This window comes from Apodemus sylvaticus, chromosome 1, assembly GCF_947179515.1.
Source record: "Apodemus sylvaticus chromosome 1, mApoSyl1.1, whole genome shotgun sequence".
In the NCBI taxonomy this organism is placed as follows: domain Eukaryota; kingdom Metazoa; phylum Chordata; class Mammalia; order Rodentia; family Muridae; genus Apodemus; species Apodemus sylvaticus.
Genome location: NC_067472.1, coordinates 194,122,777 through 194,194,865, shown reverse-complemented (window position 1 = coordinate 194,194,865; position 72,089 = coordinate 194,122,777). Strand labels below are relative to the sequence as shown.

Here is a 72,089-nt window from a genome sequence, read left to right as displayed (position 1 = left end):
TCTCTAGTGGAGTTTTTTGGGTCACTTAGGTAGACTATCATATCATCTGCAAATAATGATAGTTTGACTTCTTCCTTTCCAATTTGTATCCCTTTGACCTCCTTATGTTGTCTAATTGCCCGAGCTAGTACCTCAAGTACAATATTGAAAAGATAAGGATAAAGGGGGCAGCCCTGTCTAGTCCCTGATTTTAGTGGGATTTGCTTCAAGTTTCTCTCCATTTAGTTTGATGCTGGCTACCGGTTTGCTGTATACTGCTTTTACTATGTTTAGTTATGGGCCTTGTATTCCTGTTCTTTCCAAGACTTTAAGCATGAAAGGATGCTGAATTTTGTCAAATGCTTTTTCAGCATCCAATGAAATGCTCATGTGGTTTTTTTCTGTGACTTTGTTTATTTAGTGGATTGCATTGATGGATTTCTGTATATTGAACCTACCCTGCATCCCTGGATAAAGCCCACTTGATCATGGTGGATGATCGTTTTGATGTGTTCTTGGATTCGGTTGGAAAGAATTTTATTGAGTATTTTTGCATCGATGTTCATAAGGGAAATTGGTCTGAAGTTCTCTTTCTTTGTTGGATCTTTGTGTGGTTTTGGTATCAGTGTAATTGTGGCTTCGTAGAACGAATTGGGTAATCTTTTTTCTGTTTCTATTTTGTGGAATAGGTTGAAGAATATTGGTGTTAGGTCTTCTTTGAAGGTCTGATAGAATTCTGCATTGAAACCATCTGGTCTTGTGCTTTTTTTGGTTGGAAGACTTTCTATGACCCCTTCTATTTCTTTTGGGGTTATGGGACTGTTTAGATGATCTATTTGGTCCTGATTTAATTTTGGTATTTGGTATCTGTCAAGGAAATTGTCCATTTCCTCCAGATTCTCCAGTTGTGTTGAGTATAGGCTTTTATAGTAGGATCTGATGATTTTTTGGATTTCCTCAGTTTCTGTTGTTATATCCCCCCTTTCATTTCTAATTTTGTTAATTTGCATACTTTCTCTGTGCCCTTTGGTCAGCCTGGCTAAGGGTTTATCTATCTTGTTGATTTTCTCAAAGAACCAGCTCCTGGATTCGTTGTTTCTTTGTACGGTTCTCTTTGTTTCCACTTGATTGATTTCAGCCCTGAGTTTGATGATTTCCTGTCTTCTACTCTTCCTGGGGGAATTGGCTTCTTTTTGTTCCAGGGCTTTCAGGTGTGTCGTTAAGGTGCTAGTGAATGCTCTCTCCATTTTCTTTTTGGAGGCACTCAGGGCTATGAGATTTCCTCTTAGCCCTGCTTTCATTGTGTCCCAAAGATTTGGGTATGCTGTGCCTTCATTTTCATTAAATTCTAAAAAGTCTCTGATTTCTTTATTTTTTCTTTGGCCAAGGTGTCATTGAGTAGAGTATTGTTCAGCCTCCATGTGTATGTAGGCTTTCTGTTGTTTTTGTTGCTATGGAAAACCACTCTTACACCATAGTGATCTGATAGGAGGCATGGGATTATTTCGATCTTCTTGTATTTATTGAGGTCTGTCTTCAGACCAATTATATGGTCGATTTTGGAGAAGGTACCATGAGGTGCTGAGAAAAAAGTATATTCTTTTGCTTTAGGGTGAAATGTTCTATAAATATCAATCAAATCCAATTGGTCCAAATTTAGTTTAGTTTCTGTTTTCCTGATCGGTCCATTGAGGAGAGGGGAGTGTTGAAGTCACCCACAATTATTGTGTTAGGTGCAATGTGTGCTTTGAGCTTTAGTAAAGTTTCTTTTACGAATGAGGGTGCCCTTGCATTCGGCGCATAGATGTTCAGAATTGAAAGTTCTTCTTGGTGGATTTTTCCTTTGACCAGCAAGAAGTATCCCTCAATGTCTCTTTTGATGACTTTAGGTTGAAAGTAAATTTTATCTGATATTACAATGGCTACTCTGGCTCGTTTCCTAAGACCATGGGCTTGTAGAATTGTCTTCCAGCCTTTTACTCTAAGGTGGTTTTTGTCTTTGACATTTAGGTGTGTTTCCTGTATGCAGCCAAATGTAGGGTTCTGTTTCCTTATCCAGTCTGTTAGTCTATGTCTTTTTATTGGGGAATTGAGTCCATTGATGTTAAGATATATTAAGGAAGAGTGATTATTACTTCCTGTCATTTTTGATGTTATTTTTATATTTGAGTGGTTATCTTCTTTTGGGTTTGATGAAGGAAGATTACTATCTTGCTTTTTCCAGGGTGTAGTTTCCCTCCTTGTATTGGAGTTTTCCTCCTATTATTCTTTGCATAACTGGGTTTGTGGAAAGATATTGTGTAAATTTGGTTTTGTCATGGAATGTCTTGGTTTCTCCATCTATTGTGATTGAGAGTTTTGCTGGGTATAGTAGTCTTGGCTGACATTTGTGTTCTCTCAGAGTCTGCATGAGATCTGCCCAGGATCTTCTAGCTTTCATGGTCTCTGGAGAGAAGTCTGGTGTGATTCTGATAGGTCTTCCTTTACATGTTACTTGGCCTTTTTCTCTTACTGCCTTTAATATTCTTTCTTTGTTTAGTCCATTTGGGGCTTTAATTATTATTTGGCGAGAGGTATTTCTGCTCAGGTCCAGTCTGTCTGGAGTTCTGTAGGCTTCTTGTATATTCATAGGCATCTCTCTCTTTAAGTTGGGAAAGTTTTCTTCCATAATTTTGTTGAAGATATTTGCTGGCCCTTCAGTTGTAAATCTTCACTCTCATCTATGCCTATAATCCTTAGGTTTGGTCTTCGCATTGTGTCCTGGATTTCCTGGATGTTTTTGGTTACAAGCTTTTTGCATTTTGCATTTTCTTTGACCATTGAGTCCATGGTTTCTATGGTATCTTCGGCATCTGAGATTCTTTCTTCTATCTCTTGCATTCTGTTGTTGATATTTGCATCTATGGTCCCTGATTTCTTCCCAAGGTTTTCTATCTCCAAAGTTGTCTCCCTTTGAGTTTTCTTAGTTGTTTCTACTTGTTATTTTAGATTCTGGATGGTTTTGTTCAGTTCCTTCACTTGCTTGTTTGTGTTTTCCTGTAATTCTTTGAGAGATTTTTGTGTTTCTTCTTTCATGACTTCTGCTTGTTGATCAAATTTCTCCTGTACTTTTTAAGTGATTTTTGCATTTCCTCCTTATTGGCTACTATCATTTGATCCATATTCTCCTGAATTTCTTTAAGTGATTTTTGTGTTTCCCTTGTAAGGGCTTCTAGCTTTTCATCATTTTTCTCCTGAATTTCTTTAAGAGATTTATTTATGTCCTTCATGTGTTCTTGTAACAGCATCACGGCCAGTGATTTTACATCCAATTCTTGCTTTTCTGGTGTGTTGAGGTATCCAGGACTTGCTATTAACAGAGAATTGGGTTCAGATGCTGCCATATTGCCTTGATTTCTGTTAGTAATGTTCCTACATTTGCCTTTTGCCATCTAGATCTCACTGGTGTCAGTAGGTCTTGTTGTCAATGCAGGACTCAGCCTTGCAACTTGCCTCCCTGCAGCCAGTCTCCCGATGGACCATTGGCCTTCTGTACTGCTTGGGGAAGGGCACCTGGCACAGCTGCTTCTGATCTAGAGGTGGTGACCGGAAGGCTCAGCCTCCGGATGGATCCTCTGCTCTGCTGGGTCAGATGGACTCACCAGAGCAAGCAGCCTCCCCATGGCTGGCCTCCAGATGTACCGCTGGCCCTCTGTACTGTGTGGGGATGGGCACGTGACCCAGGCTGCTCTGATCCAGAGGTGGTGACTGTAAGGCTCAGCCAGAGGTCTCTGCGTGGATCCTCTGCTTTTCCGGGTCAGATGGACTCACTGGAGCAAGGTGCCTCCCCGTGGCTGGCCTCCAGATGCACTGCTGGCCCTCTGCACTGCTTGGGGATCTTGTTGATTCTCTCAAAGAAACAGATTTTGGTTTTGTTGATTCTTTGTATTGTTCTCTTTGTTTCTATTTGTTTGATTTCCACCTTGTTTGAGTATTTTCTGCTCTCTACTCCTCTTGGGTGTGTTTGCTTGTTTTTGTTCTAGAGCTCTTAGGTGTGCTGTTAAGTTGTTAGTGTAAGATCTCTCTAGTTTCTTCACCTAGGCACTTAGTGCTATGAACTTTCCTCTTAGCACTGCTTTTATTGTGTCTCTTAAATTTGGGTATTGTGTGTCAAAATATTCATTAAATTACTGAAAATCTTTAATTTCATTCTTGTTTTCTTCCTTGATCAAGTTATCATTGAGTAGAGATATGTTCATTTTCCAAGTGTATATGTGCTTTCTTTTGTTTTGCTGTTATTGAAGACCAGCCTTAGGCTATGGTGATCTGATAGGATGCATGAGATTATTTCAATCTACTTGTATTGGTTTAGAGTTGTTTTGTGACCAATTATATGATCAACTTTGGAGAAGGTACCATGAGGTCCTGAGAAGAAAGTATATTCTTTTGTTTTGGGGAGAAAGGTTCTGTAGATATCTGTTAAATCCATTTGATTCATAAGCTCTATTAGCTTAACTGTGTCTCTCTTTAGTTTCTGTTTCAATGACTTGTCTATTAGTGAGAGTGGGGTGTTAAAGTCTCCCACTATTTTAGTGTGGGATTCAATGCATGTTTTGAGGTTTAGCATAGTCTCTTTTATGAATGTGGGTGTATTGGGGACATAGATACTCAAAATTGAGACTTTTTATTGGTGGAATTTCTTTTTGATGAATATCAAGTGTCCTCCCTCATCACACTTGTTAACTTTTGGTAGAAAGTCTATTTTATTGGATATTAGGATGGCAACTCCAGCTTGTTCTTGGGATCATTTGCTTGGAAGACCGTTTTCCTTGCTCTTACTCTGAAATATTGTCTGTCTTTGTTATTAAAGTGTGTTTCTTGAAATGTAATATATATATATATATATATACCACAGAGGCAGATGCTAGCAGCCAACCATTGGACTGAGTTTGAGGTCTCCAATGGAGGAGTTGGAGGGAGGACTGTAGAAGCTGAAGGGGTTTCAGCAACAATGGGGAGAACGACAATGTTGGCCAAACAACCGGCCTCCCCCACCCCTGGGCTCCCAGGGAGTAAGCCATCAATGAAAGGGCACACATGGTTCCAGTGGCAATTGTGGCAGAGGAATGCTTTGTCCATTAATGGGGGTTGGGGAGGAGGCTCGTTTGAAGTCTCAATAGGTGCCCCTCTCTGGGAAAATTGAGGTGGGTTAGGTGGGAGTGGGTTTGGCAGAGGGGCATTTTCTTGGAGGCAGCGGATATGGGATATGGGAGGGGAGGAAAGCAGGAAATGGTGTAACATTTGAAATATTAATGAAGAATATATTCAATTTTTTAAAAAAGAAAAGAAACTGAGGCCACTGATGACAAGATTTTATAATTTGACGTGCATATTTCCTTGAAATACCAAATTGTTGTCTTAATCTATTACTATGTTGATGATGTAAAAATGAGATTGATTGCCTAATTGTCCCTGTGTAAAGCCCATAATCTGCCTGGCATGCAAACCTGCTTGACATTGCCCTCATTAAGGGATCCAGGAAGTACAGTATGGGCTCTTTTTTTTTTTAAATATTGAATTCTGATCTTTATTTTTATACTGTATGAGTTTCTAAAGAATGTGGTATACTTTGTTCCCTCTAAAAACAGTGAAATTTTGTATTTATCTTTTTTTAAATTGATATATTTTTATTTTAATTTCAAATGATTTCCCCTTTTCTGGGTCCCCACTCTCCGCAAGTCCCATAAGCCCTCTTCTGTCCCCCTGTTCTTCCATCCACCCCTTCCCATTTCCCTGTTCTGGAATTCTCCTATACTCTTGCATTGAATCTTTCCAGAACCAGGGGCCACCCCTCCATTCTTTTTGGACATCATTTAATTTGTGGATTATGTCCTGGGTATTCAAAGATTCTAGGCTAATATCCACTTATCAGTGAGTGTATACCATGACTGATCTTTTGAGACTGGGTTACCTCACTTAGTATGATGTTCTCCAGCTCCATCCATTTGTCTAAGAATTTTATGAATTCATTGTTTCTAATGGCTGAATAGTACACCATTGTGTAACTATACCACATTTTTTGTATCCATTCCTCTGTTGAAGGACACCTAGGTTCTTTCCAGGTTCTGGCTACTACAAATAGGGCTGCTATGAACATAGTGGAGCATGTGTACTTATTGCATGCTGAAGAATCCACTGGATATATGCCCAGGAGTGGTATAACAGGGTCCTCAGGAAGTGACATGCCCATTTTTCTGAGGAACCGCCAGACTGATTTCCAAAGTGGTTGCACCATCTTGCAATCCCACCAGCAGTGGAGGAGTGTTCCTCTTTCTCCACATCCTTGCCAACACCTGCTGTCTCCTGAGTTTTTGACCTTAGCCATTCTGACTGGTGTGAGGTGAAATCTCATGTTTGCTTTGATTTGCATTTCCCTAATGATTAACGATGTTGAACATTTCTTAAGGTGTTTCTCAGCTCTCCAAAGCTCTTCATGTGAAAATTCTTTGTTTAGCTCCGTACCCCAATTTTTAATGGGGTTATTTGGTTCTCTGGGTTCTACTTTCTTGAGTTCTTTGTGTATATTAGATATTAGCCCTCTGTCTGATTTAGGGTTGGTGAAGATCCTTTCCCAGTCTGTTGGTTGACGTTTTGTCCTTTTGACGGTGTCCTTTACCTTACAGAAACTTTGTAGTTTTATGAGGTCCCATTTGTCAATTCTTGATCTTAGATCATAAGCTATTGGTGTTCTACTTAGGAACTTTTCCCCTGTGCCCATGTCCTCCAGGGTCTTCCCCAGTCTCTTTTCGATTAGTTTCAGTGTGTCAGGTTTTATGTGGAGGTCCTTGACCCATTTGGAGTTGAGCTTGGTACAAGGAGATAAGAATGGATCGATACGCATTCTTCTACATGCTGACCTCCAATTGAACCAGCACCATTTGTTGAAAAGACTATCTTTTTTTCCCACTGGATGCTTTCAGCTCCTTTGTCGAAGACCAAGTGACCATAGGTGTGTTGGTTCATTTCTGTGTCTTCAATCCTATTCCATTGATCCGCTTGCCTGATATTGTACCAATACCATGCAGTTTTTATCACTATTGCTCTGTAGTAGAGTTTAAAGTCTGGGATACTGAATCCCCCTGAAGTTCTCTTACTGTTGAGAATAGTTTTAGTTATCCTGGGTTTTTTGTTATTCCAGATGAATTTGAGAATTGCTCTTTCTAGCTCTATGAAGAACTGGGTTGGGATTTTTATGGGGAAAGCATTGAATCTGTAGATTGCCTTTGGCAAGATGGCCATTTTATCTATATTAATCCTGCCAATCCATGAGCATGGAAGATTTTTCCATTTTCTGAGATTTTCTTCGATTTCCTTCTTCAGAGATCTGAAGTTCTTGTCATATAGGTCTTTCACTTGTTTGGTTAGAGTCACCCCAAGATACTTTATGCTGTTTGGGACTATTGTGAAAGAAGTCATTTTCCTAATTTCTTTCTCAGTCTGCTTATCCTTTGAATATATAAAGGCTACTGATTTGCTTGCATTGATTTTGTAGCCAGCCACTTTGCTGAAGTTGTTTACCAGCTGAAGGAGTTCTCTAGTAGAGTTTTTAGGGTCACTTAAGTATACGATCATATCATCTGCAAATAGTGATAATTTGACATCTTCCTTTCCAATTTGTATCCCTTTGACTTCCTTCTGTTGTCTAATTGCTCTAGCTAGGACTTCAAGAACTATATTGCAAAGATATGGAGAGAGGGGGCAGCCTTGTCTAGTCCCTGATTTTAGTGGGATTGCTTCAAGTTTCTCTCCATTTAGTTTGATGTTGGCTACCGGTTTGCTGTATATTGCTTTTACTATGTTTAGGTATGGGCCTTGAGTTCCTGTCCTTTCTAAGACTTTTAGCATGAAAGGATGCTGAATTTTGTCAAATGCTTTTTCAGCATCTAATGAAATGATCATGTGGCTTTTTATTTTGAGTTTGTTTATGTAGTGGATAGCATTTATGGATTTCCTTATATAGAACCATCCCTGCATCCCTGGGATGAAGCCTACTTGATCATGTTGGATGATCGTTTTGATGTGTTCTTGGATTCGGTGGGCAAGAATTTTATTTAGTATTTTTGCATCGATATTCATAAGGGAAATTGGCCTGAAATTCTCTTTCTTAGTTGGATCTTTGTGTGGTTTTGGTATCAGCATAATAGTGGCTTCGAAGAAGGAGTTGGGTAGTGTTCCTTCTGTTTCTATTTGGTGGAAAAGTTTGAAGAGTATTGGTGTTAAGTCTTCTTTGAAGGTCTGATAGAATTCTGCACTGAAAAATCTGGTCCTGTGCTTTTTTTTGTTGGAAGTGAATCTATGACCCCTACTTTTTCTTTAGGGCGTATGGGTCTGTTTAGATGGTATATTTGATCCTGGTTTAATTTTGGTAATTGGTATCTGTCTAAGAAAATGTCCATTTCCTCCAGATTCTCCAGTTGTGTTGAGTACAGGTTTTTGTAGTAGGATCTGATGATTTTTTGAATTTCCTCGGTTTCTGTTGTAATATCTCCGTTTTCATTCGTAATTTTGTTAATTTGGATACTTTCTCTGTGCCCTTTGGTTAGTCTGGCTAAGGGTTTATCTATCTTGTTGATTTTTTCATTTAAATAAAAAGTTTTTATTTAAAAAATAACATCAAAAATGACAGGAAGTAATAATCACTATTTTTTAATATGTCTTAACATCAATGGGCTCAATGCCCCAATAAAAAGACATAGACTAACCGACTGGATATGTAAGCAGTACCCTACATTTGGCTGCATACAAGAAACACACCTTATTGTCAAAGACAAACACTACCTTAGGGTAAAAGGCTGGAAGACAATTTTACAAGCAAATGCTCTCAGGAAACAAGCTGTAGTAGCCATTCTAATATCAGATAAAATTGACTTTCAACCCAAAGTCATCAAAAGAGACTCTGGGGACACTTCTTGCTGGTCAAAGGAAAAATACACCAAGAAAAACTCTCAATCCTGAACATCTTTGCTCCAAATGCAAGGGCCCTCTCATTCATAAAAGAAACTTTACTAAAGCTCAAAGCACACATTGCACCTAGCACAATAATTGTGGGTGACTTCAACACTGCACTTTTCTCAATGAACTGATCAGGAAAACAGAAACTGAACAGGGACACGGTATAACTAATTGAAGCTTTGGGCTAATTAGATTTTAAATATATATATATATATATATATATATACACTTATCATATATAACATATATAACAGTTATATATATATATATATATATATATATATATATATATATATATATATATATATATATATAACATTTTATCCCAGAGCAAATGAATATACCTTTTTCTCAGCACCTCATAGTTCCTTCTCCAAAATCGATCATATAATTGGCCACAAGACAGACCTCAACAAATATAAGATCTAAATAATCCCATGCCTCCTATCAGATAACTATGGAATAAAAGTGGTCTTCAATAGCAACAAAAACAACAGAACACCCACATACACATGGAAACTGAACAATATTCTACTCAATGATATGTTGGTCAAGGAACAAATAAAGAAAGAAATTAAAGACTTTTTTAAATTTAATGAAAATAAAGACACATCATACCCAAATCTATGGGACACAATGAAAGCAGTGCTAAGAGGAAACCTCATAAGGCAGAGTGCCTCCAAAATGAAAATGGAGAGAAAATTTACTAACAGCTTAATGACACACCTGAAAGCCTTGGAACAAAAAGAAGCTATTTCACCCAGGAGGAGTAGAAGGCAAGAAATCATCAAACTCAGGGCTGAAATCAACCAAGTAGAAACAAAGAGAACCATACAAAAATCAACAAAACCAGGAGCTGGTTCTTTGAGAAAGTCAACAAGATAGATAAACCCTTAGCCAGACTAACCAAAGGGCACAGAGACAGTATCCAGATTAACAAAATTAGAAATGAAAAGGGAGATATAACAACAGAAAATGAGAAAATTCAAAAAATCAATAGATCCTACTACAAAAGCCTATACTCAACACAACTGGAGAATCTGGCAGAAATGGACAGTTTCCTAGACAACTATTCGACACCAAAACTAAATCAGGATCAAATAGATCATCTAAACAGTCCCATAACACCTGAAGAAATGAAAAGGGTCATAGAAAGTCTCCCAACCACAAAAAGCACAGGTCCAGATGGCTTCAGTGCAGAATTCTATCATACCTTCATAGAAGACCTTACACCAATACTCTTCAAACTATTCCACAAAATAGAAACAGAAGGAACTCTACCCAACTGGTTCTTTGAGGTCACAATTACGCTGATACCAAAAACCACACAAAGATCCAACAAAGAAAGATAACTTCAGACCAATTTCCCTTATGAATATCGATGAAAAATACTTAATAAAATTCTTGCCAACCGAATCAAGAACACATCAAAATGATCATCCGCCTCAATCAAGTAGGCTTCATCCCAGGGATGCACGGATGGTTCAATATAAGGAAATCCATCAATGCAATCCACTACATAATCAAACTCAAGGAAAAATAAACATATGAACATCTCATTAGATGCAGAAAAAGCATTTGACAACATTCATCATCCTTTCATGCTAAAAGTCTTGTAAAGAACAGGAATTCAAGGCCCATAGCTAAACATCATTAAAGTAATATACAGCAAACCAATAGCCAACATCAACCTAAACAGAGAGAAACTTGAAGCAATCCCACTAAAATCAGGTACTGGACAACGCTGTCCTCTCTCTCCATATCTTTTCTTTCTTTTTTTTTATATTTGAAATGAAAAATAATGATAATTTTTATTATATATACTTTAAGCACAATTAAACTTGTTAAAGTAATATATATTACTTAGAATTATTGATCTACAAGTCCAGTTCCTGATTAAAGGCACAACCTGTCATTTGTTGGAAATGTTGAACAACTCCCATTAGTAAGCTCTTTTTTTTTCTTTTTTTTATTCGATATATTTTTTATTTACATTTCAAATGATTTCCCCTTTTCTAGCCCCCCATTCCCCGAAAGTCCCATTAGATCCTTTCCCTCCCCATGTTCTCTCACCCACCCGTTCCCACTTCTCTGTTCTTGTTTTGCCCTATACTGCTTCTTTGAGTCTTTCCAGAACAAGGGGCTACTCCTACGTTCTTCTTGTACCTCATTTAATGTGTCGATTATGTTTTTGGTATTCCAGTTTTCTAGGTTAATATCCACTTATTAGTGAGTTCATACCACGATTCATCTTTTGAGTCTGGGTTACCTCACTTAGTATGAGATTTTCCAGCTCCATCCTTTTGCTTAAGAATTTCATGAATTCATTGTGTACATGCCTTCTAACATCCAGAGTAATTAGATCATCAATGCTCTTGTTTAGAATATGGGAGTGGAAAGGGGTCCAATCCAATGGGACATGATCCATGGCCCTTGATTCTTTATTTTGACACAGGGTGTCATACTGCAAGGAGAAGAATCTGAAAACATGTTTTTCCAATTATAATAACATTACTTTTTTTTAAAAAAATTTATTTACTCTTTTTTACAGTCCAGATTTTATCCCCCGTCTGGTCCACCCACTTCTGGTTCCATATCCCATAAGTCTAGATTCCTTCTCCAGGAGGATGTTCCCACCCCACCCCCTACCTTCAAGAACTCCCTGCTGATTTGGGGCCTCCAGTCTTTTTAGGTTTAGGTACATCTTCTCTGAGGGAGTACAGTCCCACAGTCTTCTGCTGAGTATGTGATGGGGGGCTCATATCAGCTGGTGTATGCTTAATTGGTAGTTGCCTAGTTTCTGAGAGATCTTGGGGGTCCAGGATAGTTGAGACTGCTGCTTTCTCTCTTCTATCTCTTGTATTCTGCTGGTAATGCTTAATTATTCCAGATCTCATTCCTTGGTTTTCAATGTCCAATTTCCAGGGTTGCCTAAGTTTGTCTTTATTATATCTACTTCCAATTTTAGGTCTTGGACTGCTTTAATAAACACTTTTACTTGTTTGATTGTATTTTCCTGTATTGCTTATGGGATTTATGTGTTTCCTCTCTAAGTGCTTCTACCTGTTCACCTGTGTTTTCTTATATTTCTTTTTGTGAGTTATTCATATCCTTTTTAAAGGATTCTATTATCTTAATGAGATAAGATTTTAGGTCATCTTCCTGACTTTCAAGTGCATTTGTCTATTCAGGGCTTGCTGTGGTGGGAGAAGTAGTTTCTGATAATGCCAAATTTTACTGGCTTCTGTTTCTCATGGTCTTGCTCTTGCCTCTTGTCATATGGTTATAGGAAGTCTTTGCTGGTTGGGGTGTTTCTGTTTGGGAGTTGCCTTTTTTTCCCTAGGTTGACTCGAGTCTCATGGTAGGCCAGTTGCCTTGGATGTGGCAAACTTCCTGTGGGATCTTCTGACTGTGGAACCTTCAGAGGGGCATGTACACTGGTGACTTGTTGCCCTGGTGGCAGTGTGTCTTCAGGGAGGCCTTCTTGAAGACCTTTGAATTGTGAGTTCTGTAGAGGGGCAGAGAAGCTGGAGATATGTTGCCCTGGCTGTGACACATCTACTGGGATGTCTTCATACTGTTTCCTCTTGAGAGGATTTGTCAAGCTGCTGCCCTATGTTTAGCTGTTAACCAGGGAAGCATAAGTACTGTAGGTTTTGTTTCCCTGCATGCAGAAGAACTCCAGAGAGGCTTTCAGACTGTTGATTAAGTTTCTCTGCATGCTGCAGTGCCCCTGGGAGGTCTTCAGACTTTGGTGTCAGTTGTCCAGTTACTCTGTTTGCAGAATTCCTGGGTTTGTGATTTGACTGTTGTGTCAGTTGCCCTGCATGCCACAGAAATCCTGTGAAGCTTTCAGGCTTTTATTTTCATGGGCAGAGGCAGATTAGCTAGTAGTGTGTCCCAACAAAATTTGACAGCCAGAAGGGTAGGATATGGAAAATTTAAACATTGGAAATAAACATTCAATTGTCAGCCTACCTGGACTGGCAAACTCTTGTTAATACTGGAGCTAAGAACATGTTTATTTCAATACTGAGAATACTTGTAAGATTTGGAAACAGAGGCAGTTGTTCAGAAAGAATGAAGCTCCTGTCTGATTCCTGCTCTGTAACAGTCCAAACAAAATGCTGGGTAGGCAGGATGGGTAAATCAGTGCTCTCTGTGCATTTTCTCATCTGTTTTCTTTGACCAGATTCTCCAGTAAGGGAATGTATCCCAATAGGTTCGGAACACACATATGGCCGAAGTTCCCTCCTTGTGTCCAAAATTCCAAATGCCTTCAAGTGCACCCATAGAAACGAGACCCCAAAGGCTTCAAGAGCCTGCAAGGAACTTACTCTTTCAAATACATCACAGTCCCATATTGACCCCAACAAGTCCAAGGCAATCAAGTCTTTCAGTCCCTGAAAGGGACCTACATCAGCAAGAGTTCCAAGGACCATCAAGAAAATCAGGTATCCAAATGCAACTAAATCCTGTACTGGGCCCAGGTTTACCTACTTTCAAAAAACCCTCAGGGCATCCAAGTTATCAGATATATAAGTGAAATCTTGTTTCCATGTTCTCCTAGGATCTGTGGTACTGTCAGAGAAATATGGTGACCATCAATCTGGCCCTGTGACTTCAAGAAAGGGGCGGAAGGAACACATTGTGTACTCCAAAAAACAAAAGCACGTGCTGCAAGAACATTTTGAGAAGTGTCAGTCCCCAAACCAGGATCAAAGTGTGGAGCTGGCAGAGTTAGTTGGTGTGACACCGAGGGACATCAAGGTCTGCCTCTCTCTTTTCCCTCAATCCAACAGCAAAAATCTATACTTTCCCATCAGGAACTTTAATTTTGTTCTTAAATGCTTAGGGCAGTGATGACAGTTTTAGGTGGTGGATATTTTTGGATCAAATGCTGGGACCCAAATGTTTATCAATCTCGTAGCAACGTAGAATAGCATTGTTTCCATGCAGGGTCTCAGAAACCTAATCATCAGAGCTCCTGCTGAAACACAGGACACACTGGCTCAATCTCCCCAGTCTTATGTTTTCTGGTCATACACAATCTACCTTATTATAATATCTTAGTCATCCTGAGTTTCCTGCTTCTTTGTTTCTGACATGTGAATCATTGCTATACAAACACCTTTTATCCAAAATCTTCACCTTATGGTCCTGTTAGGGGACAACAGGCATTCTTCTGATGTCTTCTTTATTTTCCAGATCTGGTTTAACAACAGTGGAGCTAAGTACAAGCAGATGACTCTCCAGAATATTACAGAAGCTCTGCCAGAGACCAATGGAAGTTCCAAAGCTGTTTTTGAATCAACTCACTTTCCTGGTTCCATACCTCTTGTTGCTGCTGAGGATGGAGAGCCCATGTGTTCAGGCACATTTGGTGAGGATTCCATTCCCAAACTCAACTGCATCCAGGAATCTTCTCTGCATTATTATCAGGCCAGTGATGCAGACAGGTGTAGGCAGCAAGAAGATCTGCTTGTTGGCCATGCTCCGGTTACAGCTTGGGATTCTGGTCAATCAGCAGAAGTTGAAGCCCAGACTGATCTAGCAGTGACTGAATCTACAGATGTCCTAGAAGCTGCCACCCATTGCCCAGAGGAGGCTCAAGGTTCAGATCCATCTGCAGAGGAACTCTGGCAAAGAATCCTTGACGACTTTGACAAATCCAAGGACTGACTTACTCTGGATTACATCCCAAATCCAAGTTACATCTCTCAGCTCCTTGACCATTCCAGGCATTTATAGTCATGAAGAAGTGTGTTATGTACACCCTTCATGTCAGTATTTGTGGGAATTAACCAGGCCTATCTGTAGACGTTGTGTACCACTGGTTTATATAGAGGGGTTGTTTCAAAGCAACTGTAAGTATTCATTCTTCATTGTTAGATTATGTTCTCATTAAATAAAAGGAGAAATCATTCCTGAAAATTATTTTATTACATTATATTATCCATTTACATTCCAGTCACTATGGCATATGTCCCACTGACCTATAGTTCTTCACTCAACACATTAGATAAAGTTTTCCCCTAATATTTTTTAACTTTTTTTTACATGTATTATGATAGATAGTATCACATACTATAATAGAATAGGAGGTTAACTAATTAAGAAAGAAAAAATCAGGATAAAGTGTCCCTGCCATTTTTGTTTACAGGAAGGATTCAGAAAATGGAACAAATTAAGATGACTAGGGAAACATTCTAAAACCATGCCAATTTAGCTAAAGTTAAATAATGTTAGGATTCAAACAATAATTTAGATATTACCTAATTATTCTATATGAAAAGAAGAGACTCAAAAAGCTATTGAGTATAACAACATTTCCTTTTTAAGTCCAGATGTATTTCAAGAATAGACGAGCCAGAGAAATTCAGAAGAAGGGTCAACAACTGCTTGGGAAGACTGGAAGTGGACCTCACTATAGGCCTCCCTACCCCAAAGGTGGTATAGTTCCTGTTTCTGCTACCAGTAATGATTCTGTGCACCAGAGACATTAGGATATCAGCTCTCCTCCTCAGTTTAGGCCATCGAGGAAATACCCCCATCAGGAATCCAGCTTCTCTCTCATTGGTCAGACCTTGGAACAAGTTTGTTTCAGCAAAAGCCACATTATCAAGGAGCATCATAGGCAGACATGTAGAGAACTTCCCAGGAAAACAGGGCACCTATCTAGTGATAGGTCTGGCCATTCCAATGTTCCTTGCTGACTTGATGTGTCAGCCAATCCAGATTCTCTCTATGAGAGACCCTCGAGTTTAAACTTTCCTCCTTGACTCAGACCTTCAAATATTACCCAAAACCCAGAATTCACCTTCTCCCTCTGTCATGTACCATCAGTTATGAACCCTATTCCTGAACCTAGCACCTTTAGTAATTCCCTAGACCAGATGGCCATCTTCTTCAAAACTGATGAAGCCTGTGAGATCTACCTAAAGAATACAAGGTCTAGGAAGCAAAGGAAGCAGAGAAAAAAGAGTATGGCATAAATGAAGATACAAGGCCAGGATTCCTGTGCTTGACTCCCACTCCAAATTGCCATGTCTTTCTGCTAATCTCTGCCTTTGAGGATATCTTGTCCCAGGGACAGTTTGTTCTCAGTTCTTACTTTCCACAAATCCAAAGCACATGTCTCCAGACTCAGAACCCATATTTTCCACATGGGAAGAACATCGCATCTTTTCTCCTCCTAGCTCAAATATGGTCTCAGACAGAGAATCAATCTCCATTGCTCAGACCAATGAAAGTCCCTCTCTGTCTCTCTGACTCTCTCTCTCTCTCTCTCTCTCTCTCTCTCTCTCTCTCTCTCTGTCTGTCTGTCTTTCTCTCTTGGTTTTATAAGAGAGGGTTTCTCTGTGCAGCCCTGGCTGTCCTGGAAGTCACTCATTAGACAGGGTGGCCTCGAACTCAGAAGTCCACCTGCCTCTGCTTCCCAAGTGCTGGGATTAAAGGCAGGCAGCACTACTGCCCTTAATGAAAGTCTCTGATGTGAAGCCCTGTTATATATCCAAGCTGCCCAAGGCCCAAAACGAGGTAGCATTTTAGGTTAACCACCAGTTTCCTTTTTTATTTTTAATTGAATTTATTCTTATTGGTTGCTGAATAAAGGCATTGGATTACAATTGGGCTAGCCAGTTCCCCAGGAGTATAACAATGATTATAGCATAGATTGCAAGGTTCCTATTTACAAACATAACAGAGTATCATTAATAGTTTCAGGGATTGGTTCTTGCCCATAGAATGGTTTACAATTTGTGCTGACAATTGATTGGCCATTGCCTCAGTTTCTCCTTCATCTTTGGCTAGGCAGTGTTTCCCATTAATGAATATATCCATCTTATGTTCTGAACACTACCTCCCCCTCAACTCCTCCTCACAGTCCCTCTTCTATACCCTTTCTCTCATAGGGTTCCCCCATGTGTCTACCTCGAAGCTAATGCATCAAGTCTCTGCAGGATCAGGTGCAGCCTATCCTGCTGAGGCCAGCCAATAACTTCCTTTCTAGTTATTGGGGGACCCACATGAAGTCTGAGGTGTACATCTGCTACATATATTATGAGGGCCTAAGTTCAAACCCTGTGTGTGTGTGTGTGTGTGGTCTTTGGTTGGCCACGGAGTCTCTGAGAGCTCCCAAGAGGGCTCATCCCCCTCTTTGACATTCTTCTCCAGCATCCACTGTGCTGATTTTATTGGTGTGTGCCACATGAGTTTGCTACTCTGTTTCTTTTCATAATGAATGTGCAGTTTATCTTTTCTTTAAATAAAAGTGCTTTCTTTAGTACAGTTTGATTTTTCTCCTTTATTTGAGACAGTTTTTTTTTTTTTTTTTTTTTTTTTTTTTTTTTTTTTTTTTTTGTAAAAGCGATGGTAGTCCTCTGACTTACTCTGTAGTCAAGGGTGGTCTGGAACTCACAGAGATCTACCTGCTTTGGTGTCCCAAATGTTGGGCTTAAGGAGTGCATCACCATATCTTACTTGAATTTAATTTAATGTGACCTTTTCTATTACATACTATTGCAAAATATCAAACCTCTAAGCATTCTGGGACTAGAGCTGGATTTAACTGAGGGTTACTTATTGTGGGGATGGAGTGATGGCTCAGTGAGTCAGAGCAATAGTTGCTTTATCAGGAAGCCTGGTTTATTTCACCGCCTCCACTAGGTGGCTCGGAACCATCGATTGGGAGTGGTATTTCTTTGGAGTCTTAGTCTTCCTTCTGGCTGTAGATTTCCAGGCATGCTTACTCATTACTGACACATATGCATGTAAACACCTACATTTACAACAAAAGAAAAGATTGCTTGTTTATCTTGATTCTTGAAATTTGGTTCCTAATTGGTCTGGAATCCCATATATCCCATATCTCCAGATGCAGGGGCTCTGAATCCCTTTCTGAGGCACAGGGACCCCCACACATGAGACATGCACACTCACAGAAAACTGAATAAAATGCAAATGAACTTGTAGAAAATGAATTAATTTGGGTGTGGTAGGGCTCACTTTTGTTGTTGTTGTTTTTTGAGGCAGTTTTTCTCTGTGTAGCTCTGGCTGTCCTGGAACTCAGTCTTTAGACCAGACTGGCCTGGAACTGAGAAATCTGCCTGCCTCTGCCTTCCAAGTTTTAGGAATAAAGGAGTGCACCACCCCCATCAGGCTGGTAGGGCTCACTTTTAATGCCAGGAATTATGATGGAAGGATTCTAATCTCCAGGGCACCCTGTTCTTTGTTTCCCAAAGCCTGTTTAGAAAAATTAATCCAGGAGTTGTGTTACATGCCTTTATCCTCAGTATTTGGAGGCAGAGTCAAACTCAAGTGAGTTTGAGACTATTCCAGAATAGCCAGTGATATGAAGAGTGATGATGTCACACAAAATGAATATTCACTAGGTAGTATTAAATCAGATTGTAGGTAAAATAATGTTAATTATTTTCTGAAAGGAATTTTTATAATTACTCTTGGTAGAACAGCTAGTAGAATGACAGTTGTTTTGTTTTTCAATTACAAAGATTTATTCATCTTATTTTATCTTGGATTTTTTTTGTTGTTGTTGTTCTTTTTTGAGACCGGGTTTCTCTGTGTAACACTGGCTGTACTGGCAATCAATCTGTAGACCAGGCTGGCCTTGAATTAAGAAATCGCCTTGCCTCTGGCTCCCAAGTGCTGGGATTGAAGGCATGTGCCATCATCTCCTGGCATTATTTTTGATTTCTTAACATAGGGCCTTTGTATGTAGTTCTAACTCTCCTGGAAGTGCTTATGTAAACAAGACTGCCTTCCACAAATGGAGATCCTCATCCATTTGCCTTGCAGGTAGTGGGATTAAAAGGCTATGTTATGATGCCCAGCCTTACTTTATTTTTACATGTTGTACTGGATGGGTTAGTGCGTGAACTTGACACATTCTTTCACAGAGAAAGGAGCTTCAGTTGGGGAAATGCCTCCATGAGATTCAGCTGTGGGGTATTTTCTCAATTAGTGATCAAGGGAAGAGGGCTGGTTGTGGGTGGTACCATCTTTGGGCTGGTATTCTTGGGATCTACAAGAGAGCAGGCTGAGCAAGCTTGGGGAAGCAAGCCAATAAGTAACATGGCCCCATGGCCTCTGCATCAGCTCCTGTTTCCTGACCTACTTGAGTTCCATTCCTGACTTCCTTTGGTGAGCAACAGCAATGTGGAAGGATAAGCTGAATAAATCCTTTCCTCCCTAACTTACTTCTTGGTCATGATATCTGTGCAGGAATAGAAATACTGACTAAGACACATGTAATGCCTCAATCCATGCATGAACATACCTGGTACTTGGGAGGACAGTGGAGTGTAGGATCCAACAGGACAGTATTATAGGCAGTTGTGAGCCAATTTCTGTGTGCCTGGGACTAAAGTCAGTTCCCCTACAAGAGTGGCAACTGATGCTTAATTACTCTCATGAGTATTAAGCAAAATGGTATTAAATCATATGTGTGTGAATCCTTGATAAAATGTTACCTTGTCTTATTTTTGCTGTGACAGTGCATTTAAGCCACGTGGAACTCCATGTCCAGGTGCTTCTTTACCTTCTTTTTGCCACCAAAGTTTACATTGGGGAACCTTCTGTTTTATGGGGCTTACTTATGGTAACTGATCATCAGGCTTTGCCGTAAGACCTACACCATCTTACCAGCCCTCTTTTCTTTTTCATTTTTTTTGAGAGAGGGTTTGTCTGTGTAGCCCTGGCTGTCCTGGAACTCAGTCTGAAGACCAAGCTGGCCTAGAACTCAGAAATCTACCTGTCTCTGCCTCCCAAGTGCTGAGATTAAAGGTTTGAGCCATCACTACCTGGCCCTATGGCTTACTTAGAAACTATCAAACACTGAGTATAACAAATGTATCCTACTCTATGTACCATGGTAAGTTCTAGTGCAGTTGGATTTAAGGGAATCTACTGTGGTTGTGTGAGTGAGTGTGTGTGTGTATGTGTGTGTGTGTGAGAGAGAGAGAGAGAGAGAGAGAGAGAGAGAGAGAGAGAGAGAGAAGAGAGAGACAGAGAGAGAGAGAGAAAGGAGAGTTATTTATTTAAACGTCTATGCTGGGCAGTGGTTGGGGATGCGTTTAAGCCCGTCATTTGGTACATTGAGGAGGGCAGATTTCTCCATTTGAGGCCAGCCTGGTCTACAGAGTGAGTTCCAAGATAGCCAGGCCTACACAGAGAAACCCTGTTTCAAAAACCCAAAACAACTACAACAAAAACAAAAAACAAAAAACAAAACCAAAAAGAAAACAAACAAAAAAGAAACAACAAAACAAATAAGGAGGAGCTATATCATAGGAAAGCCAACAAGAGCAAATGGTAATAGGATAAATATCATTAAGCAAATGACACTTGCTCTCCACTAATTCTGTAAGGGGAATATCAGATATAGAAAAAGTAGTGGTGTTAACAGTAGGACTCTGAAGAATACCAGATACCAGAGAAGAAAATAAGAAAGCAGTATTACTCCTATTCCTATTAGCACTATTTTTTTCTTTTGATCTCTATAGTTTATTCTTTTGGGGTTATTTATGAACTTAGTAGGTCCTACAGAAAATGTCATAGTCACAATTTTGGTAAAATGTAATTCATCATGGCACACTCATTTAATCCCAGTCATTGGGAGGCAGAGGCAGACAGATTGCTGAGTTCAAGGTCAGCCTGGTGTGCAGAGTGAGTGACAGGACAGCCAGGGCTACACAGAGAAACTCTATCACAAACAAACAAACAAACAAACAAAGAAACAAACAAAAAAGTAATCCATAATCATAATCTTCCTTATAAAGCCAAAGTTCCCAATCCTTCCTTTAATCCAGCCTTCTCTAACATTTTTTCCAGACACTGGAATAGGATTACAGAGAAAACTAACACAGGATGCTACTCCTGTCCAGGATCCAGACAGCGTAGCTTTGGCACAACTAAAACCCTGAAGTAACAATGTCTATTGCCATTATAACTAGAATTAGATAGGCCAGGACCTGTTGAAATCCTAGCTACTGTAATTAAATCTCTTTGGGCCTTCCAATAAATATTCCTTGTGGTCTCACATTTCCAAACAGCACAGAAAAAAATCTTCTGCACCTCCCCAACTATGACCATGGGATCTAGTCCTGCCATCTCAAGGACACATGTGAGAAGAACAAATGCTTAAATGGTCTCTAAGCACTGGATGTCTACATCCCACCTTTCAGATAAAACCTTCACATGACCAGGGATTTGGGGAGCAGGACTCTTTTCCATCATACTCAAGTGAACCTCCAAGGGGTAATTGCTTAGTTAAGTGCCTAAACTGGGAGCTGACAAAGATCCAAACAAGATCAAGCCTCCTGGTGTAAGGAGGGTGGCTTTGAGAATTGATAGAAAACACCTGCTATCCGGTAAGGGCGAAGACTACACTTCAGGTTAAGTTAGATGGCTCATAGGGATTCTGAGATGCCTTCATCATTAGTATCACAATCATTAGAAGGCTCAGGATCTGTGTCCACTTTGGGAAACAATCTTTTCAGTAGTCATTGATCTCCAATTCCTTTATGTGTAAAAAACACAAACAGGATCTCATTCCCGTATTAAAACAGGGTTGGGACCATTCCAAAGTATTAGTTAAAGGATCTCAACATTTAACCATGGCATATGAGCTGGAAGTGTCTGGATGCCAGCGGTGATCTACTGCAGACTGACCTTTAGCATCACTTTACAAAAAATTAAAACAAATAATGCAAAAGCGAGGATGTGTTTTTGGTGACCTTGGAGGTTAAAACTCCCCCTTTTTTGTTTTCTAACGCTAATTTTTCAGATACATTCAACAATTCCTTTTCCTATTGGATCATGAGGAATTTCAGTTTTATGTTCAATTCCTTGCAAAATTGTTCAAAGCTGTTTCCAGTATAAGCAGGCCCATTATCTGTCTTGCCAACTTTAGGCAGTCCCTTAGCAGTAAAAGCCTGTAAACAATGAACAATAACATTTCTAGAAGCTTCTCCTCTTAAAGCATTTGCAACTAGAAATCCTGAAAATCTGTCAATAGTCATATGTGCTAAGAGAAAAACTCATATAGTTAAGTGCCTCCAACAACGAAATGGAGAGAGCTTACATTAGCAGCTTGACAGAACATCTGAAAAGCTCTTCAACCAAATGAAACAAATACATCCAAGAGGAATACACGGCAGGGATAAACAAATTCAAGACAAAAATCAACCAAGTAGAAACGAAAAGAATTATACAAAGAATCGACAAAAGCAGGAGTTGGTTCTTTGAGAAAATCAACAAGATAGAAAAACACTTAGCAGACTAACCAGAAGGAATAGAGGAACCACACAAATTAATAAAATCGTTAACAAAAGGGAGATATAACAACAGAAACTGCAGAAATTACAAATATCATCAGATCCTACTACAAAAGCTTATCCTCAACAAAATTGGAAAATCTGGACGAAATGGACAATTTTGCAGACACATGCCAGGTGCCAATGTGAAAACCTGATCAGATAAACCATCAAAATAGTCCCATAACACCTGAGGAAATAGAGTCAGTTATTAACAGTCTTGCCAAAACACCACCATCACCACCACCACCACCACCAAAAACAACAACAACAACAACAACAACAACAACAACAAAAGCACAGTGTTTGTGGGGAATTCTATCAGATCTTCAAAGAAGACCTACTACGGATACTTTTCAAACTATTCCACAAATCAGAAACCCGAGGTATACTTCACAATTCAGTATATGAAGCCACAGTAATGCTTATACATAAACCAAACAAAGACCAAACAAAGAAAGAGAATTCCAGACCAATTTCCCTTAAGAACATTGATGCAAAACTACTCAATAAAATTCTTGCTGACGAAATCCAAGAACACAGCAAAACAGTAATTCACCAAGATCAAATAGGCTTCATCCCAGCGATGCAGGGGTGGTTCAATATATGGAAATCTTTCAATGTAATCCACTACATAAACAAACTGGTAAAAAAAAAAAAAAAAAAAAAAAAAAAAAAAAAAAAAAAAAAAAAAAAAACCTCCACAAGAACATTGAGTTAGATGCTGAGAAAGCATTTGACAAAATTCACTATCCCTTCATGTTAAAAGTCTTGGAATTAACAGGAATTCAAGGCCTATACCAAAACATAATAAAAGCAATATACAGCAAACCAGAAGCAAGCATCAAACTAAATGGAGAAAATCTGAAGTAATCCCACTAAAATTATGGTCCAGAAAATGTTGCCCACTCTCTCCCTATTTATTCAATATAGTACTTGAAGATCTTGCTAGAGCAATTAGAGAACAAAAGGAAATACAGTTTGTAACGCTTGTCAAAGTGTTACAAACTGGAAAGGAGGTAGTCAAAACATCACTATTTGCAGATGATATGATAGGATACTTATGCAACCCAATAAAACAACAATAGAGAACTCAACAACTGATAAACAATTTCTGCAAAGTGGCTGGATGTAAATCCGTAGCCTTCCTCTACTCAAAGGATAAACAAGCTGAGAAAGAAAATAGGGAAATGACACCCTTTACCATAGTCACAAATAACATTACATATCTTGGTGTGACTCTAACTATGCAAGTGAAAAATTTGTACGACAAGAATTTCAAGTCTCTGAAGAAAGAAATTGAAGCAGATCTCAGAAGATGGAAAGATCTCTCTCATGATCATGGATTGGCAGAATTAATGTAGTAAAAATGGCCACCTTGCCAAAAGCAAACTACAGATTCAATGCAATCTCAGTCAAAACTATATAACTGAGACATGCAGAACATATTTATACCTTAAAAACCAGACAGAAACAAAAGTAAGATGGCTGCACACATTTACTTATTTAAACCAGACCAACGGCCTGGTGTGGAAGGCATTCTCTTGGAGACATGGCATGAGGAATGTGATGAAAAATTGTGGGAGGTATGTCTGGGAGGAAAGTAAGAGCTGGACTGTGAAGTAATAAAAGTAAAATATAAAATGTAAAAAAAATAAAGGATTACAAACCAAAAAATTTAAATTCATGGGTTCTATAAGATGAGGCTACACATGGAGTAGCATCAAAGGGTGGGAGAGAATAATGGATTTGAATATTGCAAGTGGGAGGAGCCAAAGGGTGGGAGGGGCTTTGAATTCCAGGTTTGGAGAGATATATAAGGGCAGGTCTTCTAAGGAGAATTTAAAGACAGAGGACTGAGCAGGTTACAGGAACCCTCTTCATTCCTGGTGAGTTGGTGAGTTGCATGAAATGTCTAAGGTTGCTATGTAAAGGGGATATCAAGTTGGGGAAAGCTTGGGAGACAGTGGAGCAGGATTTTTGGTAATTTTTTAGCCTGTATGGGTGTTTGAATGGTGAAGTATAAAATATGCCCTGTATACATGCAGAAGATGTTATTTAAATTTAGTAGATGTTTCAAGTCTATCCCATAAATGTGAACAGTGCAGAGCAGTGACTTGCCCTGATGGGGCACTCTATGGATGAGCTTTCAAGAGACCTCAAGGGGCTCTATTCTTCATTCTAAGCACAGGATTGAATCCTGGGCTGTTCAGAAAGCCTGGATCAATAGATAGTGAGGCCTGTCTATAGGACAAAGGAAAGAACTGACAATGGGATCTCAAGTGATCTTGGGGCCAATTGAGGCTCCAGATTGCCTAGATAAGGCATAGTAGTGGCATTCTGACTCAAAAGTGTGACATCATGGATGGTTTTTGGCTGAGCAGGCCTTCCTTCATCTCGAATCTGTAACCATTTTGGATGCATGGACCACACCTTTAATCCCAGGACTCAGAAACAAATGGCAAGTGGGTTTTTGTGATTGTGAGGCCTGCCTTGTCTGTATAGTGAGAATCAGGAAGTCAGGGACATGCACATGGAACATGCCTCAGTCTCAGAAGAGAAATTTTGGAGAAATAAAGATGTGTTAGCGGTGGCCGGGAATGTGCATGTCCTCTGGGCAGCAGGATGAGAAGAGGCGCATTTTTTGAGATTGCCCCTAGAGAGAAAGGAAAATTTTTATTTTCTGGATGGAGCCCAAGTTAGGAGGAAATCCTACAGGATGGGTCAGTTCTTTGTTACGCACCTTTAGTCCTAGCCCTGCTTGGGAAGTAACAGTTAGGCTGATCTTTATGAATTCTGTTTCAGCCTTGTGTTCTGTTTGACTCACATACAGCATAGTTCATTTAGCGAAACTCAGTCACAAAAGAAAAAGAGTATCAAAAACGTCTGTGATCTGGCCAGGTTTCCATTAGGTATTAAGCTGTGGCTACAGACTGGGTGTTATAACAGGGTGTGTATAGCTGCCGGATTCTAGAGGATGAAAGAAGGAGCCTTTGGGAGGGTCCTGGATAGGGAGATTCAATTAAGGCTAAGTCCTTGGTATAGAACTTCAATATCAGGGGATCTGACTTAGGTGTACGTGCCTTCTGACATTCAGAGTAATTAGATCATCAATGCTCTTGTTTAGAATATGGGAGTGGAAAGGGGTCCATTGCAATGGGACTTGTTCCATGGCCCTTGATTGTTTATTTTGACACAGGCTGCCATACTGCAAGGAGGAGAATCTGGGAACATGTTTTTCCAATTATGATAACATTACTTTTTAAAAAAAAATATTTACTCTTTTTTACAGTCCAGATTTTATCCCCCTTCTGGTCCACCTACTTCTGGTTCCACATCCCATAAGTCTAGATTCCTTCTCCAGGAGGATGTTCCCACCTCACCCCCTACCTACAAGAACTCCCTGCTGATTTGGGGCCTCCAATCTTTTTAGGGTTAGGTACATCTCCTCTGAGGGAGTACAGTCCCACAGTTTTCTGCTGAGTATGTGTTGGGTGCCTCATATCAGCTGATGTATGCTTAATTGATGGCTGCCTAGTTTCTGAGAGATCTTGGGGGTCCAGGATAGTTGAGACTGCTGCTTTCTCTCTTCTATGTCTTGTATTCTGCTGGTAATGATTATTTATTTCAGATCTCATTCCTTGATTTTCAATTTCCAGAATTGCCTATATTTGTCTTTGTTATATCTACTTCCAATTCTAGGTCTTGGACTGCTTTAATAAAAACTTTCACGTTTTTGATTGTGTTTTCCTGTATTGCTTATGGGATTTATGTGTTTCCTCTCTAAGTGCTTCTACCTGTTCACCTGTGTTTTCTTATATTTCTTTATGTGAGGTATTTATATCCCTTTAAAAGGATTCTATTATCTTAATGAGATAAGATTTTAGGTCATCTTCCTGACTTTCAAGTGCATTTGTCTATTCAGGGCTTGCTGTGGTGGGAGAAGTAGTTTCTGATAATGCCAAAGTTTACTGGCTTTTGTTTCTCATGGTCTTGCTCTTGCCTCTTGCCATATGGTTATAGGGAGTCTTTCCTGGTTGGGGTGTTTCTGTTTGGGAGTTGCATTTTTGTCCCTAGGTTGACTCAAGTCTCATGGTAGGCCAGTTGCCTTGGATGTGGCAAACTTCCAGTGGGATCTTCTGATTGTTGAACCTTCAGAAGGGCATGTACACTGGTGACGAGTTGCCCTGGTGGCAGTGTGTCTTCAGGGAGGCCTTCTTGAAGACCTTTGAGAGGATTAGTCAAGCTGTTGCCCTATGTTTAGCTGTTCATCAGGGAAGCATACGTACTGTGGGTTTTGTTTCCCTGCGTGCAGAAGAACAACAGAGAGGCTTTCAGAATGTTGATTCAGTTTCTCTTCATGCTGCATTGCCCCTGGGAGGTCTTCAGACTTTGGTGTCAGTTGTCCAGTTGCTCTGTTTGCAGAATTCCTGGATTGTGACTTGACTATTGTGTCAGTTGCCCTACATGCCACAGAAATCCTGTGAAGCCTTCAGGCTTTTATTTTCATGGGCAGAGGCAGACTAGCTAGTAGTCTGTCCCAACAAAATTTCACAGCCAGAAGTGTATAATATGGAAAATTTAAACATTGGATATGAACATTCAATTGCCAGCTTATCTGGACTGGCAATCTCTTGTTAATACTGGAGCTAAGTGCATATTTATTTCAATACTGAAAATACTTGTAAGATTTGGAAACAGAGGCAGTTGTTCAGAAAGAATGAAGCTACTGTCTGTTTCCTGCTCTGTAACAGTCCAAACCAAATGCTGGGTAGGCAGGATGGGTAAATCAGTGCTCTCTGTATGTTTTTTGACATATTTTCTTTTACTAGATTCTCCAGAACGGGAACATATTCCAATAGGTTCGGAACACACATAGGGCTGAAGGTCCCTCCTTGTGTCCAAAATTCCAAATACCTTCAAGTGCACCCATCGAAACCAGATCCCAAATGCTTCAAGAGCCTGCAAGGAACTTACCCTTTCAAATTCATGACAGTCCCATATTGACACCAACATGTCCAAATGCAATCAAGTCTTTCAGTCCCTGAAAGGGACCTACATCAGCAAGAGTTCCAAGGACCATCAAGAAAATCAGGTATCCAAATGCAACTAGATCCTGTACTGGGCCCAGATTTACCTACTTTGAAAAAACCCTCAGGGCATCCAAGTTATCAGATATATAAGTGAAATCTTGTTTCCATGTTCTCATAGGATTTGTGGTACTGTCAGAGAAATATGGTGACCATCAATCTGGCCCTGTGACTTCAAGATAGGGGCAGAAGGAATGCATTGTGTACTCCAAAAAACAAAAGCACCTGCTGCAAGAACATTTTGAGAAGTGTCAGTCCCCAAACCAGGATCAATGTGTGGAGCTGGCAAAGTTAGTTGGTGTGACAGCGATGGACATCAAGGTCTGCCTCTCTCTTTTTCCTCAATTCAACAGCAAAAATCTACACTTTCCCATCAGGAACTTTAATTTTGTTCTTAAATGCTTAGGGCAGTGATGACAGTTTTAGGTGCTGGATATTTTTGAATCAAATGCTGGGACTCAAATTTTTATCAACCTGGTAGCAATATAGAATGGCATTGTTTCCATGCAGGGTCTCAGAAACCTAATCATCAGAGCTCCTGCTAAAACACAGGAGACACTGGCTCAATCTCCCCAGTCTTATGTTGTCTGGTCATACACAATATACCTTATTATAATATCTTAGTCATCTTGAGTTTCCTGCTTCTTTGTTTCTGACATGTGAATCATTGCTATACAAACACCTTTTATCCAAAATCTTCACCTCATGGTCCTGTTAGGGGACAACAGGCATTCTTCTGATATCTTCTTTCTTTTCCAGATCTGGTTTAAGATCAGCCGAGCTCAGTACAAGCAGATGACTCTCCAGAATATTACAGAAGGTCTGCCAGAGACCAATGGAAGTTCTAAAACTGCTTTTGAATCAACCCACTCTCCTGGTTCCATACTTCTTGTTGCTGCTGAGAATGGAGAGCCCATGTGTTCAGGCACATTTGGTGAGGATTCCATTCCCAAACTCAACTGCATCCAGGAATCTTCTCTGCATCATTATCAGGCCAGTGATGGAGACAGGTGTAGTCAGCAAGAAGATCTGCTTGTTGGCCATGCTCCCATTACAGGTTGGGATTCTGGTCAATCAGCAGCAGTTGAAGCCCAGACTGATCTATCAGTGACTGAATCTACAGATGTCCTAGAAGCTGCCACCCATTGCCCAGAGGAGGCTCAAGGTTCAGGTCCATCTGCAGAGGAACTCTGACAAAGAATCCTTGATGAGTTTGACAAATCCAAGTGGTTTAGTGGTTTATATAGAGGGGTTGTTTCAAAGCAACTGTAAGTATTCATTCTTCATTGTTAGATTATGTTCTCATTAAATAAAAGGAGAAATCGTTCCTGAAAATTATTTTATTACATTATATTATCCATTTACATTCCAGGCACTATGGCATATGTCCCACTGTCCTATAGTTCTTCACCCAACACATTAGATAAAATTTTCCCCTAATATTTTTTAACTTTTTTTTTACATTTATTACGATAGATAGTATCACATACTATAATAGAAAAGGAGATTAACTAATTAAGAAAGAAAAAATCAGGATAAAGTGTCCCTGCCATTTTTGTTTACAGGAAGGAGTCAGAAAATGGAATAAATTAAGATGACTAGGGAAACATTCTAAAACCATGCCAACTTAGCTAAAGTTACTTAATGTTAGGATTCAAACGATAATTTAGATATTACCTAATTATTCTCTAAGTAAAGAAGAGACTCAAAAAGCCATTGAGTATAAGAACATTTCCTTTTTAAGTCCAGATGTATTTCAAGAATAGACGAGCCAGAGAAATTCAGAAGAAGGGTCAACAACTGCTTGGGAAGGCTGGAAGTGGACTTCACTATAGGCCTCCCTACCCCAAAGGTGGTAAAGTTCCTGTTTCTGCCACCAGTAGTGATTCTGTGCACCAGAGACATTAGGATATCAGCTCTCCTCCGCAGTTTAAGCCATCGAGGAAATACCCCCATCAGGAATCAAGCATCTCCCTCATTGGTCAGTCCTTGGAACAAGTGTGTTTCAGCAAAAGCCACATTATCAAGGAGCATCAGAGGCAGACATGTAGAGAACTTCCCAGGAAAACAGGCCACCTATCTCATGATAGGTCTGGCCATTCCAATGTTCCTTGCTGACTTGATGTGTCAGCCAATCCAGATTCTCTCTATGAGAGACCCTCGAGTTTAAACTTTCCTCCTTGACTCAGACCTTCAAATATTACCCAAAACCCAGAATCCACCTTCTCCCTCTGTCAGATACCATCAGTTATGAAACCTATTCCTGAACCTAGGCCCTTTAGTAATTCCCTAGACCAGATGGCCATCTTCTTCAAAACTGATGAACCCTGTGAGATCTACCTAAAAAATTCCAAGGTCTAGGAAGCAAAGGAAGCAGAGGAAAAAGAGTATGGTATAAATGAAGATACAAGGCCAGGATTCCTGTGCATGACTCCCACTCCAAATTGCCATGTCTTTCTGTTAACCTCTGCCTTTGAGGATATCTTGTCCCAGGGACAGTTTGTTCTCAGTTCTCACTTTCCACGAATCCAAAGCCCATGTCTCCAGACTCAGAAACCATATTTTCCACATGGGAAGGAACATCGCATCTTTTCTCCTCCTAGCTCAAGTGTGGTCTCAGACACAGAATCAATCTCCATTGCTCAGACCAATGAAAGTCCCTCTCTGTCTCTCTGACTCTCTGTCTCTCTGTCTCTGTCTCTCTCTCTGTCTCTCTGTCTCTCTCTCTCTCTCTCTCTCTCTCTCTCTCTCTCTCTCTCTCTCTCTCTCTCTTGGTTTTATAAGAGAGGGTTTCTCTGTGCAGCCCTGGCTGTCCTGGAAATCACTCATTAGACAGGGTGGCCTCTAACTCAGAAGTCCACCTGCCTCTGCTTCCCAAGTGCTGGGATTAAAGACGTGCAGCACTACTGCCCTTAATGAAAGTCTCTGATGTAAAACCCTGTTATATATCCAAGCTGCCCAAGGCCCAAAAGGAGGTAGTATTTTAGGTTAACCACCAGTTTCCTTTTTTATTTTTAATTGAATTTATTCTTATTGGTTGCTGAATGAGAGGCATTGGATTACAATTGCGCTAGCCAGTTCCCCAGGAGTATAACAATGATTATAGCATAGTTTGAAAGGTTGCTATTTACAAACATAACAGAGTATCATTAATAGTTTCAGGGATTGGTTCTTGCCCATAGAATGGTTTACAATTTGTGCTGACAATTGATTGGCCATTGCCTCAGTTTCTCTTTCATCTTTGTCTAGGCAGTGTTTCCCATTAATGAATATATCCATCTTATGTTCCGAACACTACCTCCCCCTCAACTCCTCCTCACAGTCCCTCTTCTATACCCTTTCTCTCCTAGGGTTCCCCCATGTGTCTACCTCGAAGCTAATGGATCAAGTCTCTGCAGGATCAGGTGCATCCTATCCTGCTGACGCCAGTCAAAGCAGCCTAGGTAGAGGAATGGCTCCAGAGACAGCCAATAGCTTCCTCTCTAGTTATTGGGGGAACCCACATGAAGTCTGAGGTGTACATCTGCTACATATATTATGAGGGCCTAACTTCAAACCGTGTGTGTGTTTGTGTGTGTGTGTGTGTGTGTGTGTGTGTGTGTGTGTGTGTGTGTGTGTGGTCTTTGGTTGGCCACGGAGTCTCTGAGAGCTCCCAAGAGGGCTCGTCCCCCTCTTTGACATTCTTCTCCAGCATCCACTGTGCTGATTTTATTGGTGTGTGCCAAATGAGTGTTACTCTGTTTCTTTTCATAATGAATGTGCAGTTTATTTTTTCTTTAAATAAAAGTGCTTTCTTGAGTACAGTTTGATTTTTCTCCTTTATTTGAGACAGTTTTTTTTTTTTGTAACAGCCATGGTAGTCCTCTGACCTACTCTGTAGTCAAGGCTGGTCTGGAACTCACAGAGATCTACCTGCTTTGGTGTACCAAGTGTTGTGCTTAAGGAGTGCATCACCATATCTTACTTGAATTTAATTTAATGTGACCTCTTCTATTAAATACTATTGCCAAATATCAAAACTCTAAGCATTCTGGGACTAGAGCTGGATTTAACTGAGGGTTACTTATTGTGGGGATGGAGCAATGGCTCAGTGAGTCAGAGCAATAGTTGCTTCATCAGGAAGCCTGGTTTATTTCACTGCCTCCACTAGGTGGCTCAGAACCATTGATTGGGAATGGTATTTCTTTGGAGTCTTAGTCTTCCTTCTGTCTGTAGATTTCCAGGCATGCTTACTGATTACTGACACAGATGCATGAAAACACCTACATTTACAACAAAAGAAAAGATTGCTTGTTGATCTTGACTCTTTGAATTTGGTTCCTAATTGGCCTGGAATCCCATATATGCCATAATTCCAGTTCCAGGGGCTCTGAATCCCTTTTTGAGGCACAGAGACCCCCACACATGAGACATACACACTCACAGAAAACTGAATAAAATGCAAATGAACTTGTAGAAAATGAATTAAGTTGGATGTGGTAGGGCTCACTTTTGTTGTTGTTGTTTTTTGAGACAGTTTTTCTCTGTGTAGCTCTGGCTGTCCTGGAACTCAGTCTTTAGACCAGACTGGCCTGGAACTGAGAAATCTGCCTGCCTCTGCCTTCCAAGTTTTGGGAATAAAGGAGTGCACCACCACCATCAGGCTGGAAGGGCTCACTTTTAATGCCATGAATTTTGATGGAATGATTCTAATCTCCAGGGCAGCCTGTTCTTTGTTTCCCAAAGCCTGTTTAGAAAAATTAATCCAGGAGTGGTGTTACATGCCTTTATCCTCAGTATTTGGAGGCAGAGTCAAACTCAAGTGAGTTTGAGACTATTCCAGAATAGCCAGTGATATGAAGAGTGATGTCACCCAAAGTAAATATTCATTAGGTAGTATTAAATCAGATTGTAGGTAAAATAGTGTTAATTACTTTCTGAAAGAAATTTTTATAATTACTCTTGGCAGAACAGCTAGTACAATGACAGTTGTTTTGTTTTTCAATTACAAAGATTTATTCATCTTCTTTTATTTTGGATTTTTTTTTGTTTGTTTTTTGAGACAGGGTTTCTCTTTGTAACACTGGCTGTCCTGGCAATCACTTTGTAGACCAGGCTGGCCTTGAATTAAGAAATCTCTCTGCATCTGGCTCCCAAGTGCTGGGATTGAAGGCATGTGCCACGACCTCTTGGCATTATTCTTGATTTCTTAACATAGGGCCTTTGTATGTAGTTCTAACTCTCCTGGAAGTGCTTATGTAAACAAGACTTCCTCCACAAATGGAGATCCTCATCCATTTGCCTCGCAGGTAATGGGATTAAAATGCTATGTTATGATGCCCAGCCGTACTATATTTTTACATGTTGTACTGGATGGGTAGTGTGTGAACTTGACACATCCTTTCACAGAGAAAGGAGCTTCAGTTGGGGAAATGCCTCCATGAGATTCAGCTGTGGGGTATTTTCTCAATTAGAGATCAAGGGGAGAGGGCCCCTTGTGAGTGGTACCATCTTTGGGCTGGTATTCTTGGGATCTACAAGAGAGCAGGCTGAGCAAGTCTGGGGAAGTAAGCCAATAAGTAACATGGCCCCATGGCCTCTGCATCAGCTCCTGTTTCCTGACCTACTTGAGTTCCAGTCCTGACTTCCTTTGGTGAGCAACAGCAATGTGGAATTGTAAGCAGAATATATCCTTTCCTCCCTAACTATTGGTTTCTGTTCAGAATCTGTTCCCCTGTGCCCGTGTGTTCAAGGTTTGTCCCCACTTTCTGCTCTATAAGCTTCAGTGTATCTGATTATTTGTATTGATCTTAGACCCGCTTGGACTTGAGCTTTGTACAAGGAGATAAGAATGGGTGAATTTGCCTTTTTCTGCATGCAAACCTCCAGTGGATCCAGCACATTTGTTTAAAATGCTGGCTTTTTCCCACAGGATGTTTTTAGCTCCTTTGTCAAATATCAAGTGAATGTACATGTGTGGGTTATTTGCTGGGTCCTCAATCCTTTTCCATTGATCTTCTTGCCTGTCTGCATGCTAATACTAAACAGTTTTTATAACTATCCTCTGTAGTAGAGCTTGAGGTCAGGGATGGTGATTCCCCTGCAATATCTTTTGTTGTGGGGAATAGTTATTGCTATTGCTATTCTGGGTTTTTTTTTTTTTTTTGTTATTCCAGATGAATTTAAGAATTCCTCTTTCTAGATCTATGAAGAATTGATTTGGAATTCTGATTGTGTTGATGTGGATTGCACTGAATCTGTATATTGCTTTCGTCACGAAGGCCACTTTTACTATATTGATCCTGCTAATCTGTGAGCATTGCAGATTTTTCCATCTTCTGAGTCTTTCTTCAATTTCTTTCTTTAGAGGCTTAAAGTTCTTGTCATATAGACCCTTCACTTTCTTCACAGGGTCACACGTAGGTATGAAATATTACTTTGGACTATTTTGAAAGATATCATTTCCATAAATTCGTTCTCTTCTTGTTTATTTTGAGTAGAAGAAGCCTACTGATTTGCTTGAGTTAATTTTATATCCAGCCACTTTTCTGAAGTTTTTTTAATTCAATATATTTTTTATTTACATTTCAAATGATTTCCCCTTTTATAACCCCCACTCCCCGAAAGACCCATAAGCCCCCTTCTCTCCTCCTGTCCTCCCACCCACCCCTTTCCACTTCCCCATTCTGGTTTTGCCGAATACTGCTTCACTGAGTCTTTCCAGAACAAGGGGCCACTCCTCCTTTCTTCTTGTACCTCATTCGATGTGTGGATTATGTTTTGGGTGTTCCAGTTTTCTAGGTTAATATCCATTTATTAGTGAGTGCATACCATGATTCACGTTTTGAGTCAGGGTTACCTCACTTAGTATGATGTTCTCTAGCTCCATCAATTTGCTTAAGAATTTCATGAATTCATTGTTTCTAATGGCTGAATAGTACTCCATTGTGTAGATATACCAAATTTTTTGCATCCACTCTTCTGTTGAGGGATACCTGGGTTCTTTCCAGCATCTGGCAATTATAAATAGAGATGCTATGAAAATTTTAGAGTATGTATGCTTATTATATTGTGGGGAATCCTTCGGGTATATGCCCAGGAGTGGTATAGCAGGATCTTCTGAAAGTGAGGTGCCCAGTTTTCGGAGGAACCGCCAGACTGATTTCCAGAGTGGTTGTACCAATTTGCAACCCCACCAGCAGTGAAGGAGTGTTCCTTGTTCTCCACATCCTCTCCAACATGTGTTGTCTCCTGAATTTTTAATCTTAGCCATTCTGACTGGTGTAAGGTGAAATCTCAGGGTTGTTTTGCTTTGCATTTCCCTAATGACTAATGAAGTTGAGCATTTTTTTAAGATGCTTCTCAACCATCCGAAGTTCTTCAGGTGAGAATTCTTTGTTTAACTCTGTACCCCATTTTTTATAGGGTTGTTTGGTTTTCTGGAGTCTAATTTCTTGAGTTCTTTATAGATATATTGGATATTAGCACTCTATCTGATGTAGGATGGGTGAAGATCTTTTCCCAATTTGATGTTGCCGATTTGTCCTTTTGATGGTATCCTTTGCCATACAGAAACTTTGTAATTTTATGAGGTCCCATTTGTCAATTTTTGATCTTAGAGCATACGCTATTGGTGTTCTGTTCAGAAACTTTCTCCCTGTACCGATGTTCTCAAGGGTCTTCCCCAGTTTCTTTTCTATTAGCTTCAGAGTGTCTGACTTTATGTGGTGGTAATTGATCCATTTGGATTTGAGCTTAGTACAAGTAGACAAGGATGGATCAATTCCCATTCTTCTGCATGCTGACCTCCAGGTGAACCAGCACCATTTGTTGAAAAGGCTATCTTTTTTCCATAGGATGTTTTCAGCCCCTTTGTCGAGGATCAAGGGGCCATAGGTGTGTGGGTTGATTTCTTGATCTTCAATCCTGTTCCATTGATCTGCCTGCCTGTCAGTGTACCAATACCATGCAGTTTTTAACACTATTGCTCTATAGTATTTCTTGAGGTCAGGGATACTGATTCCCCCAGAATTTCTTTTGTTGCTGAGAATAGTTTTAGCTATCCTGGGTTTTTTGTTATTCCAGATGAATTTGTTAATTGCTCTTTCTAACTCTGTGAAGAATTGAGTTGTGATTTTGATGGGTATTGCATTGAATCTGTATATTGCTTTTGGCAAAATGGCCATTTTAACTATATTGATCCTGCCGATCCAAGAGCATGGGAGGTTTTCCCATTTTTTTGAGGTCTTCTTCTACTTCTTTCTTCAGAGTCTTGAAGTTCTTGTCATACAGATCTTTCACATGTTTGGTAAGAGTCACCCCAAGATACTTTATACTGTTTGTGGCTATTGTGAAGAGGGTCATTTTCCGAATTTCTTTCTCAGCCTGCTTATCCTTTGAGTATAGGAAGGCCACTGATTTGCTTGAGTTGATTTTATAACCTGCCACTTTGCTGAAGTTGTTTATCAGCTGTAGGAGTTCTCTAGTGGAGTTTTTTGGGTCACTTAGGTAGACTATCATGTCATCTGCAAATAATGATAGTTTGACTTCTTCCTTTCCAATTTGTATCCCTTTGACCTCCTTATGTTGTCGAATTGCCCGAGCTAGCACAAGTACAATATTGAAAAGATAAGGAAATAGGGGGCAGCCCTGTCTAGTCCCTGATTTTAGTGGGATTGCGTCAAGTTTCTCTCAATTTAGTTTGATGCTGGCTACCGGTTTGCTGTATATTGCTTTTACTATGTTTAGGTATGGGCCTTGAATTCCTGTTCTTTCCAAGACTTTAAGCATGAAAGGATGCTGAATTTTGTCAAATGCTTTTTCAGCATCCAATGAAATGAACATGTGGTTTTTTTCTTTGAGTTTGTTTATGTAGTGGATTGCATTGATGGGTTTCCATATATTGAACCAACCCTGCATTCCCGGGATAAAGCCTACTTGATCAAGGTGGATGATTGTTTTGATGTGTTCTTGGATTCTGTTGGCAAGAATTTTATTGAGTATTTTTGCATCGATGTTCATAAGGGAAATTGGTCTGAAGTTCTCTTTCTTTGTTGGATCTTTGTGTGGTTTTGGTATCAGCGTAATTGTGGCTTCATAGAAGGAATTGGGTAGTGTTCCTTCTGTTTCTATTTTTTGTAATAGTTTGAAGAGTATTGGTGTTAAGTCTTCTTTGAAGGTCTGATAGAATTCTGCACTGAAACCATCTGGTCCTGTGCTTTTTTTGGTTGGAAGACTTTCTATGACTCCTATTTCTTTAGGCATTATGGGACTGTTTAGATTATCTATTTGGTCCTGATTTAATTTTGGTATTTGGTATATGTCAAGGAAATTGTCCATTTTCTCCAGATTCTCCAGTTGTGTTGAGTATAGGCTCTTGTAGTAGGATCTGATGATTTTTTTGGATTTCCTCAGTTTCCGTTGTTATATCTTCCTTTTCATTTCTAAGTTTGTTAATTTGGATACTTTCTCTGTGCCCTTTGGTCAGTCTGGCTAAGGGTTTATCTATCTTGTTGATTTTCTCAAAGAACCAGCTCCTGGATTCATTAATTCTTTGTACAATTCTCTTTGTTTCCAATTGATTGATTTCAGCCCTGAGTTTGATGATTTCCTGTCTTCTACTCCTCCTGGGTGAAATAGCTTCTTTTTGTTCCAGGTCTTTCAGGTGTGTCGTTAAGCTGCTAGTGTATGTTCTCACCATTTTCTTTTTGAAGGCACTCGGGGCTATGAGTTTTTCTCTTAGTACTGCTTTCATTGTGTCCCAAAGATTTGGGTATGTTGTGCCTTCATTTTCATTAAATTCTAAAAAGTCTCTGATTTCTTTCTTTATTTCTTCTTTGGTCAGGGTGTCATTGAGTAGAGGATTGTTCAGCCTCCATGTGTATGTGGGCTTTCTGTTGTTTTTGTTGCTATTGAAAATCACTCTTACACCATAGTGATCTGATAGGAGGCATGGGATTATTTCGATCTTCTTGTATTTGTTGAGGTCCATCTTGTGACCAAGTATATGGTCAATTTTGGAGAAGGTACCATGAGGTGCTGAGAAAAAGCTATATTCTTTTGCTTTAGGGTGAAATGATCTATAAATATCAGTCAAATCCAATTGGTCCAAAGCTTCAATTAGTTTTACTGTGTCCATGCTTAGTTTCTGTTTTCCCCATCGGTCCATTGAGGAGAGTGGAGTGTTGAAGTCCCCCACAATTATTGTGTTAGGTTCAATGTGTGCTTTGAGCTTTAGTAAAGTTTCTTTTACGAATGAGGGTGCCCTTGCATTTGGCGCATAGATGTTCAGAATTGAAAGTTCTTCTTGGTGGATTTTTCCTTTGACCAGGAAGAAGTGTTCTTCTGTGTCTCTTTTGATGACTTTAGGTTGAAAGTCAATTTTATCTGATACTAGAATGGCTACTCCTGCTTGTTTCCTGTGACCATTGTCTTGTAAGGTTGTCTTCCAGCCTTTTACTCTAAGGTAGTTTTTATCTTTGACACTGAGGTGTGTCTCCTGTATACAGCAAATTGTAGGGTCCTGTTTCCTTATCTAGTCTGTTAGTCTATGTCTTTTTATTGGGGAATTGAGACCATTGATATTAAGAGATATTAGGGAATAGTGATTATTACTTTCTGTCATTTTTGATGTTCTTTTTATATTTGAGTGGTTATCTTCTTTTGGGTTTGATGAAGGAAGGTAACTATTTTGCTTTTGCCAGGGTGTAGTTTCCCTCCTTGTATTGGAGTTTTCCTCCTATTATTCTTTGTAGAGCTGGGTTTGTGGAAAGATATTGTGTAAATTTGGTTTTGTCATGGAATATCTTGGTTTCTCCATCTATGGTGAATGAGAGTTTTACTGGGTATAGTAGTCTTGGCTGACATTTGTGTTCTCTTAGAGTCTGCATGAGATCTGTCCAGGATCTTCTAGCTTTCATGGTCTCTGGTGAGAAGTCTGGTGTGATTCTGATAGGTCTTCCTTTATATGTTACTTGGCCTTTCTCTCTTACTGCCTTTAATATTCTTTCTTTGTTTAGTGCATTTGGGGTTTTGATTATTATGTGGCGGGAGGTATTTCTGCTCAGGTCCAGTCTGTTTGGAGTTCTGAAGGCTTCTTGTATATTCATAGGCATCTCTCTCTTTAAGTTAGGAAAGTTTTCTTCTATAATTTTGTTGAAGATATTTGCTGGCCCTTTCTGTTATAAATCTTCACTCTCATATATATGTATAATCCTTAGGTTTGGTCTTCTCATTGTATCCTGGATTTCCTGGATGTTCTGGGATACAAGCTTTTTGCATTTTGCATTTTCTTTGATAGTTGAGTCAATGGTTTCTATGGTATCTTCGGCATCTGAGATTCTTTCTTCCATCTCTTGTATTCTGTTGTTTATATTTGCATTTATGGCCCCTGATTTCTTCTCAAGGTTTTCTATCTCCAAAGTTGTCTCCCTTTGTGATTTCTTAGTTGTTTCTACTTCAGTTTTTAAATCCAGGATGGTTTTGCTCAGTTCCATCATTTGCTTGTTTGTGTTTTCCTATAATTCTTTAAGAGATTTTTGTGTTTACTCTTTCATGACTTCTGCCTGTTGACTCAAGTTCTCCTGCATTTCTTTAAGTTTTTTTTTTTTTTTTTTTTTTTTGTTTTTTTTTTTTTTTTTTTTTTTTTTTTTTTGCGTTTCTTCTTTATTGGCTTCTATCACTTGGGCCTTATTCTCCTGCATTTCTTTAAGTGATTTTTGTGTTTCCATTATACGGGTTTCTAGCTTATTCATGTTCCCCTGTATTTCTTTAAGAGATTCATTCATGTCCTTTTTGTGTTCTTCTAGCAGCATCATGAAGAGTGATTTTAAATCCAAATCTTGTTTCTCTGGTGTGTTGGTATAACCAGGAATTGCTGATGTTGGAGAGTTTGGTTCAGATGCTGCCATATTGCCTAGATTTCTGTTAGTAGCATTCCTGTATTTGCCCTTTGCCATCTTGTTCTCTGGAGCTAATTGGTCTTGTCTCTGGCTGGTGTTTCAGCCTCCTGAGAGGCTCTAGGGCTATTTCTGCAACACTGTATGGCAGGGTTTCTCCTGTTGCAGATTGCTGATGTGGTGCCCTCCTCTTGGGTGCCCTTGCAGCCCTAGTGTTCTTTGCCCCAGATTGTGTCTGTGAACCAGATGGTGCCCGTTTGCTCCTTCAGGGAGTGCTGAGGCTGTATGCTGCAGGGACCTTTTCTGCTTGCTGATCACTCTGCTGGGCAGCGGAACTCCCAACTGGGTTGGTGCACACAAGGCTAGCCTAACTGCTCAGGCCCTGAGTCTAGGCAAAAGCCTGGCATGCCAATGTCGGAGCAAAGTTCCCCCCAGCAATGAGTGTTAATTGGGTCTGTCAGGTGGCTAGGATGGTGGCGTGTGCGTGCTCCCTGAGAGTGCTGGGAGAGTCTGCTGGGCTAACAACTTCCTGGCCGGGTCGGCAAACAGATGGCCCACCGAGTAGCCCAGGGCCTGGGGGCAGTCCAGGGCCTGACTGTCTAAGACCCCTGCTATGTCCGCCTCGGGCTATGCCTGTTAGCTGGTTTGGTTTTGCCTGCTAGGTCTCTCTGGCTTCCCGTAGGCAAAATGGCGGCGGCACGTGCCACCCTGGGCAAACAACCTCCTGGCCGGGTTTGCACCCCGGAGCTCCCCCCCCCCATCAGCCCAGGGCCTGGATGCAGGCCAACGCCTGTTGGGCTTAGACCCCCCCCCCCCCCCCCGCGATGTTGGTCTAGGGTTATATTTGTGTACCTCAGTCTGATTTCTCTGGTGACCCAGAACCAATATGGAGGCCTCATAACTGACTGGCAGGAGGCAGAGTTCTGCTGAAGTTTTTTTTTTTTTTTTTTTTTTTGGATCAGCTTTAGGAATTCTTTGTTGGAAAGCTTGGGGTCATTTAAGTGTACTATCCTATCATCTGCAAATAGTGATAGTTTGACTTCTTCCTTTCCAATATGTATTCCTTTGACCTCTTTTTGCTGCCTGATTGCTCTGTCTAGGACTTCAAGTACTATATTGAATAGATAGAGAGTGGAGAGCCTTGTCTGGTTCCTGATTTTAGTGGGATTGACTCAAGTTTATCTCCATTTAGTTTGATGTTGGCTACCAGTTTGCAGAATATTGCTTTCACTATGTTTAGGTATGGGCCTTGGATTCCCAATCTCTCGAAGAGTTTTATCATGAAGGGATGCTGAGTTTTGTCAAAAGCCTTTTCAGAATCTAATGAATTGACCATGTGGGCATTTTTTCCTTTAGTTTGTTTATGTAGTGAATTATATTTGACAGATTTCTGTATATTGAACCATCCATGCGTCCCTGTGATGAAGCCTACCTGACTGTGGTGAATTACAGTTCTGATGCATACTTGGATTCGGTTGACCAGAATTTTGTTCAGTATTTTTGCATCAATGTTCATGAGGGAGCTTGGTCTGAAGTTCTCCTTTATTGTTTGGCCTTCTCACTGACCACCACATCTGTAAGATCAAGGGACCGAATGTCGCTGAGTTGAAGGATGCACAGATTGCAGATATATTGTCAAAAGATGGGACTATGGTTACCATCACAATCATTGCTGCTTTTATCTTCGAACATATTATTAAACGGATGGCTCCAAGCATTATAAAAGCCTGATGGTTCACTCCACTCCTGAATTTTAAATGCCTTGTACAGTGCATCACATCACAGCTGAATGTTTCCAGCTTTCCTCTTTGGCTACTTCTCTATTTCTCACATGATGCTTTCCTGGAGCTGGAGAGAATATGATGTTTGGAGACCTTTCTATTTTTTATCATAGCCAGGAACTTCACTCTATCTGATATCAGCTTGAGATTTTAAGATAGGTGTGTAGACTTAGCTTGGTTTTAAAGATGTAAAACGCTCAAAAGATTTACTGACATTCCTAGACTTGGTTCTTTACTGGGAACCTGATGTTTTTATATAAGCCATGGTCAATAGGATAAATGGTGTAGGCTTAGCTGTCCCTGAGAACTGGTCAGCTTTCTCCTAGAACAAAGCACGGTGTTAGTCATGTGCTTCAGTTCTGTGGAATACTTTGATTTTAGTGCATCAGCATAGTACATATAGAATGATTGCATTTGAAAGTTATTTTTTAAGTTTTCTCTGCATGAGTATGTAAAATCCAATTAATCAGCTCTGTTTTCATTCCACAATGCATTATACAGTTGTGTGTTCATTGCAAGAGACTATAATGATTGTCATTAAATCTTAATGACCTTCACTTAATATGCTTGAATTGTCACCCTAAATATACTTAGCATTTAATATAAAAGCCCAAATAGAATTATTGCTCCCTTCTGAAACATGAAATATTACCTCTCTATTAAACTGTTATATGCTAGCTCTGAGCAGCTTACTGGTAAAGCTGAGCTTCCTAGTCATATCAAGATTTTCTAGTCACTGCACAAAGGAAATGCCTAAGAGTTACCCTATTGCTTTCTGAGAAAACAGATTGCTGTATATTTCACTTATAAGTTGTTATACTCAATAGAATAACTTTTTGAGTCTCTTTTTTACTTATGGAATAATTAGGTAATATCTAAATTAGCGTTTGAGTCCTAATATTATGTAAATTTAGCAAAGTTGGAGTCGTTTTAGTATGTTTCCCTAGTCATCTTAATTTGTTCGATTTTCTGACTCCATCTTGTAAACAAAACGACATGGACACTTTATCTTGATTTTTTTCTTTGTTAATTTCTTAATCTCCTATTCTATTATATTACGTGATACTATCATAGTAAATGTAAAAAATGTTAAATATGTTAGGGGAAACTTTACATAATGGGTCGGATGAAGAATTATAGGTCAGTGGGACATATGGGGAAGTGACTAGAATGTAAATGAATAATATAATGTCATAAGATAATTTTACAGTAACAAGTTTCTCCTTTTATTTAATGAGAACATAATCTAACAGTGAAGAAAGAATATTTACAGTGACTTTGAAACAACCCCACTATATAAAACACATTGGTACAAAACTTCTACAGATAGGCCTGGTTAATGCTCACAAACACTGAGATGAAGGGTGTACATAACACACTTCTTCAAGACAGTAAAGGCCTGGAATGGTCAAGTTGCTGAGGGATGTAACTTGGAGTTGGGGTGTAATTCAGAGTAAGCCAGTCCTCAGATTTGTCAAAATCTTCAAGGATTCATAGCCAGAGTTCCTCTGCAGATGGACCTGAACCTTGAGCCTCCTCTGGGCCATGGGTGGCAGCTTCTAGACCACCTGGAACTTCAGTCACTGCTAGATCAGTCTGTGCTTCAACTGCTGCTGATTGACCAGAATCCCAACCTGTAATGGGAGCATGGCCAACAAGCAGATCTTCTTGCTGACTACACCTGTCTGCATCACTGGCCTGATAATGATGCAGAGAAGATTCCTGGATGCAGTTGAGTTTGGGAATGGAATCCTCACCAAATGTGCCTGAACACATGGGCTCTCCATTCTCAGCAGCAACAAGAGGTATGGAACTAGGAAAGTGGGTTGACTCAAAAACAGCTTTAGAACTTCCATTGGTCTCTAGCATAGCTTCTGTAATATTCTGGAGAGTCATCCATTTGAACTTAGCTCTGCTGTTCTTAAACCAGATCTGAAAAAGAAAGAAAACATTAGAAGAATGCCCGTTTTCCCCTAACTGGACCACAAGGTGAAGATTTTTGGATAAAAAGTATTTATATAGCAATGCTTCATATATCAGAAACAAAGAAGCAGGAAACTCAACATGGCTAGGATATCATAATGAGGTAGATTGTATATGACCAAAAACCAAAAGACTAGAGAGATTGAACCAGTGTGTCTTGTGTTTTAGCCGGAGCAGTGATGTCTAGGTTTCTGAGACCCTGCATGGAAACAATGCTCTATATTGGTACCAGGTTGATAGAAAATTTGAGGCCCATCATTTGATGCATAAATATCCCTCACCAAAAACTGTCAACACTCCCCTAAGCATTTAAGATCGAAATTAAAGTTCCTGATGGGAAACAGGAGATTGTTGCTGTTGGATTGAGAGAAAAGAGAGAAGCAGACTTTGTTCTCCATCTCTGTCACAACAACTAATTCTCCCAGCTCCACACATTGATCCTGGTCTGGAGACTGGCACTTATCAAAATGTTCTTGCAGCAGGTGCTTTTGTTTTTTGGAGTGCACAATGCATTCCTTTCACAACTTTCTTGAAGTTACATGGCCAGATTGTTGGTCCCCATTTTTATCTGACAGTGCCACATATCTTATGAGAACATCGAAACCAGATTTCAATTATGTATCTGATAATTTGGATGCCCTGAGGGTTTTCTCAAAGTAAGTAAACCTGGGCCCATTATAGGATCTAGTGGCATTTGGATACCTGATTTTCTTCATGGCCTTTGGAACTCTTGGTGATGTAGGCCCTGTTCAGGGACTGAAAGACTTGATTGCATTGGATTTTATGGGCTCAAGAAGGGACTGTGACTCATTTGAAAAGGTAAGTTCTTGCAGGATCTTGAAGCATTTGGGATCTGTTTTCTATAGGTGAATTTGAAGACATTTGGAATTTTGGTTTCAAGGAGGGACCTTCGGCCATATGTGTGTTCTGAAACTATTGGAATATGTTCCCGTACTGGAGAATCTGGTAAAAGAAAACACACGAGAAAACGTACAGAGAGCACCGATTTACACATCCTGCCTACCCAGCATTTGGTCTGGACTGTTATAGAGCAGGAATCAGTCAGGAGCCCCATTCTTTCTGAACAACTGCCTCTGTTTCCAAATCTTACAAGTATTTTCTGTATTGAAATAAATATTCATTTAGATCCAGTATTAACAAGAGATTGCCAGTCCAGGTAGGCTGGCAATTGGATATTCATTTCCAATGTTAAAATTTTCCAGATCCTACCTTCTGGATGTCAAATTTTGTTGGGACAGACCACTAGCTAGTCTGTCTCTGCCCATGAAAAAAAAAAACCTGAAGGCTTCACAGGAATTCTGTGGCAGGCAGGACAACTGACACCACAGTCAAATCACAACCCAGGAGTTCTGCAACAAGGCAGCTAGACAACTGACACCTAAGTCTGAAGACCTCCCAGGAGCACTGCAACATGCAGAGAAAATGAATCAACAGTCTGGAAGCCTCCATGGATTTCTGATGCATGCAGGGAAACAAAACCCACAGTACTTATGTTTCCATGGAGAACAACTACACATATAGCATAAGCTATTGGTGTTCTATTCAGGAACTTTTCCCCTGTGCCCATGTCCTCCAGGGTCTTCCCCAGTTTCTTTTCGATTAATTTCAATGTGTCAGGTTTTATGTGGAGGTCCTTGATCCATTTGGAGTTGAGCTTGGTACAAGGAGATAAGAATGGATCAATGCGCATTCTTCTGCATGCTGACCTCCAATTGAACCAGCACTATTTGCTGAAAAGACTATCTTTTTTTCACTGGATGCTTTCAGCTCCTTTGTCGAAGATCAAGTGACCATAGGTGTGTTGGATCCAAATAAGAAAGAGAATTTCAGGCCAATTTCCCTTATGAATATCGATGCAAAAATACTAAATAAAATTCTTGCCCACCGAATCCAAGAACACATCAAAACGATCATCCACCATGATCAAGTAGGCTTCATCCCGGGAATGCAGGGATGGTTCAATATAACCCATAAATGCTATCCACTACATAAACAAACTCAAAGAAAAAAACCACCTGATCATTTCATTAGATGCTGAAAAAGCATTTGATAAAATTCAGCATCTTTTCATGCTAAAAGTCTTGGAAAGGACAGGAATTCAAGGCCCATATCTAAACATAGTAAAAGCAATATACAGCAAACCGGTAGCCAACATCAAACTATATGGAGAGAAACTTGAAGCAATCCCACTAAAATCAGCGACTAGACAAGGCTGCCCCCTCTCTCCATATCTTTTCAATATAGATCTTGAAGTCCTAACTAGAGCAATTAAACAACAGAAGGAAGTCAAAGGGATACAAATTGGAAAGGAAGAAGTCAAACTATCACTATTTGCAGATGATATGATCGTATACTTAAGTGACCCTAAAAACCCTACTAGAGAACTCCTACAGCTGATAAACAACTTCCGCAAAGTGGCTGGCTACAAAATCAATGCAAGCAAATCAGTAGCCTTCCTATACTCAAAGGGTAAGCAGACTGAGAAAGAAATTAGGGAAATGACCCCCTTCACAATAGCTACAAACAGCATAAAGTATCTTGGGGTGACTCTAACCAAACAAGTGAAAGACCTATATGACCAGAACTTCAGATCTCTGAAAAAGGAAATCGAAGAAGATCTCAGAAAATGGAAAAACCTTCCATGCTCGTGGATTGGCAGGATTAATATAGTTAAAATGGCCATCTTGCCAAAGGCAATCTACAGATTCAATGCTATTCCCATAAAAATCCCAACCTAGTTCTTCATAGAACTAGAAAGAGCAATTCTCAAATTCATCTGGAATAACAAAAAACCCAGGATAGCTAACACTATTCTCAACTGTAAAAGAACTTCAGGGGGATTCAATGTCCCAGACTTTAAACTCTACTACAGAGCAATAGTGATAAAAACTGCATGGTACTGGTACAATATCAGGCAAGCGGATCAATGGAATAGGATTGAAGACCCAGAAATGAACAAATAATTTTCACATGAAGAACTTCGGATGGCAGAGAAGCACCTTAAGAAATGTTCATCATCATTAGTCATTAGGTAAATGCAAATCAAAACAACCCTGAGATTTCACCTCACACCAGTCAGAATGGCTAAGGTTAAAAACTCAGGAGACAGCAGGTGTTGGCGAGGATGTGGAGAAAGAGGAACACTCCTCCACTGCTGGTGAGATTGCAAGATGGAACAACCACTTTGGAAATCAGTCTGGTGATTCCTCGGAAATCTGGGCATGACACTTCCAGAGGACCCTGCTGTACCACTGCTGGGCATATACCGAGAGATTTCCCCAGCATGCAATAAGGACACATATTCCACTATGTTCATAGCAGCTCTGTTTGTAATAGCCAGAAGCTGGAAAGAACCCAGTTACCCCTCAATGGAGGAATGGATACAAAAAAATGTGGTATATTTACACAATGGAGTACTATTCAGCCATCAGAAACAATGAATTCATGAAATTCTTAGACAAATGGCAGGATCTGGAAAAAATCATACTAAATGAGGTAACCCAGTCTCAAAAGATCAATCATGGTATTCACTCACTGATAAGTGGATATTAGCCTAGAAACGTGGAATATCTAAGACATAATCCACATATTGTATGATGTCCAAGAGGAATGGAGAAGTGGCCCCTGGTTCTGGAAAGACTCAGTGCAGCAGTATAGGGGAATACCAGAAGTGGGAAGGGGTGGATGGGGGAATAGGGGGAGGGAAGTGGGCTTATGGTACTGTCATGGAGTAGGGAGCCAGAAAAGGGGAAATCATTTGAAATGCAAATAAAAATATATTGAATAAAAAAACATAAAGTATTCTGAAAAATTATATATATATTTAAAAAAAAAAAACAAATCCAAAAACTGGGAGAGAACCAGCACTTTGCAGAGAGATCTGGGAAGACAGGAGACTGTGGGCTTGAAGACAGGACTAGCAAGGCGCCTGGACCAACATCAAGGCTATCTCTTTGGCAAAATGGACAGGTTGGTTTACATAGGAATCACTTCAAATTTTCCTAGACCAAGGGGAATATTCACCCCAGATATGGCTATGAATGTGCCATCAGACAGCCTTGTTAGATCATGGCAGTCACTATTACTACTATCCCAGGTAAAACATGGAGAAAAGCAAAACTACAACCCCATTTGTGGCACATGAAGTTCTGATGTTTCATTTCCTTGGAAGGGTCCAACCTGATCCAGGATCTCAGAAGTATCTCCAAGCTATGCTATCAGTGCCTGATGCCAGATGTGAACAGCAATGAGGAGATTCTGGATCTGCTGGTGTTGTAGCAGTTCCAAATCTGCATGCCACCAGAGCTGCAGGCCTTAGTGAAGGAGAGTGGAGTGAAGAGCTGGAAAGAGTTGGAAAAGATGCTGAGGGATGGAAAATGCCACACTTGGTGCATAATCTATTCCCAAGGATAGGTACACCTCCTTTGGGATCCCAGCATTGGGAAAGTTGAAACCATAGGGGATAAATGTGACCATATGGATTTGTCCCAAGAACCCCTATCAAATAAGAGTGAGGAATCTCTCCACACAGGCCGCCTGGGTGCGGCAGAACCTCTCACAGACTGATGAGCCATCCATCAGCCGGGAAAAGGACATTTTGCTGGGAGTAATTCCTGAGAGGAGGCAGCTATACTACCTGAGACCTGAGCAGAGCTTGGAAGGAACTCAGTTCCTGACTGGGAAGAGGCAGAGATATTTCTGTTTGTTGGTCAGGACCCTCATCCAACACTGGATCCTGGTGAGTGCAAACTGCTTCTCTCAGAGTAAAGGATGCTGTGCTGCCCCAAGAAGACACTGTTGTGGATGCTGTACCATCTTCACCCATATTCTGAAAAGAGATTTAACCTTGAATAGAGATCTTCAGCGTCTTTGTGGTTATAACTTACCCACTTCCCAAGGAGTGAGCTTTTATATGGGCAATACAGAAGATGGGCTTCAGGCTGTTAACCCACAGCCTGCTAATCCACAGCCTGTATAACAAGTTAACAATCTTGCCGGCCAGATTCAGTTTCAGTGTACCAAATGCAAGAAGAGGATTTTTTTATTACTAGTCTCACTTTGACCTCCACCAGAGGTCACACACAGGAGAGAGACCCTGCATGTACACCTTGTGCCACAAGACTTTTCTACAGTCCTCTTACCTGAGAGTCCACCAGTGTGTCCACATTAGAGAGAAGTCTTACATGTGTGCAGTCTGCCCACAGGTGCACCCTGTGGGGTCTCAGTTGGGTCCACATGAAGGAGAAGCCTTAGTTGTGTAAGGATTGTGGAAGATGGCTTCAGCCACAAGGGCAACCTCACTGTCCAGATTCACATCCATTGTGATTTGAGACTCTGTAAAGAATTGTAAGTTCTGTAAAGAAGTGTAAAGTCTGTAAGAAGTGTAATGTTGCTTTCTGACAGCAGGGGACTGGGAAGCAACACATGAAGACCCACTTGATAAAGGTGTCTGTGTAATTCTGGATCCAGTTTTGCCAACCAGGAAAGACTGAGATTGAAGTATTTTCCTGGAGAAATAGAGGCTGGGTTGCCCCTATTTCACTTCATGGTCATTGTACAGTGCTCATTAGTGGGCTGTTTCACTGTGCCCCATAGGTTTTCATTTGTTTGAGATAGGGTTAGAACACATATATTAAAAGTTAAATGATTTAAATTTTCATTTAAGTTATCCATCTATTCATTGATTTACTAATTTACTTTGAGACAGGGTCTCATTATTTTATTTTTTATTATTTTTATTCAATATACACTTCATTTACATTTAAAATGATTTCCCCTTTCCTGGATCCCCCCCTCCCTGAAAGTCCTATAAGCCCTCAGCCCGCCCCCCTGTTCCCCAATCAAACTCTTCCCACTTCACTGTCCTGGTATTCCCCTACACTGCTACACTGAGCCTTTCCAGGACCAGGGGCCTTTCCTTCTTTCTTCTTGGGCATCATTTGATATGTGAATTGTTTTTGAGTATTCTGAGCTTCTGGGTTAATATCTGAGTGCATACACTGAGTGATATTTTGTGATTGGGTTACCTCACTCAGGATGATATTCTCCAGTTCCATTCATTTGTCTAAGAATTTCATGAATTCATTGTTTTTAATGACTGAATAGTACTCCATTGTGTATATATATATATATATATATATATATATATATATATATATATATATATATATATATATGCTGCATTTCTGTATCCATTCCTCCGTTGAGAGATTTCTGGGTTCTTTCCAACTTCTGGCTATTATAAATAGGGCGGCTAAATGGAGCACATGTCCTTATTACATTTCCCTCATGATTTCATTATTGTTTCTATCTCCTTCTTAAGATCCTCGGTGGCTTTGTTCAATTTCTTCATTTTTTTCGTTTTGTTTTCCTTTAGTTCTTCAAGGGCTTCTCCCTGTTTACTTGTGCTATCCTGTATTTCTTTAAGGGGTTTTTTTATGTCCTTCTTAAAGCCCTCCATCAGAATCATGACCTGTGATTTTTAAATCCAAATCTTGCTTTCCTGGTGTGTTGGGGTATCCAGAACTTGCTTTTGTGGGAAAATTGAGTTTGGATGCTGCTATATTGCCTTAATTTCTGTTAGTAACATTACTACGTTTTCCTTTTGCCATCTGGTTATCTCTGGTGTTAGTTGGTCCAGCTGTCACTGGATGGTGCTTCTCCCCTGTGTGCCTGCAAGCCTATCTCAGCAACACTGGGTGACCTGCTTTCCCCTGGCACAGATTGCTGTGGTTCTGCTGAGTTCCTGGGTGCAGGTGGAGTCCTGGTAGGGTGTGTCCTAAGCAAACCTCTACTATGTTGATCCATGCCTACTATTCTGGCCCCCTACACAGTTACTGGAGCATAGATGGCAGGGCCTCACCTTTAAGCATGGGACTCCCTCTACCCACCTCGCTCTAGGGTAGATGGCTCCCTGCAGGGTATGTTCCCAGCTGCCTGGCTGTGTTGTTGCTGAGCTCCTGGGTGCAGGCAGAGTCCTGGCAGTGCACATTCCAAGTAGTCCTCTACTCGAGAGATTTCTGTCTACCAGTCTGCTCCTCCACATAGTCACAGGTTTAAATATGGTGGCATCTCACCTCTAAGCACGGGATGCCCTCTAACCGCCTCCCTGAAGGGCAGATGATGCCCGGGAAGGGTAGGTGCCCAGCTGGCTGGCTGTGACACTGCGGAGCTCCTGGGTGCAGTCAGGGTCCTGGTGGGGTGTGTCCCAAATGATCCTCTACTTTGTTAATCCCTGCCTACCAATCTGCTACACAGTCACAGGAGCAAAGATGGCCTCTGAGACTCACTCTCTTGTAGTTTTATTTGGGTATGTGGTTCTGTGGCTCCAAACAACTCTGGATGCAGGCTGTGCTAGCTGTCTCCTCCACACCACTGGGTGTATAGCTGGCTTCCTAGGCCACTTGGAGATGGCGTGCTGTGGCAGGGGGTGTTCTCAATCTGGAGGCAGAAACTGGAAGGCTCCTGCCAGAGGCCTCCAAAGAGGGTCCTCTGTGCTGCAGGGCCAGTCTCACCTGTGCTATCTGCCTCCTCAGTGCTGGCTGCTGGGTGGATATCTGGCTTCCTGCGCCACTTGGAGATGGTGTGCTGTGGCAGGTGATGCTTCAAAGTCCATATATCAAAGATACAAGGCACATGTGTTACCACAGTAAAGGCAAAAGGCAGCAACCTAATAGCCAACCTCAAATTACATTGAGATAAACTTGAAGCAATTCCACTAAGATCAAGGACAAGGCAAGTCTCTCCATGTTTAGTCAATATAAAACTTGACATTATACCTAGAGCAATAAAAATAATCAAGTGCATCACAGGAATACAAATTGGAAAGAAATAAATCAATGTATCATTCTTTGCAGAGGATAGGGTAGTGTGCATAAATGACTCCAAATCCTATATTAGAGTACTCCTTCAACTGATAAACACCTTCCAGAAAGTGCCTGGATACAAAAATAAGTGAAAAAAATCAGTAGCCCACATTCATACAAGCAATAAATAGGCTGAGAACAAAACTAATGGAACACACAAAGCTACAAATAGAAAAAAAATATCTTTGTGTAACACTACCTAGGCAAGTGTAAGACCTGTACAAACTTAACATCAATAGCTCAGGCATTAAAAATAAAGAATTAGCGGCGGCGGCGGCGGCACCAGTGCAGCAGTGGCTGGTCCAGGGGAAGGGCCATCAGCAGTGGAACCAAGGCGACACAGGGTCCAGTTAGGCCCTGCGCCCACGACCACTGACCTTCGCTGATCAGCCGGGCGGCAAGCAGCTGCGGTTGTGCGGCGCCTTTCACTGCACGGAAGCCACTTCAGAACTCGGCCTCCAGTTCTGGAGTGGCTCATCTCCATCTTGGTTTTGGACTCTAGAGACATCGGACAGACTGAGGTACATAAACATAATCTGAGGCCAACACCACGGGGGTCTGAGCCCGACGGGCATTGGCCTGCACCCAGGCCCTGGGCTGTTCGGGGGGCCATCGGGGTGCCAACCCAGCCAGGAGGTTTTTTGCCTGGGCCTCCGCGCATCGCCATTTTGCCTGCAGGACGACAGAGAGCTCTGGCGGGCAGAGCCATAACGGGCATAGCCTGAGGCTAACAAAGTGGGGGTCTAGGCCCCAAAAGGCACAGGACTGACCCCAAGAACTGGGCGGCTAGGTGGGCCATCTGTGAGTCAACCCGCCCAGGAGGTTGTTAGCACAGCAGACTCTCCCGGCGCTTTCAGGGAGCGCGGGCGTGCACGCCCGCCATCCAGGTCACCTGGCAGACCCAATTAACAGTCACAGCCCTAGGGGAACTTTGCTCAGACCTTGGCCTCCCAGGCTGTTGCCTGAACTCAGGGCCTGGGCGGCCAGGCTAACCTTGTGTGCGCCAGCCCGGTTGGGGGATAGGCTGCCCAGCGGAGTGAGCAGAACACAGGGGAGGTCACAGCAGCATACACCATCTGCTCTCCCTGGGGGTGCACACGGGCTCCATCTGGTCCACAGACACAATCTGGGGCAAGGCCTCAGGCAGAAGCCCTCAGCTCAACTCTCTCTGCTTCCGGATCCAGATCAGCCTGGGCGGCCGCACCACATCTGCAGGTCCTGCAAGAGGCTAGAGGGGCTTCCGGGCGGCCAGCTGGGAGAAGTCGGTGTGCTCCAGTGAATCCAGCAGGCCCCAGCAGGAGCCTTCGGGTGCCTGCTTTGGGATCTGAACAGCCTGGGAAGCAGCACCCTGTCTACAGGCAGTGCAGGGGGTAAGCTGTGCACCAGAGGCCAACAGGGAAGGGGCAGCTTGCACTGGTGAGTCCAGCACTGACAAGACCAAGTAACACCAGTGAGCACTAGATGGCAAAAGGCAAACGCAGGAACGTCACTAACAGAAATCAAGGCAATATGGCAACATCTGAACCCAAATATCCTCTACCAGCATGTCCTGGATACCCCATCACACCAGTAAAACAAGATTTGGATTTAAAATCACTGGTCATGATGCTGGTACAGGAACACATGAAGGACATACTTAAAGAAATTCAGGAGAAAATGGATCAAAAGTTAGAAGCCCTTGCAAGGGAAACACAAAAATCATTAAAAGAAATCCAGGAGAATACAAAAGCCAACAAGGAGGAAACGCAAAAAACACTTAAAGAAATACAGGAGAACTTTGGTCAACAGGCTGAGGTCATGAAAGAGGAAACACAAAAATCTCTTAAAGAATTACAGGAAAACACAAACAAGCAAGTGAAGGAGCTAAGCAAAACCATCCAGGATCTAAAATCAGAAGTAGAAACAACTAAGAAAACTCAAAGGGAGACAACTTTGGAGATAGAAAGCCTTGGGAAGAAATCAGGGGACAGAGATGCAAATATCAACAACAGAATACAAGAGATAGAAGAAAGAATCTCAGATGCTGAAGATTCCATAGAAACCATGGACTCAACAGTTAAAGAAAATGCAAAATGCAAAAAGCTTGTAACCCAAAATATCCAGGAAATCCAGGACACAATGAGAAGACCAAACCTAAGGATTATAGGCATAGATGAGAGTGAAGATTTACAACTTAAAGGACCAGCAAATATCTTCAATAAAATTATGGAAGAAAACTTCCCTAACCTAAAGAGAGAGATGCCCATGAATATACAAGAAGCCTATAGAACTCCAAACAGACTGGACCAGAACAGAAATACTTCCCATCACATAATATTCAAAACACCAAATGTTCTAAACAAAGAAAGAATATTAAAGGCAATAAGAGAAAAAGGCCAAGTAACATATAAAGGAAGACCTATCAGAATCACAGCAGACTTTTCACCTGAGACTATGAATGCTAGAAGGTCCTGGGCAGATCTCATGCAGACTCTAAGAGAACACAAATGCCAACCAAAACTACTATATCCAGCAAAACTCTCAATCACCATAGATGGAAAAAATAAGATATTTCATGACAAAACCAAGTTTACCCAATATCTATCCAAAAACCCAGTCCTAAAAAGGATAATAGGAGGACAACACCAATACAAGGAGGGAAACTTCACCCTGGAAAAGCAAGATAGTAACCTTTCATCAAACCCAAAAGAAGTTAAGCAATCAAATTTAAAAAATAACGTCAAAAATGATAGGAAGTAACAATCATTATTCCTTAATATCTCATTTTTTAACTCTTTTTTTTATTCGATATAATTTATTTACATTTCAAATGATTTCCCTTTTTCTACCCCCCCACTCCCCGAAAGTCCCGCAAACCCCCTTCTCTTCCCCTGTCCTCCCACCCACCCCTTCCCACTTCCCCGTTCTGGTTTTGCTGAATACTGTTTCACTGAGTCTTTCCAGAACCAGGGGCCACTCCTCCTTTCTTCTTGTACCTCATTTGATGTGTGGATTATGTTTTGGGTATTCCAGTTTTCTAGGTTAATATCTACTTATTAGTGAGTGCATACCATGATTCACCTTTTGAGTCTGGGTTACCTCACTTAGTATGATATTCTCTATCTCTTAACATCAATGGACTTAATGCCCCAATAAAAAGACACAGACTAACTGACTGGATATGTAAACAGGACCCTACATTTTGCTGCTTACAGGAAACACACCTCAGGGTCAAAGACAAACACTACCTTAGAGTAAAAGGCTGGAGGACAATTTTACAAGCAAATGGTCTCAGGAAACAAACTGGAGTAGCCATTTTATTATCAGATAAAATTGACTTTCAACCCAAAGTCATCAAAAGAGACTCTGAGGGACACTTCTTGCTGGTCAATGAAAAATACAACAAGAAGAACTCTCAATCCTGAACATCTATGCTCCAAATGCAAGGGCACCCTCTTTCTTAAAAGAAACTTTATTAAAACTCAAAACACACATTGCACCTAACACAATAATTGTGGGTGACTTCAACACTGCACTTTCCTCAATGGACCGATCAGGAAAACAGAAACTAAACAGGGACACAATGAAAATAATTGAAGTTTTGGACTAATTAGATTTAACAGATATATATAGAACATTCTATCCTAAAACAAAAGAATATACCTTTTTCTCAGCACCTCATGGTACCTTCTCCAAAATCGACCATATAATCGGTCACAAGACAGACCTCAACAAATATAAGAAGATCAAACTAATCCCATGCCTCCTATCTGATCACTATGGAGTAAAAGTGGTCTTCAATAGCAACAGAAACAACAGAAAACCCATATACACGTGGAAACTGAACAATACTCTACTCAATGATACCTTGGTCAAGGAAGAAATAAAGAAAGAAATTAAAGACTTTTTAGAACACAATGAAAATGAAAACACAACATACCCAAATCTATGGGACACAATGAAAGCAGTACTAAGAGGAAAACTCATAGCCCTGAGTGCCTCCAAAAAGAAAATGGAGAGAGCATACATTACCAGCTTAATGACACACCTGAAAGCCCTAGAACAAAAAGAAGCTATCTCACCCAAGAGGAGTAGAAGGCAGGAAATCATCAAACTTAGGGCCGAAATCAATCAAGTAGAAACAAAGAGAACCATACAAAAAATCAACAAACCAGGAGCTGGTTCTTTGAGAAAATCAACAAGATAGATAAACCCTTAGCCAGAATGACCAAAGGGCACAGAGAAAATATCCAAATTAACAAACTTAGAAATGAAAAGGGAGATATAACAACGGAAACTGAGGAAATCCAAAAAATCATCAGATCCTACTACAAGAGACTGTACTCAACACAACTGGAGAATCTGGAGGAAATGGACAATTTCCTTGACAGATACCAAATACCAAAATTAAATCAGGACCAACTAGACCATCTAAACAGTCCCATAATGCCTAAAGAAATAGAAGGAGTCATAGAAAGTTTTCCAACCAAAAAAAGCACAGGACCAGATGGTTTCAGTACAGAATTCTACCAGACCTTCAAAGAAGAGTTAACACCAATACTCTTCAAACTATTCCACAAAATAGAAACAGAAGGAACACTACCCAATTCCTTCTACGAAGCCACAATTACGCTGATACCAAAGCCACACAAAGATCCAACAAAGAAAGAGAACTTCAGACCAATTTCCCTTATGAACATCGATGCAAAAATACTCAATAAAATTCTTGCCAACCGAATCCAAGAACACATCAAAACGATCATCCACTGTGATCAAGTAGGCTTTATCCCGGGAATGCAGGGTTGATTCAATATACAGAAATCCATCAATGCAATCCACTACATAAACAAACTCAAAGAACAAAACCACATGGTCATCTCATTGGATGCTGAAAAAGCATTTGACAAAATTCAGCATCCTTTCATGCTTAAAGTCTTGGAGAGAACAGGAATTCAAGGCCCATACCTAAACATAGTAAAAGCAATTTACAGCAAACCGGTAGCCAGCATCAAATTAAATTGAGAGAAACTTGAAGCAATCCCACTGAAATCAGGGACCAGACAAGGCTTCCCCATTTCTCCTTATGTTTTCAATATTGCACTTGAGGTACTAGCTCAGGCAATTCGACAACATAAGGAGGTCAAAGGGATACAAATTGGAAAGGAAGAAGTCAAACTATCATTATTTGCAGACGACATGATAGTCTACCTAAGTGACCCAAAAAACTCCACTAGAGAGCTCCTACAGTTGATAAACAACTTCAGCAAAGTGGCAGGTTATAAAATCAACTCAAGCAAATCAGTGGCCTTCCTATACTCAAAGGATAAGCAGGCTGAGAAAGAAATTAGGGAAATGACCCCCTTCACAATAGCCACAAACAGTATAAAGTATCTTGGGGTGACTCTTACCAAACATGTGAAAGATCTGTATGACAAAAACTTCAAGACTCTGAAGAAGGAAATGGAAGAAGACCTCAAAAAATGGGAAAAGCTCCCATGCTCATGGATTGGTAGAATCAATATAGTTAAAATGGCCATTTTGCCAAAAGCACTATACAGATTCAATGCAATACCCATCAAAATCCCAACTCAATTCTTCACAGAGTTAGAAAGATCAATTATCAAATTCATCTGGAACAACAAAAAACCCATGATAGCGAAAACTATTCTCAGCAACAAAAAAAATTCTAGGGGAATCAGTATCCCTGACCTCAAGCAATACTACAGAGAAATAGTGTTAAAAACTGCATGATATTGGTACAGTGACAGGCAGGAGGATCAATGGAACAGAATTGAAGATCCAGAAATGAACCCACACACCTATGGCCACTTGATCCTCAACAAAGAGGCTGAAAACATCCAATGGAAAAAAGATAGCCTTTTCAACAAATGGTGCTGGTTCACCTGGAGGTCAGCATGCAGAAGAATGCGAATTGATCCATCCTTGTCTCCTTGTACTAAGCTCAAATCCATATGGATCAAGGACCTCCACATAAAGCCAGACACTCTGAAGCTAATAGAAAAGAAACTGGGGAAGACCCTTGAGGACATCGGTACAGGGAGAAAGTTTCTGAACAGAACACCAATAGCGTATGCTCTAAGAGCAAGAATTGACAAATGGGACCTCATAAAATTACAAAGTTTCTGTAAGGCAAAGGACACCATCAAGAGGACAAATCGGCAACCAACAATTTGGGAAAAGATCTTCACCAATCCTACATCAGATAGAGGGCTAATATCCAATTTATAGAGAGAACTCAAGAAGTTAGACTCCAGAAAACCGAACAACCCTATTAAAATAATGGGGTACAGAGTTAAACACAGAATTCTCACCTGAAGAACTTCGGATGGCGGAGAAGCATCTTAAAAAATGCTCAACTTCATTAGTCATTAGGGAAATGCAAATCAAAACAACCTAAGATTTCATTGTACACCAGTCAGAATGGCTAAGATTAAAAATTCAGGAGACAGCAGGCGTTGGAGAGGGTGTGGAGAAAGAGGAACACTCATCCACTGCTGGTGGGGTTGCAAATTGGTACAACCACTCTGGAAATCATTCTGGTGGTTCCTCTGAAAACTGGGCACCTCACTTCCAGAAGATCCTGCTATACCACTCCTGGGCATATACCCAGAGGATTCCCCACCATGTAATAAGGCTACATGCTCTACTATGTTCATAGCAGCCCTATTTATAATTGGCAGATGCTGGCCAGAATCCAGGTATCCCTCAACAGAAGAGTGGATGCAAAAAATGTGGTATATCTATACAATGGAGTACTATTCAGCCATTAGAATCAATGAATTCATGAAATTCTTAGGCAAATGGATGGAGCTAGAGAACATCATACTAAGTGAGGTAACCCAGACTTAAAAGGTGAATCATGGTATGCACTCACTTATAAGTGGTTATTAACCTAGAAAACTGGAATACCCAAAACATAATCCACATATCAAATGAGGTACAAGAAGAAAGGAGGAGTGGCCCCTGGTTTTGGAAAGACTCAGTGAAACATTATTCGGCAAAACTAGAACGGGGAAGTGGGAAGGGGTGGTTGGGAGGACAGGGGAAGAGAAGGGGGCTTACGGGACTTTCGGGGAGTGGGGGGGTAGAAAAAGGGAAATCATTTGAAATGTAAATAAATTATATCGAATAAAATAATTAAAAAAATAAAGAAAGAATTAATAAATTGTACAGCATGAAACTGAAAAGCTTCTGTATGGTAAAAGACAATGTCACTGTGGAAATAATACCGTCTACTTCCGTTCTTTTAGTCATATCCAAGGTAAGATCAGTGCTGCAGATCAGGTGGGGAAGAATGGAGCAGACTCAGGATCTATGGTCTACTTCTTCCTTTGAGGTGTTCAGACGCAGATGCATGCTGGGACGGAAAGAAAAAGTGTTGAGTAGGGGGATCAGCAGGATCTCAGTTCAGCAGCAAATTCCAAGTGTGGAGGATCTTCTCCAGATATTTCAGTTTTCCAGCTCTTCAGTGTTAGATTTCTTCAAAGTTAGAGATCTTCAGTATTACATCTCTTTTGGATGTCAACCAAGGAAACAGATCTATTTGATAATATTCAGAAAAACAGTGTATACTTTTTATTCAGTTGACCAAGGACTATATAAATGTTTAAAATGGGCAGAGGTTCTTCTTAGGGTGGAGTTTCATTAGCTTAAATTTCTTGGGATAACTCATTTACATTGAGAGGCAAGGAAGGTCCATAAAGTTGGACCTAGGCCTTCTACACATATGAGAAAACTGTTTGGGTTGCCTTCATGAGTCTCCTAACAGCAGGAGTAAGGGATATTTCTGCCTCTGTTTCCAGTCTTTTGATCCCTTTCACCTAACTTGGCTGCCTTGTGTGGCCTCAGTAGAACATCTACCTAGTCCTACTACAACTTGACAGGCCATGTTGGGTTGGTATCCACGAGAGTCCTCACCAATCTCTGAGTAGAAATAGATAGAATTTTGGGAGAGGGGATGGGTGAGGAGGGAGCAGGAAGGAGAGAAGAGAAGGGGACGCTTTAACCAGGAGGTAAATAAACAAATTAATTGCCTGAAAAACATGGTCTAAATTCATTTTACTTTTATATGGGATTATTTTGCTTTCATGAATGTCTGTGCACATCACACATACCTGGTTCCTGGAGAAGCTAGGAAATATCATTGAATGCCATGAAACTGTAGTTACGGATAGCCGAGAATGATGTATAGGTAACAAAAATGCATTCTGGATCCTCTGGAAGAGCAACAGATGCTGTTATCCACTGAGCCATATCTGGTTACAAAATTAAGAAATAAGATTTCAACAAAAACTATAGAATCTTGACTTCTTTCTGTTGTAATCTCTTGTTTCTTCTCCCATCAAAAAATGATCTGTTATATCAGAATGTAACATATTTTAAAAAGAAAGTTTCTAAAAAATATTACTTTATAACACAATACCAGTTCTTCCTCTTCTCCCATTACCCCTTCATGGAAGTTCTCCCACCATTCCACTTTCCCTTATCTCGTCAGAGAAGGGGAAGTCCCTCTCTGGGTATCACCTCCCAACTAATCTCCCCAATCATCTCCTACCCATGCACACCAAGTTACTTCAGGACTTGGTGCATCCTCTTCTACTGATGTCAGACAAGGTGGTCCATTTAGGGGCAGTGGATCCACAGGTAGACAGGAACCAGGCTCATGGACATCCCTGGCTTCAATTTTGGGGGGATTTATAAGAAGACTGAACTGTTCATCTGCTAGATGCAGGGGGCCTGGGTCCAAACCAGGCTCACTTACTTTTTGGTCGGTGATGCAGTTTCTGGCAGCATTCAATGGGCAAGGTTAATTGATTCTGTTGGTCTTGCTGTGGAGTCCATGTACTCTTTGGGTTCCTCAGTACTCCCAGCTTTAAAATAAGACTCTCCAAACTTTGCTTAATGTTTGGGTGTGAGTCTTGGCATCTATTTCCATTTGCTCCTGAGTGGAGCATCTAAGAGACCAATTTACTGGTTCCTGTCTGTAAAGAGAACAGAGTATCATTAACAATCTTAGAGATTGGTTTTTGCACATGAGAAAGTGCTCAGTTAGGGGCAGTCACTGGTGGGCCATTCCCTTACTTTTACCTTTTGTCCTTGCCCTTTTTGTAGCAGGAGACATTTTGGGTTTGTACTTGGGTTGCTGTCCTTGTACTTCCACTGGGAGTCTTGCCTGAAAACAGGAAGTGGAAACTTCAGGATACATATCCCTCACTGTATGGAATCTCAAGAGCCTCACTCCATCACAGGGTTTTGGCATGTCCTAGAGATTTCTCCCACTGGTGATCTTTCTCTTTCCTTAGCTCTCTCTCTATATGATCTCCCCATCCTTACTCTCCTTCCAATTTTCTTTACTACCCAGTTCCTTCCTTCTACTGACCTCCACTCTATATTTTCTTTACCATTCTAGAAAGATTCAGCCATGCTCCTTTGGGCACACCTTGTTATCTAGCTTTGTAGAGTCTGTCGATTGTAGCTTGGTTCTCCTGCATTTTATGACTAAGAGCTACTTCTAAGTGAAGACATAACATGCCTGTTCTTTGGGGTCTGAGTTACCTCACTCAGGATGAAAATATCTAGTTCCATCCATTTGCCTGTAAAATTCAGGACTCCTTGTTTTTAATGGTGAAATAGCACTCCACTGTGTAAATAGACCACATTTTCTGTATTCATTCTTCAGCTGAGTTATACCTAGGTTGTTTCCAGTTTCTGCGTATTGTGAACAAAGCTGATAAAAACATAGTTGACTGAGCATCCTTGTGGGATGGTAGAGCATTTTTTGGCTATTTTCCCAGGAGTAGTTACGGACTTATGGCTAAGTCTTGATATACAAGCATTTCCAATTTTCTGAGAAATTGCTAAGTTGATTTCCATGCAGGATCCCATGCACAGGAAGAACAACTATATCAACCAACCAGATGCCTCCCCCAGAGCTCTTAGGGACCAAGCCACCAACCAAGGAGTACATATGGAGGGACCCATGGCTACAGCTAAACATGTAGAGGATGGCCTTGTTGTGCATCAGTGGGAGTGGCGGTCCTTGGTACTGTGAAGGTTTGATGTTCCAGTGTAGAAGAATGGGAGGGCAGAGGATATGAGTGGGTGGGTGGTTGAGGGAACACTTTCATAGAACCATAGGGAGGCGGGATTGGATAGGGGTTTTTGGTGGGTAGAACCAGGAAAGGAGATAACATTTGAAATGTAAATAAAGAAAATGTCCAATAAAAATTATTCAGTGGTCAGTGGACAATTTAAAAAGGTAAATACAAATTAATAGTTGAACTCATGGTTGCATTAGATACTAGTTTAGCAAATTACAATAAATGCTTTCTAAGTTATTCAAACAGTTAATAGCAAAGGGTAAACAATGTTTGACAATTTAGATAGTTTATATTAAAAACCTTCAGAGATCCACTGTATATTGCAATTAAAATTCTTTCATTATTAAAATATCTTTTGACTAATAGACATGTCTGCTTCTCAGAGTACTCCCATTCCACTACAAAGACAATGATGATCTCCAATATCATCCATATGGAATTGCTTCAGTTACAAGTAACTAGCCACTGGACAAAGAAAATGCCTGTGTGTCAATGAGAGACAAATCTTTCTAAGAAGAACAAGCAGACACAGTGAAGTCTACTACCACTCAGCCAAGACATGATAGGAGTCTAGCCTGGATTTCCTCTAAGAGACTCAACTAACAGTTGACTGAGACAGATGCAGATAGTTAGAGCCAGCTATTGGACTGAAGTTAAGCTCCCTATGGTTCAATTGGGGGATGGATGGATGAAGACAAAGAGGAGGGTGACCCCCATAAGAAGACCAGCAATCTCAACTAACCTGGAACCCTGGGAGCTCCCAGACACTGACCCATCAACCAGGCACCACAAAAGAGGTGGTCCAAGGCCCATGGCACATATAGGACAGAGGACTGCCTGGCCTAGTTTCAGTGAGAAAAGATGTGCCTAATTCCTGTGAGAGTTGATTCTCTAGGGAGGGGGAAGGTCTGGTGATGGGTGAGTATGCTCTTGGAGACAGGAAGGAGAAGGAATTGGATGAGTAAGTGTGGGACTGGGAACCAGGAGGGAGGGCAATGACTTGATTATAAATAATAATAATAATAGTAATAATAATTATTTTTATTATTTCACACAAAAAGAATTGCACACATCAACATTGTGGATCCAATCTATGCCAATATCTTCAATTTTACAGCACATTTGAAACCATTCTGAAAATTAAATTATATTTAAATTCATTTTAAATTAAAACCCATTTTTTATGTCATAATATTTGCAACTGAGTTTTTAGTTCAGGTCAGAAACTCTGCCTCACAAATGTTGTTGCATGAACTCTCAATGAGTTCACAATTGCTTAATAGAATCTGTGAATCTAGGTTACAACATCTATTTGTTTCATCAGTAAAGAGTTTCACAATATACTCTTTAATTTTGTGAAATAATAATTACACACAAAAAGAATTGCACATATCAACATTTGGATCCAATCTACTCCAATCTCTGTAATGTTACTGCATGATTAAAACCATTACTGAAAGTTAAATTACATTTAACATCATTTTAAATTAAACCCCATTTTTATGTCATAGTACTTGCAATTGAGTTTCTAGTTCAGGTCAGGAACTCTGACTCACAAATGTTCTAGCATAATCTCTCAGTGAATTCACAATTGCTTAACAGAGCTTATGACTTTAGGTTACAACATCTGTCTCTTCCTATCACTAAAGAAATTCACAACAAACTGTGGGATGTTAAAAATTTTTGGCCTGCATTTTAAATGTTCCTCTCATCATTTGCCACAAGCTGAAGAACTTCCCAAGCCTGGAGTAGAACTCACAAAGTATTCTTAACAATGTCAGGCTACATTTGGCTTGAAGAAATGCTTTTACTTGCACTAGGATATAACACAGAAACCATTGGCAAGATTTGTCACAGTTTTGTTATGTGAGAAGACACAGTCATACTCTCTTACCCTAAGTCAGGTAAGGATCGTCTGTGAGAATGGCACTGAATTCTATGAGGAAGGCTTTGATATTGAATCATTTGTGTGCTTTTGAAATGGAGATCTGTGCAAGAGACTATTTCAATGCAAAGGAAAATCTATAACATAACCTTCATATAGTCATAGCTGATCAGCTAAGGTACCAGAGCAATAACAGTAGATCTTAAAGAAGACTCTGTCATTGGTCTGTCTCTATGGGGATTAGAGAGTGAAAGAGAATAAACAGAAAAAGTACCAAGAAATAAAGGCATGGATGTGAGAATATGGGAGGAGAAGACAGTGTCAGGCAGTATAAAAAGCCTGAAAACTTAAGAAATCAATATTTGTTAGGAATGTTTGTGGGAAGAGTGTTTGTGGAGTGGCAGAAACAGAAAATTTTGGGTAAGTATAAGATTTCTCACATCAAAATTACATGGGAATGCAGGAAAAAGATTCAGAAGACTGGTTGGAAATTTTATGGATGAATATACAGTGCACTTATGTGTATAAGTATATGCCATGTTGGTATAGTGAATACCACTGGTCTCTGTACTTGAAAAAATAGCATTATAAATTGTATGGGCACATATTCCACTTTAGGAATTATTTTCTTGCATGAATGCCTGTCCACGTGATGCTTACCTGGTTCCTGTAGAAGCCAGGAAATATCATTGAATGCTATGAAACTGCAGTAGCAAATAGTCAAGAATGGAGCTGGGAGACTACAAGCCTTCTGTACACCACCCACCTGGAGAGAGTGATCTCCCAGCAGTGCTTTCACTTCTGAAGGCAGAGGTGAGATCTTCACCTTCTCTCTGTAGGGGAACAGGTAGGAGCACACAGGGCATAAGATCTGTGGAACAGCTGGGACAGAAGTCTTCCCACTGGTATTTGTACCAGGGAGCTGGGAAAATCCATAGCCTTCTGTGCACAGCCTGTGAGGAGAGAGTGATCCCCCAGCAGTGCTTTCTCTTCTGAGCTCAGAAGTATAAGGACATTAGCTTGCAGGCCCACAGGAGGAACAAACTCCAGCCGGAGACAACAAAACCAACTAATACCATAGATAACCAGATGGTGAAAGACAAGCACAAGAACCCTACCAACAGAAATCAAGACCACATGGCAACATCAGAACCTAGTTCTGCCACCACAGCAAGTCCTGGATACCCCAACACTCCGGAAAATCAAGAGTTGGATTTAAAACCGTATCTCGTGATGCTTGATAGAGGGCTTTAAAAAAGACTTTAAGAACTCCTTAAAGAAATACAGGAGAACATTGCTCAACAGATAAAAACCCTTAAAGAGGAAACACAAAAATGCCTTAAAGAAATACAGACGATCCTGAGTCAACGGGCAGAAGCCCTTAAAGAAGAAACACAAAAATCCCTTAAATAATTATAGGAAAAAAACAAACAATCAAGTGAAGGAACTCAACAAAACCATCCAGGATCTAAAAGTGGAAGTAGAAAGAATAAAGAAACCACAAAGTCAGACTTCTCTTGAGATAGAAATCCTTGGAAAGAATTCAGGAGTCATAAATTCAAGCATGAACAACAGAATACAAGAGATAGAAGACATAACTTGAGGTGGTAAAGATACCATAGAAAACATTGACTCAACGGTCAAAAAATGCAAAATGCGTAAACTGGTAACCCAAAACATTGAGGAACTCCAGGACACAATGAGAAGACCACAGCTAAGGATTATAGATATAGATGAGAGCAAAGATTTCCAACTTAAAGGGCCAGTAAATATCTTCAACAAGATTATAGAAGAAAACTTCCCTTACTTAGAGAAAGCTATGCCCATGAACATACAAGAAGACTTCAGAACTCCAAACAGACTGGAGCAGAACAGAAACTCCTTCGGGCACATAATAATCAAAACACCAAATTCACTAAACAAAATAGTAAAAGAAGTAAGGGAGAAAGGGCAAGTAAATTACGAAGGCAGACCTATCATAATTACACAAGACTTCCCACCAGAGACAATGAAAGCTACAAGATCCTGGGCAGACCTCATACAGACCCTAAGAGAATACAAATGCCAGCCCAGGCTGATATACCAAGCAAAGCTCTCAATTATCATAGATGGAGAAACCAAGATATTTCATGATAAAACTAAATTTACACAGTATCTGTCCACAATTCCAGCCCTAAAAAGAATAATAGATGGAAAATACCAACAGAAGGAGGGAAACTACATCCTAGAAAAAGCACAAAAGTAATCTTAGTCCAACTAACCAAAAAGAAGATACCCACACAAACATAAAAATAACATAAAAAATAACAGGAAGCAACAATTACTATACCTTAATATCTCTAAACAATGGACTCAACTCCCAAATATAAAGACATAGACTAACGAAATATTTCTCATTTAAATCTTCAATTTTATCAGAAAATGTTTGCAATTCCACTTTTGATAAATTTAGTAATGTTTTTTTAATATCTACCATTTTATCTGCATGATTTTTCATGATAATCTTCAATTTTAATGTATTTATATATTTCCACTATTTTATCAGAAATGTTTTCAATGTAAATCTTTCATTTTATCACCAATGTTTCTAATTCCACCTTCCATTAAGTTAGAAAGAGGTTTTATATCTACCATTTCATATGTAAAAGTTTCCATGAAATAGTCAATTTTAACGTGTTTGTCTATATATTTCTTGAATTTTACCAGAAATATTTTATTTTTTAATTTTATCTTAAAATGTTTATAATTCCACCTTCAATCAACTTAGAATTATCCTTATGTATCATTTCATCGGTATAATTTCCATGATAATTTTTAATTTTAATATGTTTTTCTGTACATTTCTTCAATTTTATCAGAAATATTTTCCATGAAAATCTTCAAGTTTATCAGAAAATGTTTATAATTCTACTTTCAATCAACTTAGGAATACTTTTATGGCTACGATTATTATATCTATATAAAATTTTCCATAATATTCTTAAATTATAACTTTTTTACATTTTTCTACAATTTTATCAGAAATATTTTCTATGTAAATTTTCAATTCTATCATAAAATGTTTTTATTTCATATTTCAATTAATTTAGCAATGTTTTACATGCCCATCACTTTATTCTTTAATTATGCATGAAAATTGTCAATTTTAACATGTTTATCTGAAATATTTTCCATGTAAATCTATTTTTTCTTTTTTCTTTTCTATATTTTTTGTTTACATTCCACATAATTTCCCCTTTCCCGGTTCCCCCCACATAAGTCCCATAAATCATCTTCCCTCTACTCGTTCCCCAATCAATCCCCTCCCACTTTTCTGTCCTTGTAATCCCCTACATTATTGTACGAAGCCTTTCCAGGACCAGGCCCTCTGTCTTCTTGGGAACTGTGTCTTGGGTATTCAGAGCTTTTGGGTTAATATCTATTTATCAGTGACTGCATTACATGTGTGTTCTTTTGTGAATGGGTTACCTCACTTAGGATGATATTTTCTAGTTCCAACCATTTGCCTAAGAATTTCATGAATTCATTGTTTTTAATAACTGAGTAGTGTTCCATTATGTAAATATTCCACATTTTCGGTATCAATTCCTCCATTGAGGGACATCTGGGTCCTTTCCAGCTTCTAGCTATTATAAATAGCGTTGCTATGAACGTGGTGGAGCATGTGTCCTAATTACTTGCTGGGGAATCCTCTGGGTATATGCCCAGAAGTGGTATAACAGGGTCCACTCAAAGTCTCATGCCCAGTTTTCTGAGGAACTGCCAGACTGATTTCCAGAGTCGTTGTACCAGCTTGCAATCCCGTAAGAAGTGGAGAAGTGTTCCATTCTCCACATCCTTGCCAGCACCTGTTTTCTCCTGAGTTTTTAATCTTAGTCATTCTCACTGGTGCAAGGTGAAATCTTAGGGTTGTTTTGATATGCATTTCCCTAATGACTAATGATGTTGAACATTTCTTAAGGTGCTTCTCACCCATTAGAAACTCTTCAGGTGAAAAATTCTTTGCTTACCTCTGTACCACAATTTTTAATAAGGTCATTTGTCTCTCTGGAGTCTAACTTCTTGAATTCTTTGTACACATTAGATATTAGCCCTCTGTCAGATGTAGGGTTGGTGAAGATCTTTTCCCAATTTGTTAGTTGCCATTTTGTCCTTTTGACAGTGTCCTTTGCATTACAGAAACATTGTAATTTTATGAGATCCCATTTGTCAATTCTTGATCTTAGAGCATAAGCTATTGGTGTTCCATTCAGAAAATTCTCCCCTGTGCCCATGTGTTCAATCCTCTTTCCCCATTCCTTTTCTATTAGTTTCAGAGTGTCTGGTTTTATGTGGAGGTTCTTCATCCATTTGGAGTTGAGCTTAGTACAAGGATATAAGAATGGATCAATTTGCATTCTTCTGCATGCTGACCTCCAGTTGAACCAGCACCATTTGTTGAAAAGACTATCTTTTTTCCACTGGATGATTTTAGCTCCTTTGTCAAAGATCAAGTGACCATATGTGTGTGGGTTCATTTCTGTGTCTTCAGTTCTAATCCACAGATCTACCTGCCTGTCACTGTAACAATACCCTGCAGTTTTTAACACTATTGCTCTTTAGTACTGCTTGAGGTCGGGGATATTCATTCCACCAGAAGTTCTTTTATTGTTGGGAATAGTTTTAGCTATCCTAGATTTTTTGTTATTCCAGATGAATTTGAGAATTGCTCTTTTTAACTCTATGAAGAATTGAGTTTAGATTTTGATTGGGATTGCATGGAATCTGTACATTGCTTTTGGTATGAAACCTGCCTATCTATGAGCATGGCAGATTTTTCCATTTTCTGAGGTCTTCTTTGATTTCTTTCTTCAAAGTCTTGAGGTTCCTGTTATACACGTCTTTCACTTGCTTGGTTAGAGTCACAACAAGATACTTTATATTATTTGTGGCTCTTGTCATGGGTGTCATTTCACTAATTTCTGTCTCAGCCTATTTATCCTTTGAGTATAGGAAAGCTACTGATTTGCTTGAGTTAATATTATATCCAGCTACTTTGCTAAGTTGCTGAAGTTGGGTTGCTTAAGTATATTATCATATCATCTGCAAATAGTTATAATTTGACTTCTTCCTTTCCAATTTGTATCCCATTAACCTCATTTTGTTTTTTAACTGCTCTAGCTAGAACTTCAAGTACTATATTGAATAGATAGGGAAAGAGTGGTCAGCCTTGTGTAGTCCACGATTTTAGTGGGATTTCTTTAAGTTTCTCCCCATTTGGTTTGCTGTATATTGCTTTTCCTATGATTAGGTATGGATCCTATATTCCTTAACTTTCCAAGACTTTTAACATGAAAGGATGCTGAACTTTGTAAAATGATTTTCAACATCTAATAAAGTGATCATGTGTTTTTTTTCTTTGAGTTTGTTTGTGTAGTGGATTTCATTGATCAATTTCCATATATTGAACCATCCCTGCGTTCCTGGGATGACGTCTATTTGATCTTGGTGAATGGTCGTTTTGATGTATTCTGGGATTTGGTTGGCTAAAATTTAATTGAGTATTTTTGCATCAATGTTCATAAGGGGATTCAGTCTGAAGTTCTCTCTCTCTCTCTCTCTCTCTCTCTCTCTCTCTCTCTCTCTGTAGTCTTTGTGTGGTTTAGGTGTAAATGTAATTGTGGCTTCAGAATGAATTAGGTAGTGTTTGTTCTGTTTAAATTTTGTGGAATAGTTTGAATAGTATTGGTATTAGGTCTTCTTTGAAGGTCTGATAGAATTCTCCACTAAACCCATCTGGTCCTGTCCTTTTCTTTTTGTTTTGGAGACCATTAATGAATGTTTCTATTTGTTTAGGGGTTATGGGACTGTTTAGATTTTAATCTGAGCCTGTTTTAACTTTGACACCTTATATATGTCTAGAAAATTGCCCATTTCATCCCAAACTTCCAATTTTTTTGAGGATAAGCTTTTGTAGAAGGATGTGATGGTATTTTGAATTTACACAGCTTCCCTTGTTATGTCTGCCTTTTCATTTCTGATTTTATTAATTTACATGTTGTCTCTGTGCACTCCAGTTAGTCTGGCTAAGGGTTTATCTATCCTGATTTTCTCAGAGAACCAGCACCTGCTTTGAAATCAACCTCAGAAATCAACCTGCTTTGGTTGATTTTTTGTATAGGATTTTTTGTTTGTTTCTATTTGGTTGATTTCAGCCCTGAGTTTCAGTATTTCCTGCTCTCTACTCCTCTTAGATGTATTTGCTTCCTTTTGTTCTAAAAATTTTAGGAGTGATACCAGCTGCTAGTGTAAGCTCTCTCCAGTTTTTTGGAGGCATTTAGAGCTATGAGTTTTCCTCTTATATCTGTTTCTCCTGACCCACAAGACAGTCAACAGTGTCCCCGGGACTACCTAGGGAAAGGCAAGTGACAAGAAACATGAGAGACGGACAGCAAGTCTGATTCTGATCAAGCTGTCAAATTTTAATTTTTACACAAGGCATTATAAAGGCAAGCAAGCAGGTTTGGAGAGGGGTGAAGGGGGAAAGTCATTGTATTCAGGGAACAATCTCAGGGGGCTAGCATAATTTCTCAGGAACAGTTTCCCAGAATTGTCTCTCAGAATCTCAGTGAAGATTTGGCAGGTACAGTAGGGACTTGGCATCATATTTTGATCATGAGGAGGTGAGGTGGAAAGGAGTTGCTATGGTAAGTTAACCACAGGTGAGCTTCGTTTGTTCAAGCCCACTCAGGTGAGCTCTGTATGTACTGACCATCTAGCTTACTTGGCTAATCTTTAAACTAGTACATTTCCTTCTAAAAGCAGCCTAGAGAAATCAGGCAAGAAATGGCTGAGTGGAGGGGCTTTTGAGCTCTCTGTGAGAATGGCTCCTGGCATCTCCCCTGTCTCTGTATTAAAGACAGCAGAAGTCAGAGAGCCATTGATGAGAAGCATACGAGGCACCAAGATAATGGAGCAGAGCCTGTCTTAGGATCATCCCAGTCTCGCTAACCATAATCCTTCCCCGTCCTTGGGTGACTCCACCAGCCTCTAGAGACCCCTGTCTTAGGTGGATGAAGTCCAGGGAAGTTTCCCATCATCAGCAACTGCTCAGCAAATTTATTGTTTATTGGTGCTTCCAGCTTGTGGGCTCCTTCTGGAGTCCTGGCTGGAATGGCTGTGACAGGAACACTCTCTCTGGCAGGGCACTCGATTGTGACATTTGGACTGTTCTGTAACTGCCCTGAGGGGCTGGGTAGCTATCTCTCTATCCTCCATAGCCAAACGATGGTAATATTCCTTAATTGGCTTGGCTGCCAAGTTATCTACCTGCTTTTTAATCAAAGCAGTGGGGCATTTAAAAGCCCGTGGTCCAAAAGAACATAACAATAATAGAACTACAAAGGGTCCTAGGATACTGGGCAAAAGTGTGGTGAGCCATGGAGAGGTGGAAAATCAGTTTTTATACCAACTTTCTTTCTGTTCTCTTTGTCTCTTACATTTTTACAGTTCCTTTCTGATTGTTTTCATGCTATCTCTGACAACTCCCGTTTTACTAGGATAGAAACAGCATTCTTCTCTTAAAACTGCACAGAGTCCACTCTGTTGGAGGGACAGGAGATCAATCCCCCCCCCTCTATTTTGGAGAACAACTCCAACTAGGCAGTCAACAGAGTCAGACAGATCAATTATCCCCTGCTGAAGGCGTTGGACATCTTGATTGATGGTTGCACTTAGCTCTGTGTACCTAGAGTTAGAAAGAACAAGGGAAGAAATACCTGTTCCCACTCCCACAGCTCCGAGGCTAAGTAGGACAGAAATAGTAACAGCAGAGATAGGTTCAATGTGGGATCAGCTCAAAGAGGTGGATTCTCCAGTAGATGTAGATTGATCCTACAGGTGAAAAATTCCTCAGAATGATAATAAACTAAACAAGGAACCATCTTAATAAGGATGCAAAACTCAGGGCTCTTTCCCTTCTTATGATTTTGAAAAACTGAGGAGGAGAGGCAAGGTGTAAGGCCATCAAGACATGCCCACCAGGTTCCCTCCAGGGAGAGAATAAAGTAATTGCCAGGAGGGGGGAAGTTGGTTTCATTACACAAGTGAGCATAAACTGAGGGGACATTTGTTCCAATAGAGATCACACAAATTCCCAGGCCAGATATTTGGGTTAATAAAAGACCTGGCCAAGCACCCTTCTCCCAGTCGCAGTTCCGTGCATCATCAGCATGGAGGGGATCACCGAGAATGGCAATTCTTTCATAAAAGGGTGGTTGGGAATGGTAGCACAACCAGCAATCTTCAACAAGTTCAGGGGAAGTTTCATTTAAGGTAAGAAAAGTCTGATTAACTAAGGAAAGTAAAAGATTCTTAGTGGGAGCTGGCTGTACAGGCAGAATAGTGACTGATGGCCTAGCTGGTGGCTGGAGGGCAAATACAGAAGGTAGGGAGGTACCTTTAAGAGAAGGAGCACGGGTGGTGCCCTGGCCAATTCCTTTAGGAGGAACAGGGCAAGGCAGCAACACGGGATTAGGTCTCATTGGGAGTAGCTGGGAATGATATGAAGGCTCTTTAAGGAGCTTAATAGAGAAAATAATACCTGCATCAATGCTGAGTACATAGAGGCAAAGACCCCATTCATAGCATATTTGCCAATGTAGATTGGGAGATTTTGCATGGGTGGTGAACGTAATTCATAAAGGTGTACACCATCCCTTTGTAGAGGGATTAGAGGCTGGGCAGGACTCATCATATTTTTGAAAACTAGCTGAGGGTGTAACATTATGTTTTACTAGGATGTAATCCCATGAGGAGCTGGGTTTACAAGATGCATCACTAGTGGTTACACAGCCCCAAGAGGCACAGAAAAGAAATTGTTTTGCCTTCACATTTTTTATCTATACAACTGCCACGATGGTACCCAGGGTAGACATAAAACTCAGTTCTCGTCAATAGAGTACATTGAACCAAGTTGCCACAACCAGATTTAGGGTTGCAGCCATGTGTAGGGATTTCTCAGGTTATGGAAATATCTAAAGGATGCTTGATGCCCCAAGGTGCTCCTGTACTAAGTGTGAGCTTACAAAGGTCAGGGGACAGAACATCTGGCTGCCAAACTTGATTAGATAATTTGGAGATAGACCAGACAGGGTCCTTCCTATCTGAGAGGACCATCCATGTAAAATTCCAAACCAAGTACCTA

General features: G+C 40.2%; 1 protein-coding gene and 2 pseudogenes across 1 annotated transcript; 2 read left to right on the top strand and 1 right to left on the bottom strand.

The window, feature by feature from the left end:
* Nucleotides 1–13,207: 13,207 nt before the first annotated feature.
* LOC127684825 (homeobox protein DTH-1-like) lies at nucleotides 13,208–14,376 on the top strand (the record flags this gene model as incomplete). The annotated part of the gene is made up of 3 exons (XM_052181646.1): nucleotides 13,208–13,424; nucleotides 13,541–13,740; nucleotides 14,179–14,376. Coding segments are annotated over exons 1-3 (615 nt in total), but the record flags the coding sequence as incomplete, so codon positions are not given.
* Nucleotides 14,377–42,752: 28,376 nt separating this feature from the next.
* LOC127684482 (uncharacterized) lies at nucleotides 42,753–43,952 on the bottom strand (annotated as a pseudogene).
* Nucleotides 43,953–47,085: 3,133 nt separating this feature from the next.
* On the top strand, nucleotides 47,086–48,512 carry LOC127668215 (zinc finger and SCAN domain-containing protein 5B-like; annotated as a pseudogene).
* Nucleotides 48,513–72,089: the final 23,577 nt, after the last annotated feature.